This window comes from Zingiber officinale, chromosome 1B (genome assembly GCF_018446385.1).
Source record: "Zingiber officinale cultivar Zhangliang chromosome 1B, Zo_v1.1, whole genome shotgun sequence".
Classification (NCBI taxonomy): Eukaryota; Viridiplantae; Streptophyta; class Magnoliopsida; order Zingiberales; family Zingiberaceae; genus Zingiber; species Zingiber officinale.
This window is the reverse complement of record NC_055986.1, coordinates 51,468,112-51,540,200: the sequence shown is the minus strand read 5'-3', so window position 1 is coordinate 51,540,200 and position 72,089 is coordinate 51,468,112.

The window sequence follows — 72,089 nt, the reverse complement described above, 5'->3', positions numbered from 1 at the left end:
GGGAGTTATTGGATTATAAATTGTCAACCATCATACCAAAATAGATAACTTTCCTATTTTTCTTGATAACAACTTTGTTATCAAAATAGACATAATATCTATAATAGTTTAGAAATTGAAATCAGGTTCTTTCTAAACTTGGTACGTAAAGACAATTACTTAAAATCCATATTTTATTCTTATCAAAGGATAAACATCTCCCACTGCAACAGTTACCACTTTTACAGTAGTGCCCATGTGGACGGTGATTTACCTTTCATTTAGTTGTCGGGTTTCCTGGAACCCTGCAATGAATTGCAGACATGATTAATGGCATCTTGTATCTACTCTCCAGGTTCTGGTAGATAACACCACTAGACATGTTTCAACTAATGAATTAAATACACCTAAATTGTTCTTAGTTCTAAGAAGACAGTCTACCTTAATGTCCAAGTCCTATTTCCAATCATTACAATTGGGACTACTAAGTCTTTTTCTATAGTATGACTACTAGGGATTGACAAACATCCTAAGAATCATAAAAATCTTTGTCAATTTAAAATCCCATGAATTTTGGTATACAAAATCGAAGGAGATTTTATTCATTAATTTTATTATCTCGTCAACTTTACTTTATGACGAATAAAATTAATAGTTGATCCGTCTTTGATCAAATATTTGGTCAAAACTTTGAATTTAAAATAACATTGATTCCTCAAACAATATTATTTAAATTTACCAACACCTCAAACACCGTGAATTTTGCATGCCACGTTAGTGTGGACGTATACAAATTCAACATTTGTAAAAGGAGGGTTTTACCCATTAACTATCTTGTCAACGACAAATAAAATTATCTCAAACACCGTTAATTTTGTATGCCACGTTAGTGTGGACGATACAAAATCAATCATTTGTAAGAGGGTTTTAACCCTTTAATTTTATTATCTTGTCAACCTAGTTTTATGACAAATTAATAGTTGGTTTCATTTGGTCACACAAATAATAGCAATGACTCATGGGGAGGATACTATTAGATGTGTCTAAGTGTATACCATTACTTGACACTAAGTCCATTAATAAGATTATGCCCTTCCATTGGGGAAGATCACACGCCTTAATTAACTTCCTATAGTCATCCAAAATGGAAGTTTGTTCTAGTGATCCGCAAACAAGCTCATCCGCTATGGAGGAAGGCACTCAGAGCCAACGCAAGCTTGTTTGCATCACTTACAAACCAGTAATGGAGACCATGGGATTTATTTAAAATTCCTCTCCCACTTAGTTATTTATAAATGAGGAATTTTAACTATGCTAGCCTACTAGTCATGTATACTAACATGCACACACAAAGACAATATAAAAGCAATAAATAGAAAATCTAATTTTCAACTATTATGGCTTTTATCTCTAGTTGTCCTCCGTGTGTTGTCATCCCAAGTTGCTACCATATTTGGCCACCGCCATCGGGTCTAGCTTGCTCCTAGTTCCACTGCGCCTCTGGTCCTTAGAAGGTTCCACGCTTTGCAAGATTCGATCCGCGACATAAATAGAATTTTACATTTTGATCCTATATTCCATAAAAGGAATGTACATGTAACTAGATCAAAAATAAAATCCTAATAAAACTAAATACAGCTCCTGCTGTATTTTAATACAATCATGCACACACAGATAATGCCCTTGACATGTCCAAGGGTCCAATCACACACATAATAACTAAAAGCCATAATAGTTGGATCCTGCATCCACAAAGTTAGCACATCCTACTATTAACCTGCCTAAATTATGTATGACATGTGCATAATTAAACTAATACCAAATACACAGAGGCAAAACCCTAGCTCTGATACCAATTGTTAGATCAGTGTGTTAGTGTGCTTGTTTCCTCTTTGTTTTAGTTTCCTAATTCCGCTGTGCTAACAAGTTTTTTGTAGAAATTTATGTTTAAGTTTTTAAGAGGCTATTCACCCCCCTCTAGCCATCTAAGATCCCAACAAGTGGTATCAGAGCCTGATGCTCTTCATCTGGACTAACATCCTAAGGAGCAAGAAGATGGCCATGAAGGAAGGATTCAGCACCAACAGACCACCCTTCTTCGATGGAGCAGATTTCCAGTATTGGAAGTGCCGCATGGAGTATTACCTCAAGACTGATATCTCCATGTGGTTCTCGGTCAAGGAAGGATTCACACCACCGAAGGACGAAGAAGGTAAGGAACTCGATTCATCAAGGTGGTCTACTGAACAAACTCGTAAAGGGCAAGCCGATGCCAAGGCAGTAGTCACCTTACAATGTGGGATTGCCAAGGACCAACTCGTCAAGGTAGGTCCATTCTCGAGTGCAAAAGATTTATGGAACAAGCTTATCGAGCTCCAAGAAGGAACTTGAGATTCTCGGATAGCCAAGAGGGACCTATTCTTGAATCAACTACAAAATCACACCATGAAGGAAAACGAAACGGTAAGTGAACTACATGGGAGGTTCAAAGAGATCATCAATGGTCTCCATTCCGTGGATGAACGCGTGGAGAATCGCGATCTTGTAAGGTACGCTCTAAAAGCCTTTCCGAGGAGTGCCTTGTGGTCATCTATGGTAGATGCCTACAAGGTCTCTAAGGATCTTTCAATTGTAAAGTTAGATGAATTCTTTTGTGAAATGGAACTTCATGAACTTGCTAACAAAGGTCAAAAGGAGAAAGGTATAGCTTTGGTTGCAGGAGAAAAGAGCAAGGATGGGAGAAGAAAGAAAGAAAAGAAGAAGGAGAAAGAGATTCCTTTATCTTCATCCTCCTCCGAGTCCGATGATGAAGGTGGATCATCATCAAGCGAGATGGCAAATTTTGTGAGGAGGATCATGAGAAGAAGCAGGAGATACAAAGGTAAAACTGTAGACCAAAATATTGATAAGTCTAACGTTACTTGCTATGAGTGTAGCAAGAAAGGACACTATCGGAGCGAGTGTCCAAAGCTAAAGAAGAAGGAGGAAAGAGCCAAGAAAAAGAAAGCCCTCAAAGCCACATGGGATGAATCTTCCTCAAGCTCATCGGAGGAGGAAGAGAAGAAGGAGAAGAGTACTCGGCAATTGGCACTCATGGCAAGGGAGGAGTCCGAGTCCGAGAGTGATGACTCAAGCACTTCAGCCGCGGCTTCATCATCTTCGGATGATGAAGAGGTAACCTCTTCTCACTTAGAAAAATGCTATAAGACTATTACACATTTGTCTACCTTGCTTAAAAAATCAAAAACAGAAAATAAATCATTAAAAGAAGAAGTAGAAAACTTGAGAGCTCTTAGGGAAGATGAGATTGATGACCTACATCTAGAGCTCCTTGAGGATGAGAACAAGGCCTTGAAGGGTGAGGTTGAGAAACTTAAGAAAATGCTTGAAAAATTCTCAACTAGCTCTAAGACCCTAGACATGATTCTAAATGCCCAAAGGGCGGTCTACAACAAGGCTGGATTAGGATACCAACCTAAGGAGTCTAGCTTTATTTCTTTAGTGTCAAGAACCCAATTTCATAGATCGCATGTTTCTAGGGTTCATGAGACTAGGAAGAAGGTAACAAAGGCATGGGTGCCTAAGTCTTTCATTGTAGATGCATTAGGTCCCAAGATTTGGGTACCTAAAACATCTATCTTTCGTGTCTTGTAGGCATTGGTAAAGGGGGAGCGTCTATCAACTTGGTTTGTTGATAGTGGATGCTCCAAGCACATGACCGGGGACAAGTCACTATTTTCTACCATTCAAAACAAAAATAGAGGTAATGTGTCATTTGGTAACAATGGTAGTCTTAAGGTTATAGGAGTTGGAGACATTCATATATCCGAATATCTCCAAATCAAGAATGTCCTTCTAGTCAAGGGGATGACTTTTAATCTCCTAAGTGTCAGTCAATTGTGTGATACGGGTTACACAATTGAATTTCATTCGAGTCAATGTCTAGTCAAAAATATTGACACACTTGACACGGTACTAGTAGGCACAAGGGTAGATAACATTTATCAAGTTTCTTTTAAAAGTGCTACTAATGCTCTTGCTAAGTGTTTCATGTCAAAAGAAGAAGAATCGTGGCTTTGGCATAGGAGGTTGGCTCATGTGAACATGAAGAATATCCGGAAGCTGGTCAACAAAGGTTTAGTGCGAGGCTTACCAAGCATCAAGTACCAAAAGACCAAATTGTGTGATGCATGTCAGAATGGTAAGCAAACTAAAGCGCCTCATAAAGGTAAAAGCGCTGTAAGTACAACTACTGCCTTAGACTTATTACATATGGATTTGTTTGATTGCAGTAGTGTTATTTCATTAAATGGAAGTAGATACTGTTTAGTGATTATTGATGATTTTACTAGGTATACATGGACCTTCTTTTTGAAAACTAAGGATCAAACCATAGATATTTTTATTTCCTTTTGTAGAAGAACTGAAAATGAAAAATCAACAACAATTAAAACCATTAGAAGTGATCATGGTGGGGAATTTCAAAATCATAGGTTTTTAGAATTCTGTCAAGAAAAGGGATATAGGCATGAGTTCTCTACTCCAAGGACCCCACAGCAAAATGGGGTTGTGGAGAGAAAGAATCGAGCTTTGCAAGAGGCTGCACGAAGCATGCTCAATGAGTACTCACTACCGAGCTACTTGTGGGCTGAAGCTGTGAATACAGCTTGCTATGTGCAAAACCGAGTCCTGATACATAGGTTTTTAGGAAAGACTCCCCATGAACTTTGGTTTGGAAAACCCCCTACAATTAAACATCTTAGGGTGTTTGGTTGTAAGGTGTTTATTTTGAACACCAAGGACCATCTTGGAAAATTTACGGCTAAGGCTGATGAAGGGATACTGGTCGGGTACTCTCTCTTCAGCAAAGCCTATCGAGTCTACAACAATAGGACTAAATTGATTGAAGAGTCCTCAGATGTAGCATTTGAAGAATTCCCTAAATTGAATGATCAATCAAGGGATGTAGGAGAAATTCAACTCGAACTTAGAAATCTAAGTTTGAATGATCAAAATGAAGAAAGAGTCGAGGTTGACTCTGATGACGATGAGCAAAGGCAACAAAGAACTCAATCTGATCCTTTGCCTGATATTGAGTCCTTGCCTGTGCCTAGTGAGACCATTCATGAGGCACCATCAACACCAAGACAATCTAGGATAGCCACTAGTCATCCCCAAGACCAAATTGTGGGAGACATCCAACAAGGAGTTAGGACTAGGTCATTCTTTAGAAATGAGTCTAATGAAGTCGCATTGATTTCAGAGATTGAACCAAAAATAGTTGATGAGGCATTGCACGATCCTGACTGGATCATAGCTATGCAAGATGAGTTAGGTCAATTTGAAAGGAGCCAAGTGTGGGACTTAGTTCCTAGACCTAAGAAGACCACCATTATTGGAACTAAATGGGTCTTCAAAAATAAGTTAAATCAAAAGGGAGAAGTTGTAAGAAACAAGGCAAGACTTGTAGCCAAGGGCTATAGTCAAGTCGAAAGTCTCGATTATGATGAGACTTATGCTCCCGTGGCACGATTAGAGTCCATTCGTTTAATGCTAGCTTTTGCTGCACATAGAGGTTTCAAGCTCTATCAAATGGATGTTAAATCGGCCTTCTTAAACGGATTCATCAAAGAAGAAGTCTATGTTGAACAACCACCGGGGTTTGTGAATACCGAAGCTCCAAACCACGTGTACAAGCTCAAGAAAGCTCTTTATGGGCTTAAACAAGCACCTCGAGCTTGGTACGAAAGGTTGTCAACTTACCTACTAGAAAAGGGTTTTGTGAGAGGTCAAATAGATCCAACACTATTTCTGCGTAGAGATGGTGAAAATATTTTTGTAGCCCAAGTGTATGTCGATGACATAATTTGTGGCTCAAATAACAAGGACTATTTGAATGAATTTATCACTCACATGGAAAGTGAGTTTGAGATGAGTCTAGTAGGAGAATTGACATTCTTCCTTGGACTTGAAATCAAACAAACTCGAGATGGAATTTATGTCCATCAGACGAAATATACTCAAGAGATGCTCAAAAAATTCAAAATGAGTGACTCTAAGGAAGTATCCACTCCAATGGCGACAAACACTCGCCTTGACAATGATGAGAATGGAAAACCAGTTGATCTAACGCAATATAGAAGCATGATCGGTAGTCTTCTATATCTCACAGCTAGTCGACCGGACATACTTTTTGCTGTGGGCATGTGCGCTAGATATCAGGTCTGTGCCAAGGAATCTCATTTAATTGCTGTTAAGAGAATTTTGAGATACCTTAAGGGCACAATTAGAGTAGGTCTTTGGTACCCACGTACTGAGTCTTTTGATTTGATAGGTTATACCGACTCCGATTATGCTAGGTGCAAGTTGGATCGGAAAAGCACTAGTGGGGGTTGTCAATTTCTAGGTTCATCTTTGGTTAGTTGGTCAAGTCGGAAGCAACATTGTGTTGCTCTCTCCACGACCGAGGCTGAATACATTGCCATGGGAGAGAGTGTATCACAATTGTTGTGGATGATTCACACTCTAGAAGATTATGGACTTTCATATAAGGGAGTGCAAGTGTTGTGTGACAACATTAGCACAATAAACCTAACGAAAAATCCAGTCCATCATTCAAGGACCAAACACATTGAAGTGCGTCATCACTTCATTAGAGATCACGTAGCTAGGGGAGACATTGCACTCACATATGTTGAGTCAAAGTCAAACTTAGCCGACATTTTCACCAAACCCCTTCCAGAAAATGAATTTAGTCATTTAAGGAGAGAATTGGGGATGTGTTTGGCTCAATAAGTCATTTTGACCACATCATGATCAATAAGGACAACTAAAACTACAAGAGAAATTGGGAAATTAATTTGGGCAACTTGGGAACATCTCACACAAACTATAAGGTTTAACAAAATATTTTTGTTTGCTAGAAATGGGGTGAGATGCTAGGATCAACCAAATTATTCAAAATGTATCATGCATCCCTTGAATAATTAGGTTGAAGAGACATAAATTGAGTATGGGGAAGACCATTACATAATTCATGTGTATTTGGTTCCTAGATCTTACTCATATATTCCAACCAAGGAATCTTGGTTGGACTTTTGCCTAGAAATTATCTAATTATGGTTGATGGTTGATGTGTTGATTGATATTGTTGTTTGATTCATTTCATGACTTTGATTGATAATAAGATAGGTTGTTAAAGGAAATAATAGCAACTTGGATATATTTTGACAAACTTGAAACTGATCATAGCAATCCTAAGTTTTAATTAATACCTTGGTTCACTATAGGTAATAGTTTTATAAGGTTTTCTGAGATTGGAATCCTAAGATTCCAAATGTCTGAGTTTTTGGTTTTAAAGTCTGAAACTTTCGGGCTCTAAACAAGCTCAGACCATAAGAGCTCATTTTTTTTTAATATATGTGTGGGTGTTGATTCTTAGGTTCTAGGTTATGAATTTGGGAGGTTCTGAATTCTTGAGTTCTGAACTTTTCAGAATTCTCGATAGACAACGGCTCAAAATTTCAGTTACTGAAATTGTTGAAATTAGAATCACTGATTATCAGACACTGATCGGTCCTGGGACCGATCAGGATGATGCCTGATCGGTCTCCACGACCGATCAAGAGATTTGACCTCTGTTCGATACCTGATCAGTCTCCACGACCGATCAGGACATTCCCTGACCACAGAAGGTTCACTGATCGATCCAGGGATCGATCAGGAGACACTGGCACACATCGACTCTACTGATTCACACATCTGATCGGTCCAGGGACCGATCAGGAAGCTCCCTGATCGGTCCCCACGACCGATCAGGACAATCCCTGACCGATCAGGACGTTCCCTGATCGGTCAGGATTTCTCCTGATCGGACAAACGTCCGATCTTATGATCTGCTCACCCTCTTTAACTTCCCCCAACCCTTTCTCCTCTCATTTCACGCCAAAGAACCCTAGCCGACATTCTCCTCAGCACTCTCCTTAGTCCCGATTCTTCTCTCCACCTTCACCGAAAGCTACAAATGCCGCCCAGGTAACTTCCTTTCTCCCCGAAATCTGTTCATTTTTGACATTTTGGTTTCATTTCTCACTGAATCTCTGTATATTGTCTCTTGTCTCGGTTCTTGGTTGTTTGGGGCTCCCGTGCACTCTCACTTGTCCCGATCATGTCCCATTTTTGTCCTATTTAGGAAGAAATCAGCCGGTGAGGGTACTTCTAAGTCATCTGCTGAGAAATCCAAGTCCCAGGCACCCTCCCGACCTCAACCTTCCTCTTCTTCGAGATTCCCGAACCGACAGTTTGAACAAGCGTTTCAAAATAGGACATTCAAGCTACTCCCATGTCGATCTGTGGATCGAAAGTACATGGATGAGTTTTGTCCCTCTGTATCTGAAACCCTGGCATATTATAAACTTGACTCATTAGTCTACCTAGAAAGGGACATCAATTATGACCTAGTATCTGAATTCTACAATAATCTTCATCAGACCAGTGATGGTACTTATAAAACCAGAGTCGCTAAGAGAACTATCGATTTCTCCATCGTAGAATTCTTTGGGTATCTAGGTTGCCGAAGGTGTTCAGGAGATCCTTTTCCCATTTATCCTGATTTACCAGAGTCACTACCCCCACCACTTGATGTATCACCTGACACTATCTATGAGTATTTCTTTGGACACCCTAGACCGGATGGACTGGATGAGTTGGATGTCGAGTTTCCTACTTTTGCGGCTCTGAGACTAACTCCTCATGACTATATTCTTTTTAAAATAGTCACAAACTGTCTTCTTCCAATCACATCCAAACCTCTAGCAGAGATCCGACCATACCACTGCCTGATGCTTTATGGTTTGCATCGGCGTCTCGATTTTGATATCATGTCGAGCATCTATTCTTCGATCATCTCATATTCTCAGCCTAGCAGCTCCACTGTTTATATGCCTTATGGGCATATAATTACAGATTTGCTCGAGACCCTTCAGATTGATGTCTCTAAGGGTAGGATAGTGAAGATGGTCAAACAGGATTGCAGACTTGGGAAACGGGCATTTTCCAAGTCCGGTATCTTGGGACAGAATGGGACTGTTCGATGGAAGGATGGGAGAGGTCTGGGAGAGTTACCACGGGCACTTCCTCGACAGGTTGCTCCTCCTCCTGCTGCTGCTGATGAGGCCGATCCTGATCTGCGCTGGCAGATCGCTGAGCTAGAGAGCCGCTTCGATCAGCACGATGAGCTGTTGTCTGCTGAGCTCCATGGACTGCGTGTTTGGATCGACCAGCTCTACGATGACTTACGTAGTCAGCAGTTGGTGACGCAGAAGCTGCTTCTGGGCTGGATGGCCAACTACCCACCTCCGCAGCGTTTCTCGGGTTATCCACCTTCGAGCTCCAGCATGCCGCCTTAGGATTACGTGCCTCCCGCAGATGATGATGATGTTCCTCATGTTGAGGACATTGATTGATACATTCTGTTTGACTGTCTGTGTTTTGGATGCTATTCTGTTGGATATTTTTGTATGACCTGGATATTTGCTTATTTCATCTATTTATGCTGCTCATTTTCCTGTTTTTCTTTATGTGTCATTTCCTATTGACTATTGATATGTTGTTCATATGCTTTATCTTGACTGCCTCTTATTTCTTTATTACTGTCTCATAATACACTTAGAATTCTAGGTGAATTAAGAAAACGACAGTATGAGTTAAGGGGGAGTCTTTTGAGTTTTGTCACCTCATTTGCACCTTTTCGGTGTTTGACAAAGGGGGAGAGGATATCTAAGTTTAGAGATGTATGAAGATTTGATTTTAGGGAAGAAGATAACGGGGAGGATCTTGATTCCCGTTATTAACTTCTTACATCGTGGTGTATTCATCTTAGGGGGAGGATCGTGATTCCCCTAAAATTATGAAAATAAGAACATTTCTGATCTAAACTTAAATCGTGTTGTCAAACAACAAAAAGGGGGAGACTGTTGATACAGTCTGACCTGACTGTTGTTTTGATGTTGACACGGATTTAAGTTTGTATCAGATGTTAATTAAACTCGGTTTGATTAATGATCAAGGTTGATCAAGTGGAAGGGAAAAGTCCAAGTTGGAAACTTGGCACGCGAAGTCGGAGAGGGCTCGGTAGCTCGTTCTCCGGACTAGGTCGGAGAGGGCTCGGTAGCTCGTTCTCCGGACTAGGTCAGAGAGGGCTCGGTAGCTCGTTCTCTGGACCTGACGAAGTCGGAGAGGGCTCGGTAGCTCGTTCTCCGGACTAGGTCGGTAGCTCGTTCTCCGGACCGGACGAAGGCGGAGAGGGCTCGGTAGCTCCTTCTCAGAACCAGGTAGGGAGGGCTGGAGCTCTCAACCGGACTCGGTCGAGAGGGCTCGGAGCTCGTTCTCCGGACTAGGTCAGAGAGGGCTCGGTAGCTCGTTCTCAGACCAATCCGCCTATCACATAGGCGCTGGATCGGTCAACGGACCGATCCAGGATACTGTGATGATGGTCCGCAGACCGATCTAGTAAGACTAAATTCTCGATCGGTCCGTGGATCGATCAGAAACACTCATAGCACGGGTGTAATCGATCGATGAGACCGATCAGAAACACTCAAGAGCACATCGAGTAATTCGATGGCCCAGACCGATCGGGAGAAAATGCCAAGAAGAAAGGGTGTTGGATCGGTCTATGGACGATCCACTAACTCGATGGCCGCCACGATCGATCAGATCTCGACCGATCGGTTGTCCGATCGGTCAAGGATCTGTGATCGATCGCTAACCGATTCGCTTAGGTCTATTGTGCATGCGCTTTCTCCGATATTTTCGATTCGCACTTCTTTTGCCCATCCGTGTTTAACCTTCTGTGAGTCTTTTGGAATACAGTTGCGGTACCATACCGGTTTAATTTCAAATTAAGCCTCATCAAAGGAATGAGACAAAGGATCTTTCCACTGCTTTCTCTGCGTCAAATGCATTTGAAGCAGCAACGGCTACAGGTTGCGATTGGCTGTGTTTCTGGCAGTGATTAGGCGGCGATTGACTTAACTCCTGGTGATTGGTTCGAGCTCAGAGGCACCAGTGAAGACCGTGGTTCTATTGGTGTGAGCTCAGAGAATCAGAAGAGGAAGAGAAGCAATTGGCGACGCCGTAGCTTGCAGCAGGGATTCGGTGCAGGTTGGCAGCGATCCGGTGCAGGCTGATCGAATGCAGAGACATAAGAAGTAGTGTATGCTAGAAAGAAGTAGAGAACGAGAAGCAAGAAAAAGAACTGTGTGTTTCGGTTGAGAGCTTGCTGTGTTCTTGGACTCTGTCTTCATCATCTTCGTGGCTGTGAGCTTACTTCGATTTTCTTTGAGCCACTGTGATCTGTAAGTCTTGTGTGCTTCATTTTAAATCTGTTCAAGACTTTGTGGAGAGGTTTCTCCACCGAGAAGGAGAGCTTCATTAGCCGGAGTCACCCGGGGTGTGATCTACCGAAGATCAAGGGCTCGTCCACCTTACGGACACGCCGAGGAGTAGGGGCAAGTTATCCCCGAACCTCGTAAATCAGTGTGTTAGTGTGCTTGTTTCCTCTTTGTTTTAGTTTCCTAATTCCGCTGTGCTAACAAGTTTTTTGTAGAAATTTGTGTTTAAGTTTTTAAGAGGCTATTCACCCCCCTCTAGCCATCTAAGATCCCAACATAAGAGTCCTATTCCTTCGTTCTGCCACACCATTCTGTTGGGGTGTACCAGGTGCGGACAGTTGGGATTGAATCCCGGCCTCTGATAAGTAATTCCTAAACTGTCCTAAGAGGTATTCGCCACCACGATCAGATCGTAGTGTCTTGATACTTTTACCTAGTCATTTTTCCACATCAGCCTTGTACTCTTTGAACTTATCAAAGCACTCGGACTTGCGGCGCATTAGGTAAATATATCCGTATCTTGAATAATCATCTATAAAAGAGACAAAATATTCAAAACCTCCTCTTGCCTGGACAGACATAGGACCACACAAATCAGAATGAACCAATTCTAACACTTCTTTGGCTCTATACCCCTTGGCCTTGAACGACCTCTTGGTCATTTTACCTTCCAAGCAAGATTCACAAGTTGGAAATTTTTCCAACTCTAACGAACTCAAAAGTCCATCAGCTATAAGCCTCTGAATCCTACTTAAGTTAATATGACCAAGCCTTAGATGCCAAAGATATGCTTGGTTCATTTCCGAAGGTTCTTTTCTTTTATTAGAGTTAGAAGATGAGTTATAAATTTTCATGTTTTACCTTGTGGAAGAAATTGGATTTAAAGTATACAAATTGTCAACTAATGCACCAGAACAGATAATCACTTTATTTCTTTTAATAACTACATCGTTACTGAAAGAAACTGAATATCCATCTAAAAACAGTTTAGAAACTGAAATTAAATTCTTTATAAAACTGGGTACATAAAGACAATTTCTTAAAACCAAATTTCTATTTCTACTAAAAGATAAGTAGACGTCTCCCACTGCAACAGCCGCCACCTTAGTAGCATTGTCCATGTAGATGGTAATCTCTCCTTCAGTTAGTCGTCGGGTTTCCTGGAACCCCTGCAGGGAATTGCAGACATGATCAGTGGCTCCCATATCTACACACCAGGTGCTGGTAGATAACACCGCTAAACATGTTTCAACAACTAGAGCATGAGATATACCTTTGTTGTTCTGATTCCTACGAGGACAGTCCGCCTTCCAATGCCCTGTCTGCTTGCAGATGAAGCACTTGCCCTTCGGCTTCTTCACTCCAGCTTTAAATCCTGTACTATGAGTTTTATTCACTTTCTTTGCTGAGCCAGCTTGTTTCTTCTTCTTCTTATTTCCTCTCGGTTTAGAAGTAGAACCATTTTCAGCATAGTGAATTTGAGAATTGTGACGAAATAATCCTTCTGCTGCTTGAAGTTTTGTCAGTAGTTCCGCTAATGAATAAATCCTCTTATTCATATTATAGTTCAGGCGGAACTGCTCAAAACTTCTAGGTAGCGTTTGGAGGATCATATCGATCTGGGTTTCCCCATCAATTTCTCCTCCAAGGATCTGTATCTCGTTCAGATAAGCCATCATCTTTAGGATATGATCCCTCACAGGAGTACCCTCTTGCATGGTGGCTGTCATTATCTTTCTCATGGCTTCTTGCCTAGAAGCCCTATCCTGATGACCAAAGAGTTCCTTGAGATTGTTCATAATATCATAGGCTGTTGGTAAATCTTGATGCTGATGTTGCAATACATTTGACATTGAAGCCAAAATGTAACACCGCGCCATCTCATCTGCTTTTACCCATTTCCTACGATATTCAATCTCCTCTTGGGTAGATTCACCAGTAGGTGCTTCAGGGCACGGCTCAGTCAGTACAAATTTATAACAATGTCCAGGTTCCTTTTCCAATCTATGTAATTAGGTCCAGTAAGTCTATTCTGTTGAAGTATGATGGACAGTGGGTTGAAAGTCATCCTAAGAATCACAAATAACTTTTGGTCAGAACTCTAAATTTAGAATAATATTGATTCCTCAAACAATACTATTTTAAATTAACCAACACCTCAAAACACCGTGAATTTTGTATGCCACGTTAGTGTGGACGTATACAAATTCAACATTTGTAAAAGGAGGGTTTTAACCCATTAATTTTATTATCTTGTCAACCTAACTTTTTGACAAATAAAATTAATAGTTGGTATCATTTGGTCACACAAATAATAGCAGTGACTCTGATGGGGAGGATACTATTAGATGTGTCTAAGTGTATACCATTACTTGACACTAAGTCCATTAATAAGATTATGCCCCTTCCATTGGGGAAGATCACACGCTCTTAATTAACTTCCTATAGTCATCCAAAAATGGAAGTTTGTTCTAGTGATCCGCAAACAAGCTCATCCGTTATGGAGGAAGGCACTCAGAGCCAACGCGCAAGCTTGTTTGCATCACTTACAAACCAGTAATGGAGACCATGGGATTTACTTAAAAATCCCTCTCCCACTTAGTTATTTATAAATGAGGAATTTTAACTATGCTAGCCTACTAAACTTGTAAACTAACATACACACACAGCACAATATAAAAGCAATAAATAGAAAATCTAATTTTCAACTATTATGGCTTTTATCTCTAGTTGTCCTCCGTGTGTTGTCATCCCAAGCTGCTGCCATATTTGGCCACCGCCACCGGGTCTAGCTGTCGCCTCCATCTTGCTCCTAGTTCCGCTGCGCCTCTGGTCCTTAGAAGGTTCCACGCTTTGCAAGATTCGATCCGCGACATAAAAAGAATTTTACATTTTTGATCCTATATTCCATAAAAGGAATGTACATGTATCTAGATCAAAAATAAAATCCTAATAAAAATAAATACAGCTCCTGCTGTATTTTAATACAATCATGCACACACATATAAATGCCTTTGACATGTCCAAGGGTCCAATCACACACATAATAATTAAAAGTCATAATAGTTGGATCCTGCATCCACAAAGTTAGCACATCCTACTATTAACCTGCCTAAATTATGTATGACATGTGCATAATTAACCTAATACCAAATACACAGAGGCAAAACCCTAGCTCTGATACCAATTGTTGGTTGCTACTCGGAAAGCCTAGAGGTTTCACTGTACAAAAATTTTGTACAAAAGTCTGAACCTTTTCCTAGCTACCATGTGTTCTTTTAAATTAAATTTTGGATCGCCTGCGGAACTTAACACGTTTGATCCAAAACTTAATCTATTTGTTCTTTTAGGTTTTGACTTGGATCTCCTGCGGAACTTAACACGTTCGACCCAAATCACCTTAAGTTATTAATTCCATTAAATATTAATTTCCATAATCGGTTCCCAGTACTGACGTGGCGAGGCACATGGCCTTCTTGGATATGGGAGCAACCACCACCGACTAGACAAAACCTTTTATAGAAATCTAATATTTAATTTCCTAAAATAACTTTAGGTTAACCGAAAAGAACAATCAAATCACAAGGAAAAATAAAACAAAAAACACAACTTCGAAAAACATATTCGAAATACTAGAACGTAAGCCTATTGTATTTGGTATTATTTCCATAAATAACTAGTATGATGCGGAAAGGAAAAATTACTAGTTATACCTTCTAGAAAGACCTCTTGATATTCTACCGTATTCCTCTTCTAATCTTGGACATTGTGTGGGCAACGATCTTCCGAGATGAGAAACCACCAACCACCTTCTTCTCCTCCTAGCTAGGTTCGACCAACAATAAGGAAGCTTCACCAAGGAAGAAGATCAAAACACCAACCAAGCTCCAAGAGATGCTAGCTTTCTCTCCTTCTCAATCTTCTTCTCCAAGTAGTATCCGACCTCCACAAAAACTCCAAGCAATAGGGATGTTTCAGCCACCACAAGAGGAAGAGAGGGAGAGGATGATGATGGCCGGCCACACCAAGGAACAAAAGAGGGAGAGAAATAAAAGAGGTTCACCTCATGAAGGCACCCCCACCCCTTCTTTTATATTCCTTGGCCTAGGCAAATTAGGAAATTTAATTACAATAAAATTTCCTTAATTTCCTTGACATGATTTAATTGAGAAAAATAAAATAAAATTTCCCAAATTAAACTATATTGGCCGGCCACCACATGGAGAAATAAATTAGACAAGTTTTAATTAACAAATTAAAACTTCCTAATTTGTTTCCGGAAATTTTAAAATTAAAATTTCTCTTCAAAAATCTCTTCATGGTTGATAAAAAGAAATTTCCATAATTTTAATTTTACAACATGTGAATAATTTTTAAAGAGAAAATAAAATATCTCACCAATCTACAAATAAGGAAAGAGATCTAATCTCTTTCTTTAATCTTTTGTAGATCTTTTACAAGAGAGATATTTTAATTTTAATTCTCTTTAATAAATTATATCTTCCACATAATAAAAATTAAAATTAAAATTCTTTTTAATTTAATATGGCCGGCCCCTCTAGCTTGGGTTCAAGCTAGGGCCACCATGCTTAGGCCGACCCTAGCTTGGTTCCCAAGCTAGCTTGGTCGGCCCCCTTTAGGTGGGTATAGGTGGGTATAGTACTCTATAAATAAGAGGCTACGATAGGGACCGAGAGGAGGAATTGGTTTTGGTCTCCCGATAAAATTAAGCATCCCGTGTTTGCCCCGAACACACAACTTAATTTTATCAATAATAATTCATTCCACTAGAGAACTATTATTGAACTACCGCACCAATCCCAAATTACATTTTTGGGCTCCTTCTTATTATGAGTGTGTTAGTCTCTCTGTGTTTAAGATATCGAATGTCCACTAATTAAGTGAGTTACTGACAACTCATTTAATTAATATCTTAGTCCAAGAGTAGTACCACTCAACCTTATCATCATGTCGGACTAAGTCCACCTGCAGGGTTTAACATGACAATCCTTATGAGCTCCTCTTGAGGACATTATCAACCTAGTATCTCTAGGACACAGCTTCCTTCTATAATCAACAACACACACTATAAGTGATACCATTTCCCAATTTATCGGGCTTATTGATTCATCAAACTAAATCTCACCCATTGATAAATTAAAGAAATAAATATCAAATATATGTGCTTGTTATTATATTAGGATTAAGAGCACACACTTCCATAATAACTGAGGTCTTTGTTCCTTTATAAAGTCAGCATAAAAGAAACGACCTCAAATGGTCCTACTCAATACACTCTAAGTGTACTAGTGTAATTATACAGTCAAGACTGATATCTAATTACACTACGACCTTCTAATGATTTGTTCCTTTCCATTTTGGTCGTGAGCTACTGTTTATAATTTATAAGGTACTGATAACATCATCTTCTGCATGTGACACCACATGCTATGTTATCTACAATATAAATTAATTGAACAACTACAAACAAATGTAGATAATTTGACCAAATGTGATTCTTTATTCAAAACAAATGTTTACAAAAGCTTAGGATTTCAGTATACACTCCAACAGGAACAACTAGTTGCTTCTGGTGGAGTAGAGGATTGGTGACATTAGGGTAAGTGTTGATTACCCAAATTGTGTTTTGATCTAGTTCTTGCTATTGGAAATTTAGATTTGAAATCAGGATTATTAGGGAACAAGGTTTGGAAGGGAAATTGCTGATTTGGGTTTGCTTGTTTTGTTTCCAACAGCAGTTACTTCATCCAACAGTAATTTTTCCTTGCCTATGGATTAACAAGAGCGGCTGAGAAATAAGGTAAGGTGTAGGGCATTTGATACATGCTATAGATCATGGTTTTGATCATGTTGTCGATGATTGATAGATAGGTTAATAACTAACGTTAAACTAAGTACATGTATTAAATTAGGGATAAATTGGATTACTAGCTGGTTAGATTGATTAGGGTTTTACCCTAATTTAGCCTTAAGGATTTTATTTAGCTATGCATTTGAGTTGTAGCTAAATAAAAATGTATGTATATTGGTGACACAGGACCTTGACGTGAGACGAGCATTTCGACGTCGGATTTGGACCGATTTGACCTTTCTATTGGAGGCGGGTACCTTGACTTATCTTTGATAATGTCATGTTGATATGTTTAGTAGGTTATATCCTTTAGTAATAATTATGTTCGTCCTTGTTTCAGTTGGTCACTACCTCATCTGTTACATGCATGTTTTATTTATTTGTTATGCACTTCATGTTAGTACCTTCCTGATTATACATGCTTATAGGTGTAGTAACACAACCTTGTTTTTATTATGTTCAGGACCTAGGTTTTGATACCTTATCTGATCTGTGTACCTTTGATTTTGTTCAGTGTCCTATGGTACACATTTTATGTATATCTGGATATTGCTATACTGTTCAGGATTTTTGCCATGCTTAGTGTCATGCACCATTCGCATGATTGCATGCTGAGCGATAGTCTACTCCATTATTGTTGAGCACATCGCCAGTTTTATTTCTATCGGTGCTCCGTTGGTCTGTTCATGGGTAGCATGACGCAACGTGGTAGCACGTCAGTTTTGCTTCGTCGGTGCTCCGTTGGTTCGCTCATGGGTAGTGTGACGCAGCGTGGTAGCACGTCAGGGATCCCTCCCCGTCATTGTGTACCGGGAGATGAGAGCATTGTGCTCCCCCATTTAAGATTTGGGGTAGGAGGATAGGTGTACTTCAACAGCATCCCGTCCACTCGGTCACTCATCAGGAGCAGTGATAGCAGAGTGCACGGTTGTCACAACGCTACCCACTCGGTCTCACCATTGTGTGTGAGATGGCTGACTGGTGTCAGGGGTGACCATGTCATTAGCATCATATGCATTTATGCATTTACTAATTATGTTTGTTGCATTTATATGCTGCATTTGGATGGATGCATATGTTTGACATGCATACAGGATTTATGATACTCTCGGTCTGACGACCTGACTATTCTGATAGGAGGCCCTGGTGAGTACAGTTCTCTTCATCCTTTTTCTATTGTGCATTTCCAGCTTTTGTCTGGGAGACTGTACTCCATAGTTATTACTGTCTGTTATAGCTTACTATACATGTCAACTGGTATCTGTTGAGTTGTTGAACTCACCCCCATGGATACTATATTTTTCAGGTACCAGGTTGTTTATGGTGTCGCTTGGAGTATCCTGCCTGCCGGTCCCCACGTCACATTAGAAGACCAGTCTCCGTATTTTATTTATTTTTATCTTAGTATATGATATGTGTGTATTTGGCTTTGTATTCCAGTTTTGTTTCCGGAGTGTTGTGTTGTTGTGTGGTGTAAGCCTAGCCGGCTAGCAGTCTTGTATTTTGGTTTGTATTTGGTTTTATATTATTTTCCGTTGTGTTTGGTTTTGGTACAGCCGGGTGGGATGTTAGATCTACATATAACTGCGCGGTTGTATTCTTATTGTATCAGCCGAGTAGGCTGCATATAAACTGCGTGGTTGTGTGTATATTCCAGCCGTCTGTGGCTGAGGTATATTGTGTCTGTAGAAATGTTTCAGATTGTCACCCGTACAGGGGAGGTGCTGCCGAAATTTCTTCGGACAGGGACTCCCCCGGGGCATGACAATTATATTAGGATTAAGAGCAAATACTTCCATAATAACTAAGATCTTGTTCTTTTATTAAGTAAGTATAAAAAGAACTTACCTTAAATGACCCTGCTCAATACACTTAAAGTGTACTAATGTAATTTATTAGTCAAGATAAATTAATACCTAATTACACTACGACTATTCCAATGGTTTATTCCTTTCCATCTTAGTTGCGAGCTCCTATTTATAATTTATAAAGAACCGATAACATGATCTTCTGTGTGTGACACCACACACTATGCTATCTACAATATAAATTAATTGAACAACTACACTTAGCATAATTGTAGACATTTTTGACCAATGTGATTCTTTATTTCAAAACAATGTTTATAAAAGCTAGACTTTTAGTATACACTCTAACACAACGATCCAGATGCCCAAAAGGGTTCCAGGTGCCTGAAATGGGCCTATAATAAGAGCAACAGTTAAATCTACACAAGTAAATTTAAATAAGTTAAAATGATCTTTAGGGCTATTAGATTTACAACATGTAGTAGCTAGTAGCTATTTGGACAGTTGCCACTACAACGTGTAGCAGCTACTTGATTTGATTTAGATAAAAAACTAAGATTGATATAATCTATTATTGTTTGAAAATGCAGAGTAACATCTTGTTGAGCATAAACGAAGAAAGAGTTGGAGAATTTTGTTGGGTTTAGATACATAAAGGAAATAATATTTATATCATAAACAAAGATAATAGCATAGGATAAACAATAAGATTAAGCTAAAAAGTTAATACAAACACTAAAGTTTAGAAAGTGATATAGCTAGACTTTAGTCATTTGATTTATAGCATCCTCTAATACAATATTAACTTGGGACAATTGTTGTTGCAGTTGTATAAGTTTAGTTTGATTCTTTTTCTCTTGTAAAAGGGCAACATCAATAGGGAGTTCTTCCTACTAAAGAAGGACATGATCAATGAACTTCACAAGGAAAGATGTTTTACTCAGTCATTTGATTCACAACATCCTCTAATGCTACTTTAACTTGGGACATTTGTCGTTATAACTATACAAGTTCAGTTTGATTCTTTTTCTCTCGTTGAAAGGGTAGTAGCCAACTCCTTTCTCACTTTGTTCTGTTATTCAGTGAGAATCTTAATATATGCATGAACTATATGATTATCTATGTCTTGACTGAGATACCTATTTAGATTAATTTATAAAGTTCATAAATTAATAAAGAAAGAAAGATATAATAGAACAAGGATAATACATATTGAGAAGTAGAAAGTGTACTAATAGAGATGATCTTTCAAAGGTAGAAGACATAGATCTTGAATCCTCATCAATAGGAGGTTCTTTAACATCACCCTTAGTGTGTTTCATCTTCTTTCTAAAGAAAGACATGATCCTTGAAGAATTCAACTAAAACCACTGTATAAGAGGAAGAAGAGCTAGGTAGCATGAAAGAGTGAGTTAGGTTGATGGATGATTTGTAGGAAAAATGGTTCTAACAAAATTCTGTTAGAATGTATACTAAAATCCAAGCTTTTTCTATAAACATTTATTTTGAAATGAGAATCACATTGGTCAAATGTCTGCATTTAGTTAAATGCAGTTGCCCATTTAATTTATATTGTAGATAACATGGTGTGTGGTGTCACACAGAAGAACATGTTATCAGTTCCTTATAAATTATAAATTGAAGCTCACAACCAAGATGAATTGGGACAAACCATTGGAATGATTGTAGTGTAATTTGGTACTAATTTATCTTGACTATAAAATTACACTAGTACACTATATGTGTATAGAGCAGGACCATTTGAGATTGTTCCTTTTATACTGATTGCATAAAAGAATAGAACCTCTGTTATTATGGATGTACGTACTCTTAATCTTGATATAATAACAAGCACATGTACTTAATATTTATTTCTTTAATTTATCAAAGGGTGAGATTTATTCGTTAAATCAATAGGCCCAATAAGTTGGAAAATAATATTATTTATATACTGTGTTGTTGATTATAGAAGGAAACTGTGTCCTATTTATTAGGAGGATGATGCCCCCTTGAGGAGCTCATAAGGATTGTCATGTAAACCCTACAGATGGACTTAGTTCTGACATGACAATGAAATTGAGTGGTACTGCTCTTGGAGCTAGATGTTAATTAAGTGAGTTGCTAGTAACTCATTTAATTAATGGACATTCGATATTTTAAACACAGGGAGATTACCACACTCATGATAAACAGGAGCCTATAATGTAATATGGGATTGGTGCGGTAGTTCATGTAACGACCCGCCTCCTACTGACTAGGCTGTGAGGCCGATCGCTACATTATTCTGTGCTAAATTACTATTGCAGAAATCTGGATTGATTAAAATTTTACTAAACTAATTACTGTAAAATCTGAACTTAATATTCTAGGTGTACCTAGGAGTTGTACACATGCTAGGGAAGATAATCTATGCCTCTCGGATGTCCTGCTAGCTGTAATCAGGCATTTCAATCGATCCATGAATCGATTGATCGGATCGATCCGATGATCGATCCACGATCAAACCGGAGAAAAACTCGGATTGGTCGGTGACCTATCCATAAGCTATATTGCTTACAGATGCGGCTGGATCGATCTGACCGATCCGAGTACACCGATCGGTCGGTGACCGATCGATTACTCACCGATCGGTCGGTGACCGATCGGTGAGCTTCTCTCGCTAACTCTGTTACGGATCGATCGGTGCCCGACGATCCAGCACAACCCACGATCGATCGGGTTTTGATTTCAAACGGAACCCACGATTTCGACTATTTCGTGCCTCAATCACATTACATGTTCTAAGATGGCTAGGAAACACTCTAACAACCACAACTAACATTCTAACATCATAAAGAGCAATGTTCTAAGCATAATAGAGTGCATGGTTAACTAATTCATAGCGATCAACATACTAAAGTGCAAATTGCTAAAACACTAAAAAGTACTAATGTTTAAACAAAGCTAGCTAGAGTTCCCTAAGATCTTCTTTCCAAGTTCCTGCCCACACACATCTTCATAGCATTGCCCTCCAGCCTCCGCTAGTCCATCTTTCCTTTACCTTTATCTGCAGTATAAGGAAAAAGTATCTGTAAGCTTTCGCTTAGTAAGAAACCATCTACCTCACTAAAATATGCATACGATGCAATTTATGATTTTAAAACATGCTATTTGAAAATACATACTGAATGTGCTAAGCATGGCATGACATACAACACATAGAAAGCTAACTGATCATGGCATACTATCATCTAAAACAGGTGTAATAAAACTGAACATAGAACTATCATACATAATCATAAGAGTGAACTGAACTGAAGCATGAACTGAGCTAATTCTATCAAATGCTAGAACTGTACTGATTTCACCTAGCTATTCTGTGGGAGTTTAAAAACTATATACATATAATAGGTGAAAATACATAATCATGCTGTTGTTTGGGCCCGGTAATTGTACTTTGCTGTGCGCGCATCCCTAACTAGACCCGGGTTTGTAAGTCCCGAATTTATCAGGGTTACTAGGTTAGCTGAACCTAGGGACGACTGTGGGAGCCCAACCCAATGGATATCTAATCCAGTACAGTGCCACTGAGAAAGTAAAATACTGAACATAAGCTAATAAATTCTTGTCTTGCTTTTACTAGGTTGTCTAAACCCAGAACTAGGTTATCTAAACCTAGAGGCGACTGTGGGAGCCCACCCGTGGGACATCTGGTCCTGTAAAAGCTGAAGCAAGACTAAATAGGCTATGTAAATGCTTCTAATGCATTTGTCCAAGCTAATGAAATGCCTAATTTGCATTTTAGCTGTGCTAGTAATTTAATCGAACACTTGGTATGCGCTAATTCGCATCCTTTGTGCCGAAAAGCTATATACTACTAACTAAATCATGGAATTCACACGGAAGCTACTTATACTGCAGGTGAGGGGTTTCTTACCTCCTGTTCATATTTTCTTACGATTCTAATCGCTAGATTTCCGGAGGAGACGATCCTTTCGACGATCTTCTCGCGTCTACACGTTCCTCTCGCGGAGGGGAGCGTCCTCGTGTCGAAGTCGTCGCCTGAAAGTGCTCTCGGAGTCCTTGGGACGGAACCCTCGCTTGCTCTTGTGGTTGGCGCCGAGAGAAGGAAGAAAAGGGAGAGGGTCGGCGGAAACTAGGGTGAGGAGAAGCAAGTCACGTTAAAAGAGAAAACCAAATAACTCTTCACCCATTAATTCCCTATTTATATTATGTGGGTATTTCGGCCCAACTTAAACTTAAATATAAATGTTTCCCTTTCCTTTCAGCATGACCCTGCTGGGTTCAACTGGTTACTAGAATTATCCGTAAACCATAGGTCTCGGGTTCAATTCCCCGCTTAGGCCATTTTCGTTTTCTATTTATTTTTGCTACTTCCGTTACTCTAAAAATTCTATAAAAATATCCTAAAATTCCAGAAAAATCATAGAATATTTCTAAAATAGTTTTGAGAATTTTTGGGCGTTACAATCCCCCATACCTTATAAAAAGTTCATCCTCGAACTTAGAATAATTCTGGGTACTTCTGTCTCATGCTGGCTTCTGTCTCCCATGTTGCCTCTTCTGCTGTGTGACTGTGCTAAATGACTTTGACTAATGGTACTTCCTTGTTCCGCAATTTCTTAACTGCTCGGTCTATTATCTGAATAGGCCGACTGTCATAGCTGAGGTCTTCGCGGATCTGTACCGACTGGGGCTTAATCACCTGGGTGGCATCTGGATATGCTTCTTCAGCATAGAGACATGAAATACATCGTGGACAGCTGCCATTTCCTGGGGTATCTCTAGCTCATATGCTACCTTGCCCACTCTTCTGCTGATAAGGTATGGTCCCACATATCGGGGACTTAGCTTGCCCTTCTTCCCAAAACGCATTACTCCCTTCATGGGAGCTACTCTATGGAACACTGAATCCCCAACTGAAAACTCCAAAGGTCTGCGCCGTATATCAGCATAGCTTTTCTGGCGGCTCTGAGCTGTCTCTATCCTCTGGCGGATCTGCTGTATAGCTGCTGTGGTATCTGCCATTAGATCTGTCTGAAGTTCTAGCTCTTTCTATTCACCACTCTCATACCAGCAGATTGGAGATCTACACCTCCGCCCATAGAGAGCCTCATAAGGTGTCATACCGATAGTGGCCTGATAGCTGTTGTTGTATGCAGATTCTGCTAAACTCAGATATTTGCACCAACTTCCCTTGAAATCTAGGGCACATGCTCGGAGCATATCCTCGAGTACCTAATTTACTCGCTCCGTTTGTCCATCTATCTGCGGATGGAAGGCTGTGCTAAACTTTAACTTCGTGCCCAAAGCTGTCTGTACACACTCCCAGAAGTGTGACGTGAACCTGCTGTCTCTATCTGAAATAATGGTTCGTGGGACTCCATGTAATCTAACGATCTCCTTGAGATACAACTGAGCTAGCTGTTCCATGGAGTGGATATCCTGATAGCTAAGAAGTGGGCTGATTTAGTCAATCTGTCGACTATTACCCATATGATATCAAAACCATTCGTGGTTCTAGGTAATCCCACTATAAAATCCATAGAAATGTCTTCCCACTTCCATTCTGGTATCTGTATGGGCTGCAAAACTCCCCCTGGTCTCTGATGTTCTGCCTTAACCCTCTGACAGGTTAGGCAGGTGCTGACATATTGAGCGATGTCTCTCTTCATCCCAGGCCACCAAAAACGTTTCTTCATGTCCTGGTACATTTTGATGGAGCCAGGATGCATCGCATAGGGAGTCTTGTGAGCCTCGTCTAAAATCTTCCTTCTGAGTTCCTCTTGATCTGGAACACATAATCTATCGCCAAAATACAACACCTCGCTAGCTGACACTCTGAACTCTCCGCTCTCTGTTCCTGCTAATCCTTGCTTAACTTTCTGAATTTCAGGATCTTGTTCCTGAGCTGTCTGGATGTCACCAAGCAAGGTCGACTCTAAGGTCATGGTAGAGAGCTGTCCGACTATGAGTTCGAGACCGAAATCTATGATCTCTTTCTATAGGGGTGGTGATATGGCTGCTAGAGATAATAAGGTAGCGCTGGACTTCCTGCTGAGGGCGTCTGCTACCTTATTCACTTTTCCTGGGTGGTAGAGGATATCTATGTCGTAGTCTTTGACCAGTTCTAGCCATCTGCGCTGTCGCATATTCAGATCCTTCTGAGTGAAGAAGTACTTCAGACTCTGATGATCTGTATACACTCTGCACTGAGCTCCATACAAGTAATGTCTCCAAATCTTGAGAGCGAACACCACTGCTGCAAGCTCAAGGTCATGAGTAGGATAGTTCTTCTCATAATCCTTAAGTTGTCTGGAGGCATAGGTAATCACCTTGCCATCTTGCATCAGCACTGCTCTTAGTCCCAACTTCGAGGCATCACTATATATGTCAAAGCTATCTGCGTTCTCTGGTAGAGTCAGAATAGGTGCACTGGTCAATCTCCTTTTTAGCTCATGGCTCTCACAGTCCTCCCACCGAAATTTTCTTCTTTCCGGTAAGAGTCGGTGGGAGGCTATCTCGAGAAGTCCTCACGAATTTCTGTAGTAACGCTAATCCCGTAAAGCTTCCGATCTCACCGGCGTTCTTGGGTCTTTTCCAGTTGCTCACACTATCTTACTTGGGTCTACCATGATACCATCCTTTGAGATGATGTGACCCGGGAAGACACCGATCTAGCCAAAATTCACATTTGGTGAACTTGACGTACAGCTGATTCTGCAATACTGTTTTCAGGTGCTCTACGTGTTTTTCCTGAGTTCTGGAATAGATAAGGATGTCATCGATGAACACGATAATGAACCTATCTAAATATTCTCTGAATACCCTGTTCATAAGGTCCATGAAAGTAGCTGGAGCATTTGTCACGCCAAAGGGCATGACTATGAACTCGTAATGTCCGTATCTAGTCCTGAATGCTGTCTTGGGTATGTCCCCTTCTTTAACCTTCACCTGATGATAACCTGATCTGAGGTCTATTTTAGAGAACACTGCTGCTCCCTTTAGCTGATCAAACAGGTCATCTATTCTGGGAAGAGGATACCTGTTCTTGATGGTGACTTGGTTCAGCGCTCGGTAGTCTATACACAGGCGCATGCTTCCATCCTTCTTCTTCACGAACAATACAGGCGCTCCCCATGGTGAGTGACTAGGACGTATGAAGCCTTTGTCAAGCAGCTCCTGTAGTTGTTCATAAAGTTCCTTCAGTTCCGCTGGAGCCATGCGGTAAGGCGCTTTGGAGATAGGATTTGTACCGGGAATGAGCTCTATCTCAAATTTGATCTCCCTGTCTGGTGCTAAGCCTGGTAACTCTTCAGGGAAGACTGCTGGGTAGTCACATACGACTCGGACCTCTGCTAGCTGTTGGTCCTTGTCCTGACTGGTGCTGACTACGTGTGCTAAGAACCCCGTACATCCTGAATCCATCAACCTCTGTGCCTTCATAGCTGAGAGAAACTTCTTGGCCTTTCTCCTGGGTTCTCCGACGAATTTGAACTGTGCTTCCGCTTCAGGTTGGAATATGACTTTCTGTTTACGGCACTCGATGGAGGCACCGTATTTGATCAAGAAGTCCATCCCGAAGATGACGTCGTAGTCGGTCATATTAATCACTATCAGATCGCAAAAGAGCTCTCTGTCTGCTATAGTGACCGGCACTACTCTGAGCCAGTGCGTAGACGCCATGATTTCTCCTGAGGGTAACGTCGTAAGGAACTGGCTACTGAGTACCTCTGGAGGTACTGCTAACTTCTCAGCAAATGCCCTGGATATGTATGAATGGGTTGCCCCAGTATCGAATAAGACAGTTGTACTTTGCTGTAAAATACTAATCTGACCTATAACAACTGTCGAGGCATTTGCTGCGTCCTCTCTGGTGAGTGAGTAGATCCTCGCATTGGTCGTAGCTGGAGGGGCTTCTAATCTGCCCTGGCTGATATGTGGACCATCTAAAGTGGCCTGCATCTGATGTAACTGAGCTGGCTGGCCTCCGTACTGAATCAGCTGTGGTGGAGGAAAGCTGGCCTTGTTCGGACACTGCTTGGCCATATGCCCTTCCTGTCCGCATTCAAAGCATCCTCGTGTGCCCTTAAGACAAACTCCTGGATGGAATTTCCCACAAGTAGCACACTTTGGATAACTGGGCTGCTTGCTGGCTGGCCCTCCTTTTGGGTAACTCCCTGGTTTGCGCTTGTTGCTGGAGTTTCCTTTCCAGTTAGAGCCATGGGAGCCGTGGCCCTGCTGTTTCTGAGTGCCTGAGCCTCCTTGACCTTTAGCTTCTGAGAGGACTTGCTTCTGCTGCTTGATGCTATTCTGGTAATGCTCAGTGATTAGAGCACTGCTCACTAATTCTTCTGTGGTTTGTGGCCTATGAACGCCACTAGCCACGTTCATTGCTATTTCCGGCCTCAGCATCTTGAGCATCAACCGGATTCGTTCCCTTTCTGTGCTGACTAATTCAGGGCATATACGAGCCAACCTGTTGAATTTCTTCACGGCTTCCTCAACTGATAGGTTGCCCTGACGAAACTCAGTGAACTCGTCGTAGTGACGGTTGGTGACCCGCATGTGAAAGAACTCCTCAAAGAATTCCTTCTCGAAGTCAGCCCATGTCATCTGGTTCACTGGGCGCTTCGCTCTGATTCTCTCCCACCACATACGTGCATCTCCTGTCAGACAGAAGGAGGCGCACTTCACCTTCTCATGTTCTGGCCAGCTCCATCGTACTTTCGGTGTTTTGAACCATGCCCGAGCATCCCATGGTTCATTGTTGCCCGAAATTCTGGCTTGACTCTCTGCCACTGGATCAGATAGGCTTCTCTCTGCGTTCCTGCTACTGGGGCTACTGGTGTCGTACGCTGGACTAGTGGAACCTCTAAGACCACTGGTGTCGCTAAGTTAGGCTCCGGGGTGACAGTGGGAGTGTTCTGCTGACTAGCCTTTAAGGTGGCTATTTCCTGTTACTGTTCAGCTAGCTGCTGCTGTAACTGAGTGGGGGAGGCACTGAACTGCCTGCCTCATGCTGGGGCTCAGTGGCTGGTGCCCTTCTAGCTGGGCGTCCTCGTGTCATTTCTAAAGACATGCAGGACATACATGACTAACACAAGCATAATAGAGAAACTATTGTTATCATGTTAACTACTATCATAAACAAGCATGCTTTAGTTATCTGTAACAGAAAAGCAATAAACATACAAAGTGAGAGGTATTCTTACTTGGAAGCTGCAGGTACAATGCTGATGCGTGTGTAGGAAGTATGGAAAATCCTACTTGTAACGACCCGCCTCCTACCGACTAGGCTGTGAGGCCGATCGCTACATTATGCTGTGCTAAATTACTATTGCGGAAATCTGGATTGATTAAAATTTTACTAAACTGATTACTGTAAAATCTGAACTTAATATTCTAGGTATACCTAGGAGTTGTACACATGCTAGGGAAGATAATCTATGCCTCTCGGATGTCCTGCTAGCTGTAATCAGACATTTCAATCGATCCATGAATCGATTGGGCTGTCGGATCGATCTAGTGATCGATCCAACTTGATACTGGCACGGAGAAAAGCTCTGGATCGGTCGGCTGACCGATCCAGTGGCTATATGCTTCTGTATGCAGCTGGATCGGTCTACCGACCGATCCAGGAGTACACTGATCGGTCGGCTGACCGATCCAGTCGGTCACTGACCGATCGGTGGCTTCGCTCTCTGCTAACTCTCTGTTACGACTAGATCGGTCACCGACCGATCCAACAATTTGATCGATCGTAGATCGATCCGGTTCGATTTTGAACGTAACCCCGATTTCAGCACTATTTCGTGCCTCAATCACATTACATGTTCTTAGATGGCTAGGAAACACTCTAACAACCACAACTAACATTCTAACATCATAAAGAACAATGTTCTAAGCATAATAGAGTGCATGGTTAACTAATTCATAGCGATCAACATACTAAAGTGCAAATTGCTAAAACACTAAAAAGTACTAATGTTTAAACAAAGCTTGCTAGAGTTCCCTAAGATCTTCTTTCCAAGTTCCTGCCCACACACATCTTCGTAGCATTGCCCTCCAGCCTCCGCTAGTCTATCTTTCCTTTACCTTTATCTGCAGTATAAGGAAAAAGTATCTGTAAGCTTTCGCTTAGTAAAAACCATCTACCTCACTAAAACATGCATATGATGCAATTTATGATTTTAAAACATGCTATTTGAAAATACATACTGAATGTGCTAAGCATGACATGTCATACAACACATTGAAAGCTAACTGATCATGGCATACTATCATCTAAAACAGGTGTAATAAAACTGAACATAGAACTATCATACATAATCATAAGAGTGAACTGAACTGAAGCATGAACTGAGCTAATTCTATCAAATGCTAGAACTGTACTGATTTCACCTAGCTATTCTGTGGGAGTTTAAAAACTATATACATATAATAGGTGAAAATACATAATCATGCTGTTGTTTGGGCCCGACAACTATACTTTGCTGTGCGCGCATCCCTAACTAGACCCGGGTTTGCAAGTCCCGAATTTAGCAGGGTTACTAGGTTAGCTGAACCTAGGGACGACTGTGGGAGCCCAACCCAATGGATATCTAATCCAGTACAGTGCCACTGAGAAAGTAAAATACTGAACATAAGCTAATAAATTCTTGTCTTGCTTTTACTAGGTTGTCTAAACCCAGAACTAGGTTATCTAAACCTAGAGGAGACTGTGGGAGCCCACCCGTGGGACATCTGGTCCTGTAAAAGCTGAAACAAGACTAAATAGGCTGTGTAAATGCTTCTAGTGCATTTGTCCAAGCTAATGAAATGCCTAATTTGCATTTTAGCTGTGCTAGTAATTTAATCGAACACTTAGTATGCGCTAATTCGCATCCTTTGTGCCGAAAAGCTATATACTACTAACTAAATCATGGAATTCACACGGAAGCTACTTATACTGCAGGTGAGGGGTTTCTTACCTCCTGTTCGGATTTTCTTACGATTCTAATCGCTAGATTTCCGGAGGAGACGATCCTTTCGACGATCTTCTCGCGTCTACACATTCCTCTCGCGGAGGGGAGCGTCCTCATGTCGAAGTCATCGCCGGAAAGTGCTCTCGGAGCCCTTGGGATGGAACCCTCGCTTGCTCTTGTGGTTGGCGCCGAGAGAAGGAAGAAAAGGGAGAGGGTCGGCGGAAACTAGGGTGAGGAGAAGCAAGTCACGTTAAAAGAGAAAACCAAATAACTCTTCACCCATTAATTCCCTATTTATATTAAGTGGGTATTTCGGCCCAACTTAAACTTAAATATAAATGTTTCCCTTTCCTTTCAGCACGGCCCTGCTGGGTTCAACTGGTTACTAGAATTATCCGTAAACCATAGGTCTCGGGTTCAATTCCTCGCTTAGGCCGTTTTCGTTTTCTATTTATTTTTGCTACTTCCGTTACTCTAAAAATTCTGTAAAAATATCCTAAAATTCCAGAAAAATCATAGAATATTTCTAAAATAGTTTTGAGAATTTTCGGGCGTTACAGTTCAATAATAACTCTTTAGTGGTATGAGTTATTATTGATGAACTTAAGTTGAGTGTTTGGGTCGAACACAGGAAGCTCAAGCTCATCAGGAGGCCAAAACCAATTCCTCCTCTAGGCCCCTATTGTAGCCTTTATGTATAAAGTCTCACATCCACCCAAGTCATCCTTATGGCAGGCCACATCCTTGCTTGGTGCCCAAGCAAGGGGTCGGCCACCCCTTGCTTGGTGCCCAAGAAAGGGGTCGGCCACCCCTTGCTTGGTGCCCAAGCAAGGGGCCGACCAAGATGGGTTTTAAAGTGGGTTTTTGATTTTTTTAAATCTTTCTTTTTGTATCCATCTACAATGTTTTAAAAGAGAGATTTTAAATTTTAAAAACTTTCTTTTTTTGAAGCCATCCACATGATTTTAAAAGAGAGTTTTAAATTTATAAAATCTTTCCTTTTGAAGCCATCTACAATGGTTTAAAAGAGAGATTTTATTTTTATTAAAACTTTCCTTTTTTGTAACCATGATTTAAAAGAGAGGTTTTAATTTTAAAATTTTTTCCTTTTTGTAGCCATCTACAATGTTTAAAAGAGGGATTTTTAATTTTAAAACTTTCCTTTTGTAGCCATCCACAATAGGAAATTTAAAAGAGAGATTTTAATTGTTGTTAAAATCTTTCCTTTTTAGCCATTACCAAGGATTATAAAAGAGGATAGATCGTGCCTTAGAGGTAATAATCATCTACATAATTTCTATTCCTCTTCTATTCTCCTTGTGGCCCCCCATATTCTTATTCTCCCCTTGTTTTCTCACCCAAGGTCGGCGGCATCAAGAGGCTTCAACCATCTTGTGGCCGGTGGGTTGCAAGGAAGAAAGAAGAACAAGAGTTGGTGTTCCTAGCTATGATCCCTTGGTGGCCGAAAGTCTTGGAAGAAAGAAGTTCTTGGGTGGTTTTTGCATCTTGGTAGATTGTCACCCACACGATGTCCAAGAGGAGGAGAGAAGTACATCAGAAGATCATGAGGACTTTAAGCTACAAAGAAAGGTATAACTAGTTAATTATTTTCGCTGTGTACTAGTTTACTTTTCATTTGTATGGATCCTGAAGTACCAACACAAGAGGCTAGCGATCTTGTGCTTTGATTGAGGTCTCTGTAGTTTAACCTAAGGTTTACTGTAAGAAGTTTAAATATTCAATTTCTTTGAAATGCCTTGACTAGGAAGTTGTGGATGATCCCATACCCAAGAAGGCCGAGTGCCTCGACAACGACCTAGAAGCCAATCTTTGAAATAGATATTTAATCAACTTCTGTAATATGGTTTAACTTCCGATGAATATATGGGTTGAACTTGGATTAATAATGTTAATTTTCGTTTGCATTCCAAGTTTAACTTCTGAAAAGCACATGGGTTGCTAGGAAAAGTTCTGTTCTTGTACAAATTTTTTACAGGGGAAACAGAATGGAATTCCGAGTAACGCCAATAATTGGTATCATAGCTAGTTTTCTGGCTTTGTGTGTTTGGTTTTCAGTTAAATTATGCACTTTTCATACATAAATTTAGGCAGGATAATAGTAGGATGTGCAAATAGATTAACTCTGTGGTTGCAGGCATCCTAATTCCAACTATTATGACCCTATTGTGTTTGTGTGTGATTTGGACCCTTGGGCATGTCGAGGGCATTTTATGTGTGTGCATAATTGTAATTATTAAATACAGTAAGAGTTGTATTAGTTTTAGGATTTTACATTCTGTTTAATCTAGATTACATGTACATTCCCTTGTAGAATATAGGTTCGATAAATGTAAAATATTATTTTTGTCGCGAATCGTATCCTTGCGAGGCATGGTGTTATTTGAGGACCAGAGGCACAGCGGAAAAGGAAGCAAGATAGACGCGACGACATGACCCGTTGGCGGCGGCTAGGGTTGGTGGTACACGGAGGACAGCTATGGATGAGGCCATAATAGTTGGAAAATTATTTTTCATATTTTTTGCCTTTTATGTTGTTTATATGTGCTGTGTGTGTGTGCATGTTAAAATTTCTCATTTTAAATAACTAAGTGGGAGAGGAATTATTTAAATTCCATGGTCTCCATTACTGGCTTTGAGTGCCTTCCTCCACATCGGATGAGTTTATTTACAGATCATTAGATCAAACTCCCTTTATGGATGATTATAGGAAATTATTTATATTTGTGTGATCTTCTCCATCTGAAGGGGCATAATCCTATTTAATGGACTAAGTATTAAGTAATGGTATACACTTAGGCGCATTTAATAGTATCCTCCCCATCGGAGTCACTGCTATTATTTGTGTGACCGAAGAAAAATCAACTATTAATTTTATTTGTCATAAAGTTAGGTTGACAAGATAATAAAATTAATGGGTAAAACCTCCTCTTACAAATGTTTGAATTTGTATACGTCCACACTATCGTGGCATACAAAATTCACGGTGTTTTGAGGAGTTGGTGAATTTAAATGATATTGTTGGAGGAATCAATATTATTTTAAATTCTAAAGTTTTGACCAAATATTTTGTGATTCTTAGGATTTCAAATGACTTTCAATTCTCTTGTGGTTATATTGAAAGAAAATAAACTTACTGGTCTCAATTACATTAATTGAAAACGAAACTTGGACATTATTTTAACTGCTGAAGGTTACAAGTTCGTACTTTTTGAGATCTGTCCAAGCCTGCCTAATAGAGATTCTAGTGAAGAGGAGATTGAGTATCATAAGAAATGGGTCAGGGTAGATGAGATGACGCAGTGTTATATTTTAGCTTCTATGTCAAATGTGCTACAACATCAACATCAGGCCATGCCTACCGCTTATGACATGATGCGTAATCTCAAGGAACTCTTTGGACACCAAAATCGAGTTGCTAGGCAAGAGGCTATGAGAAACTTGATGACGAGAGGACACCTGTAAGGGATCATATCCTCAAAATGAAGGCTCTTTTGAATGAGATGGAAGTCCTTGGAGTAGAAATTGATGGGGAAACCCTGGTCGATATCATTCTCCAAACGCTGCCTAAACGTTTTGAGCAGTTCCACCTGAACTACAACATGAACAAAAGGGTTTATTCATTCGAGGAACTTCTGATAGAACTTCAAGCAGCAGAAGGGATATTTCGTCAAAGTTCTCAAATTCACATTGCTGAAAATGTTTCTGCTTCTAAGCCGAAAGGAAGAAAGAAGAAAAAGAAACAAGTTGGTTCAGCAAAGAAAGTGAATTGATCTCTAGGGTCTGGGCCGCATGCAGGTGTGAAGAGACCGAAGGGCACATGCTTCACATGCAAGCAGTCTGAACATTGGAAAGTGGGCTGTCCTCGCAGAAAGGAGAACAATAAAGATATATCTTATTCTCTAGTGGTTGAAACATGTTTAGTGGTGTTATCTACCGGTACCTGGTGTGTAGATACGAGAGCCACTAATCATGTCTGCAATTCATTGCAGGGGTTCTAGGAAACTCGACAACTACATGACGGGGAGATTATCGTCTGCATGAGCAATGCTACAAAAGTGGCGGCTGTTGTAGTGGGAGATGTTTATTTATCTTTTGATAGAAATAAAACATTGATTTTGAGAAATTATCTTTATGTACCATGTTTTAGAAAGAACTTGATTTCAGTTTCTAAACTATTTATGGATGAATATTCTATTTCTTTTGATGACAAAGTAGTTGTCAAGAAAAATAGGGTAGTTATCTGTTCTGGTACGTTGGTTGACAATTTGTATACTCTAAATCCAATAGCTCCCACGATACAATAAATAAAAATAAATAACACAGTTAGATCAATGATGAGTTATTCAGAATTACCAAATTTATTTTGGGGATATGCTCTGGAAACGACAGTGTACATTCTGAACTTGGTATCTTCTAAGTCAATAACCTCTACTCCCACAGAATTATGGAATGAGCGTAAGCCTAGTCTGAAACATATTCGGATTTGGGGTAGTCCAGCATATGTGCTGAAGGGAGACACTGATAAGTTGGTATCACATACAGAAGTTCACTTATTTATGGGTTATCCTAAAGGAACAAAAGGTGATTTATTTTATAGTCCTAAAGATTAGAAGGTCATTGTTAGCACCAATGCCCGATTTTTAGAAGAGGACTATGTAATGAACCACAAGCCCATGAGTAAAATTGTTCTTGAGGAAATAAGAGAAGACACGTCTACTTTAGTACCAACTGTACAAGATGAGATACCACAAGAAACTGCAACATGTGTCACAAATGATGCACAATTACAAGTAGTGTCTCATCATAGTGGGAGGGTTGTTAGGCAACCTAATAGATTCATGTTTTTGGGAGAATTTTCGGACTTGATCCCTGGTGAACATGAACCTCATCCCTGGACATATGATGAAGCACTCCAAGATAAAGATGCAGCATTTTGGCAAAGTGCAATGAACTCTGAAATGGAATCTATATACTCTAATCATGTCTGGGAGCTTGTAGAACCACCAAATGGTGTAAAAGTCATTGGATGTAAATGGGTCTATAAAAGAAAAAATGAGACAGACGGGAAGGTGGAAACCTTCAAAGCAAGGCTTGTTACAAAAGGGTATACTCAGAAAGAGGGAATCGATTATGAGGAAACTTTTTTGCCGGTAGCCATCCTTAAGTCTATCCGGATTCTTTTATCTATTGCCGCTCATATGGATTATGAGATTTAGCAAATGGATGTCAAGACAGCTTTCCTTAGTGGAAGTCTTGAAGAAAATATCTATATGAAGCAACCAGAGGGATTCATTGCGAAGGGCAAAGAACATCTTGTATGTAAGCTCAATCGATCTATCTATGGACTGAAGCAAGCTTCAAGATCTTGGAACATCCAGTTTAATGAAGTGATCCAGTCTTATGGATTTATTCAGTGTCTGGATGAGTCTTGTGTATACAAGAAAAGTGACGGAAACGTGGTGGTATTTCTTGTACTATACGTAGATGAGATTTTACTCATTGGCAACAATGTTAAAGTGTTGTCAGACGTAAGGGTATGGTTGTCCAAGCAGTTTGATATGAAGGATTTGGGAGAATGTGGGCATATTCTTGGGATCAAAGTAATAAGGGATCACAAGAAAAGAATGTTGTGCTTATCCCAAGCTTCATACATCGATACTATTCTAGCTCGTTTTACCATGCAAAACTCCAAGAAAGGTTTTCTACCTTTTCGGCATGAAGTACCTTTATCTAAAGAGATGTCTCCTAAAACATCAAAGGAAATAGAAGACATGAAAGCAGTTCCTTATGCTTCGGCTGTAGGAAGCCTAATATATGCGATGTTATGTACGAGACCGAATATCTGTTTTGCCGTGGACATGGTTAGCAGATATCAAAGTAACCCAGGACAAGGATATTGGACTACCGTAAAGCATATATTGAAGTACCTTAAAAGGACTAGAGATTATATGCTAGTTTACCAAGCAGATGATTTGCTCCCTGTGGGTTACACGGATTCAGACTTCCAATCAGATAGGGACAATAGTAAGTCAACCTCAGGGTATGTGTTTACTTTGGGAGGTGGAGACATAGCATGGAGGAGTGTTAAGTAAAAATACGTTTCGGACTCCACCATGGAAGCTGAGTATGTGGCAGCCTTTGAGGCAGCCAAGGAAGTTGTATGGCTCAGAAACTTCTTGATGGACTTAGATGTGATTCTTGTTTTACCCAAAATTATCACAATTTATTGTGATAATAGTGGTGCAGTAGTAAACTTGAAGGAACCACGAGCCCATAAGGCAAGTAAGCACATTGAGCGCAAGTACCACCTGATACGAGACATCGTAAAGCGAGAAGAAGTTGTCGCCAAGATTGCATCAGAAGATAACCTAGTAGATCCTTTCACTAAGGCCCTTCTGGTGAGAGCTTTTGATGGGCATGTTGAGGGGATGGGGATCAGATATATGGCAGCATAGTCTTTTAGTATAAGTGAGATATTGTTAGAATGTATACTAAAAGCTTAACTTCTTGTATAAACATTTATTTTGAAATGAGAATCACATTGGTCAAATGTCTGTATTTAGTAAAATGTAGTTGTCCATTTAATTTATATTGTAGATAACATGGTGTGTGGTGTCACACAGAAGATCATGCTATCAGTTCCTTATAAATTATAAATAGAAGCTCACAACCAAGATGGATTGAGACAAACCATTAGAATGATTGTAGTATAATTTGATACTAATTTATCTTGACTATAAAATTACACTAGTACACAGTGTGTGTATAGAGCAGGACCATTTGAGGTTGTTCCTTTTATGCTGACTGCATAAAAGAACAGAACCTCTATTATTATGGATATGCGTACTCTTAATCTCGATATAATAACAAGCACATGTACTTAGTATTTATTTCTTTAATTTATCAAAGGGTGAGATTTATTCATTAAATCAATAGGCTCGATAAGCTGGGAAATAATATTATTTATATGATGTGTTGTTGATTATAGAAGGAAACTGTGTCTTATTTATTAGGATGATGATGTCCCCTTGAGGAGCTCATAAGGATTGTCATGTAAACCCTGCAGGTGGACTTAGTTCCGACATGACAATGAAGTTGAGTGGTAATACTCTTGGAGCTAGATGTTAATTAAGTGAGTTGTCAGTAACTCATTTTATTAATAGACATTCGATATCTTAAACACAGGGAGATTAACGCACTCATGATAAGAAGGAGCCCATAATGTAATATGGGATTGATGCGGTAGTTCAATAATAACTTTTTAGTGGTATGAGTTATTATTGATGAACTTGAGTTGGGTGTTTGGGTCAAACACAGGAAGCTCAAGCTCATCAGGAGGCTAAAATCAATTCCTCCTCTAGGTCCCTGTTGTAGCCTCTATGTATAAAGTCTCGCATGCACCCAAGTCATCCTTATGGACGACCACATCCTTGCTTGGTGCCCAAGCAAGGGGCCGGCCACCCCTTTCTTAGTGCCCAAGCAAGGGGCCGACCACCCCTTGCTTGGTGCCCAACCAAGGGGTCGACCAAGATGGGTTTAAAAGTGGGTTTTTAATTTTTTAAATCTTTCTTTTTGTAGTCATCTACACTGTTTTAAAAGAGAGATTTTAAATTTTAAAAACTTTCCTTTTTTGAAGCCATCCACATGGTTTTAAAAGGGAGTTTTAAATTTAAAAAATCTTTCCTTTTGTAGTCATCTACAAATGTTTAAAAGAAAAATTTTATTTTTGTTAAAACTTTCCTTTTTTGTAACCATGATTTAAAAGAGAAGTTTTAATTTTAAAAATCTTTCCTTTTTATAGCCATCTACAATGTTTAAAAGAGGGATTTTTAATTTTAAAACTTTCCTTTTGTAGCCATCCACAATAGGAAATTTAAAAGAGAGATTTTAATTGTTGTTAAAATCTTTTCTTTTTAGCCATTATCAAAGATTATAAAAGAGGATAGATGGTGCCTTAGAGGTAATAATCATCTACATAATTTCAATTCCTCTTCTATTCTCCTTGTGGGCCCCATATTCTTATTCTCCCCTTGCTTTCTCACCCAAGGCCGGCAGCATCAAGAGGCTTCAACCATCTTGTGGCCGGTGGGTTGCAAGGAAGAAAGAAGAACAAGAGGTGGTGTTCCTAGCTTTGATCCCTTGGTGGCCGAAAGTCTTGGAAGAAAGAAGGACTTGGGTGGTTTTTGCGTCTTAGTAGATCGTTGCCCACACAACGTCCAAGAGGAGGAGAGGAATACAGCAGAAGATCAAGAGGTCTTTAAGCTACAAAGAAAGGTATAACTAGTTAATTATTTCCATTGTATACTAGTTTATTTTTCCTTTGTATGGATCCTGAAACCAACACAAGAGGCTAGCGATCTTGTGCTTTGATTGAGGTCTCTGTAGTTTAACGTAGGGTTTACTGTAAGGAGTTTAAATATTAAATTTCTTTGAAAGGCTTTGACTAGGAAGTGGTGGATGATCCCATACCCAAGAAGGCCGAGTGCCTCACCAACGACTTGGAAGCCAATCTTTGAAATAGATATTTAATCAACTTCTGTAATATGGTTTAACTTTTGATGAACACATGAGTTGAACTTGGATTAATAATGTTAAATTTTATTTGCAATCCAAGTTTAACTTTTGAAAAGCACATGGGTTGCTAGAAAAAGTTCTATGCTTGTACAAATTTTTGTACAGGGGAAACAGAATGAAATTCCGAGTAGCACCAACACATTCACTCTTGATAAAGATAACTCAAATTGAAGCATCTTTTCGAAACTATAAAAAGGGCTATCAAAAGACTTGCTAGGTTATGCTAAAAAAACTCCTTAAAACCTATGACAAGATAGGATAACTAATTGTCAGGCCTTAAATCCTATTATGCACCTACTGTACAATAACTATTACAATGTGTAGAAGTTTGAAATTTATCAAAAGAAAAGATTACAAGCTTGTGTTGTAGTAGTTATGGACCCATAACTGTTACAACACCTTCTTGATTAAAATTAAATTTCACTAATACCTCCTATTACATTTAATGTGCCATTTGGAAATGATATTTCAACTCCCTGAAATAAATTTCACCACCCCTCACACTTTACTTCTAGAATTGATGAAATCATACCATTATAAAGATAACATCCTAAACCCTTTACCCTTCATTATCCTAAAACCTTCAATTTTAGATACTTGGCTTCTCCTTTGGGAGCCAAGAAAATAACACTTTCTCCTAGTCCTGTGATCCTGATCAATGAATTGACATTTTCCTCTTCTTTGGGGTCTTGGGAAGACTCTTTGGCCTCCCTCCCTTCTAAACCACTGCAACCCTATAGCAAAAGTGGGATCAACTGGTGAGCCAGTGGAAGGGAGCCCTTCAAACATTGTGGAGATTGAGGCAGCTGTGAAAGTAGCCATCAATGTGTTGGAAAGCATGGAATGCTAGGGGCTTGTTTTAGAAGTTCGTAGGCTAGAGAAGGGTCATTTTGCAGTTATTCCTTTTGTTGTGTTGATGTTCCTTTTGTTTTGTTGGCATCTTATAACGACTATCTTCAATATTTTATCAGTCTAATAGAATTAATAACTTTTACTTTTAATATTGAACTGTGTGTTTATCTATATTATCCTTATATAAACATGTTGTAGCATCTACGATTATGTAGCTTCTACAACACAAGTTTGATGTTGTACAACTATTGTCCAGTAACTACTATAATGAACTAGTTAAGTGATTTTTATGTTATAGCACTAGTCTAAATTAGCTACTATACATTATAGCAATTACTGTTCAGTATCTACTACAACATGGAATATACTTTCAATTTCACATTGTATCAATTACTATCAAGTAGCTACAACAATGTGTAGTAGTTAGTCTCGAGTAGTAGCTACACGTTATAGCAGTTACTGCCCAATAGTTGCTACAACATGGAATATACTTTTGATTTAATGCTACAACATAGAATAATGTTTGACAAGTTCCTTGCAAATTATGTAACCAAAAATGGTAATAAAAGGTTGTTTGGTGAACAATGGAATGTGACGACTATCCAAGTAGCTGCTACATGTTGTAGCAGCTAACTATCCAAGTAGCGCTACACGTTGTAGCAACTAAGACTTCTACATTGTAGTATAAATCCTAATAATATATTAGGATTAGAGGGAAAAATCAATTATGGAAAAATGATGTTTGACAAGTTTTTTGTAAATTATATAATCAAAAAATGGTAAAAAAATGTTGTTTAGACTTTCCAAGTAGCTGCTACACATTGTAGTAGCTAGCTATTCAAGTAGATGCTACATGTTGAAGCAACTAATTGTCTGAGTAGTTGCTACACGTTGTAGTAGCTAACTGTTCAAGTAGTTGGTACATATTGTAGCAGCTAACTGTCTAAGTATCTATTATATATTGTACTAGCTAACTGTCTGCATAGCTACTACAATGTTGTAGCAGTTAACTATTCAAGTAGCTACTATACATTGTAGTAGCTAACTATCTGAGTAACTTCTATACGTTGCAGTAGCTAACTGTCCGAGTAGCTATTACACATTGTAGCAGCTAACTGTCTAAGTAGTTGCTACAATATGTAGCAGCTAACTGTTCAAGTAGCTGCTACACATTGTAGTAGTTAGAGATTTTATGTCATAGCATAATTCCTAATAATATACTAGGATTAGAGGAAATTACAACTTAAATTGAAATGACTTACCATCAAATCAATTGTGGCAAATGATGTTTGACAAGTTTCCTACAAATTATATAACAAAAAAATTAAATTTTATCAAAATAGATTATTAACATTATAAGATTATATGATGTAGGTTTCAAACACTATTTTTGCCTCCTGTTTACTCTCAAAGGACTTGTGTATAACACCCTTAAAACGATTAACTATAGGATTGAAAAGTGTAAGAAGAGGGGTGAATAACTGTCACGCCCCCAAAGGAGCCCCTGCCAGAAGAAATTTCGGCAGCACCTCCCCTGTACGGCGGACAATATGAAACATTACTACATACAAAATATACATCAGCCACACTCGGCTGGAATATATACACAATAGAAATAATATGACCACGCAATTAATATACACAGCCAACCTGGCTGGACATAAATGAATAAAAACAACCACACAATTAACAACAACCCACACGACTGGAAACATGCACAGTGGAAGACACAAAATAATACGAACGTAAAACTAACAACGACACTAACAAAAATGTCTGCAACCACCAGACTAGACTTCAAAAATTCACATCGACTCATTGAAAAGCAAAATACACAAAATCAACATACCACCCAAACAATACTAAAACAAAACAAGAAAACTATCCTCGAGTGTGACGTGGGACTGGCAGCCGACATCTCTCCAAGCATCCATGACTCATCTACCTGTTACCTGGCGAAAGAAAACCATTTTATGGGGTGGTGAGTATTGGAACTCAGCGGGTATAGAAAAGATAGTGCATGAACCAAATAAACTAATAAAGAATGTCAAAAGGAATACAGTCTCGTAAAAAGAATAGCAGATACTACAATAGAATCAAAATAAATGCTTATACCTGAACACATATCCTAGGCTAGGTATAGTAGGTCAGAACTGATACTAATCTGCTACAGGACTGCTCATAACTACAGAGGTAATAAGCAAGGTATATGTACAAATTTCCAATGACTAAACATCTACAATGAGAATATATCTCACACAAGTAAGCATCTCAGCATATGTGAACAACAGCAGTAAGTAAGCAATAACAGCATATATAGACAGCAGCAGCCAAAACAAATATAATAACGACAGCGTATGCACGGATGGTCACTCCCGCCCACCTCTCTGCACCATGACCCCTGTATGGTCGAGAGGTCGGGTCAGTGACAGACTGTACACTACTCCAGCTACCACCCACACGAGTGGCCGAGGGGACAGTTGCATAGTAGCTAACTAGCTACATCTGCGACGGGGTCCCTGCTGCTCGTACTCCAGCTACCACTCGCACGAATGGCCGAGCGCGGCACGACAGGACAAGCGACATCAACTCCAGCTACCACCCTCTCGAGTGGCCGAGGATACGGCATGCATGCAATGATATGATGCGAACAATGCAACAGTCATCATATATATATAGGCAGAAACATGTATTCTACATGAAGCCAACATGCTCAATATAGTACATAAATAAACAACAGTTAAAGCATACCAATATGATATTTAATATCTGCTATTGATCATGGACCACAACAAGAAACTGTATGGATATAAAAATGAGTAACCCAAAGGTTTTGAGTGGAAGTATCAAGCATAGGAAAAATTTCGAGTGGAGTCAAGGTAAAGCAATTCTTATCCAAAATAGCTCATGCACTAAGTTCGTAGAACTAGAGAATCAAGGTAAGAAGTACCCGCCTTAACTGTAGACCGAGCTAAATAATCTCGACGTCGAAGTGCTCGTCTTGAATTACAGTCCTGTAAATCACATAATGTACAGTTTAACTAATCGCATAAACCACAACTAGCTAAACCCCAAAACAATCCCCAGCTAAATGAGAAACCAAACAATAAAATTTTAGTCATACGAAGAGATAATATGGCATGGTTTTAGATCTAGATTCCTCAGCGTAACCAGAAAAATAGAACATCCATGAAATTCAATCCACACAAATCCAGCCCGTAGCAAAATTGGAAAACTAAGGAAGCTGCAACCAATTTCCAGAGTAGCTTATTCTACTGGGAGTATCTCCATACCTAGGAAGCATTAGTGGAAACACCAAGGAGAGAGACATCTTTGCTCCAAATCGCAACCGATCAGTGATTTCAATACCACAAGAAAATCAGAACTTCGTCGGTCAAAACCCAATACTCTTACTATACAAGAACTCAATCAACCCAGCCGAACAATAAAAAGGACAGACACCATTGCTTACAACCGGAACCATCACAAATCCAATTCAAAAATTCATCACCGAATCAAGAACATCACCAAACACCTCAATCGAATCGAGAATATCATGGAAAACCCAAACCGAATCTAGATCTTCATAAAAACTCAATACACATCTCATTCCACCAATTGACATCTCAGTCAAGAATTTAAACAAACAAGTGACGCCCTTAAAACTCGAAACATCAACATCACGGAAGAAATCAACAGCTCAACAGATCAAGACTCCTCCAGCAACACCCGAACCCTTAAGCTAGCTTACCAAAATAAACACTAATCCATACCTACAAGGGAGAGATCGTCGGCGTAGTGACTCGAGGGGGAAAGAGATCGCCGGCTGTGGGGTGCTCGTGCAAGGAGGAAAGGCCGACTCAGGTGCGAGAACTTGGCGGCTGTGGCTCGACGCAGTAGAGAACCGATGACAGCTTGGGGAGAAGAGGCTCGGCGAGGGAGAGGAGGTTAGGAGGAAGGAGGCGGCGGTGGCTTGGCTGGAACCGAGAGAGAAGAAGGGAGAGGCGGCTCGGGTGTCGGTGTGAGTTTTAGGGCACGGAGGGAAATAAAAGAAAAGGAAAAGGAATAAAATTTTTATACATTTCCTCTTTTAAATAGGATAGCTTAAAGAGACTTTCTCGTAGCCCAATAACTGATCTCCTTAACCTACGTCATACAAGCTCCGTTTAAATCCTAGAAAATTTCTAAAAATTCCTAAAAATTTTGTTAAAATTATTCGTCCATTAAACCTTATTATTTAATTATTATTTGGGTATCGTATTTTACATTCTCCCCCACTAATAAAAATTTGGTCCCCAAATTTACTACCTAACCACGTTAAACCACAAATGGCATGTTTTATAGCCATCCACTCTAAGCTTAGTATGAGGTCAAACCCCACCTTTTTTCCCCACCTATAGATCCATCACTAGTGTCTGACCAACTAAGTCCAAAGAACATTCTTTGGCTTCTTGACTACTAATAAGTACCCCTTTAGATGGTACAGATACTGTTAACTCATGTGTCTAGCGTGTAGGGGGCCCCCAATCTTATCCAAAGCTACCCGAGAGACGAACGAATGAGAACTACCAGTATCTATCAATAGATCTACACTAAATGTGTAAAGTGGCTAATACCTCGGAAGTCCAATCCCTCGGCCCGCTGTGCCTCCTCCCGTGTGATAGCATAACCCCGTCCCACCTCTGCACTCGATGGTGGCATCCTTAAAGTAGGCTGACGTGGAATCGGAGGAGTGTCACCCTCCTGCTGCTGCGGGTACTGAGGCTGAGTCTGTGGCTGGAATGCTGAATAAGGCTGAGATGGAAGTGCAAGGTCTTGTTGTACCGGATATGTCTGATAAGGGGACGCCACAGTAGAGTACTGCGTGGTCGCTGGCATCACTGGATACTCCTGACTCTGGATATGGTAAACTTTTCCCTGGGGCCCCGACAGTTGCGGCTGATATGAAGCGTTCGGAGTCCTCTGAGGTCCTTTCTGCTGTCGGGGCTGGGTGGGTCGCCCTCCCTGTGTGGTATCTTTAGTCGTCTCTAATTGAGCCTTCAGAGTGCAATTTCGACTCTCATGCCCTGGAAGTTTACAATAGAAGCATATAGCGTGATCCAACGGGCAATCATTCCTGGTATGACTTTTGGAGCCACACTAAAAACACATGATCCCTCCAAAGTTATTCTTCCGGTCTCGCTGAGAGGAACGAGAACCCCCATCCGAGGTTCGCCTTGTCTTCTGAGGTGGAGAGGACCCTCCTGAAGTAACCTGTGAGCTTTGACCTCTTTTCTCTTTCTTCTGTGTCACTTGTTTATTATTACTTTTTTCTATATTCACCTGTTGCTGAGTCATCTCAATGAATAACGCCCGATCTAAGACCTCTCGATAAGAACTACCGGGAAATCCGGACATCTTGAGTTGTATGTATGCCGCCAGTCCCTGAGTAAACTGATGCATCCGATCATAATCCTGAGCCACCAGATGAGGACAAAACTCGGCCAATCTACTGAATTCTGCATTATACTCCATCACAGAATGGTCGCCTTGCTTGAGGTTCAGAAACTCCTGACGACGGGCTAGACAAAATGTAACCGGAAAATACTGTCTCTCAAATGCCTCCCGGTACATCTGCCACGTGATATGTTGTTCCCCAAAGATCGACTTCTGCATGTCCCACCAAGTGACGGCTTGATCCCGAAGATGATATGCAGCCAACTCCACCTTCTCTTCATCTGTACACTTCATGTACCAAAATGTACCCTCCAAGTTCTTCAACCAGCTACGAGCCGCCCAAGGGTCAGCACCCCCATGGAACAGCGTAGTTCGATCCTTCACAGACTTCGCCAACAAGGGTATTCGGGCTCTATCCATCACCCAACTAGTAGTGTCTGGAGCAAGTATAGAAGGTGGTGCTCCCGGCGTCCGTAACTCATGCTCCCTAGTAGAGGTTGGAGGATTCCGATCACTGCTACCTGAATCAACCTCATTCGGGTTTCCTGTAAACTCCGTCTCTTGGCCAGTAGGTTCGGGACCCATCGATACCGTGGGTTGTTTTCGTGGTCGACCTTGTCCACGGTGATGCACAGCAGTCGACCCTTTTCGTGCCATTCCTGTTAATAATAAGTATGTAAGGAAAATGATTTAGCAATAGCCCACTTACATCCTATAGCTCAGAGATATCCTGCCACTGCCTGGTCCCAACACTCAAGAGTCACATCAGGGGTCAACTTACAAAGGGAGAACAAAATGATCGGAACACCGGAAATCATAAATCGAACACGATCAAAATTCGAAAAAACACAACCCAACATTCGGAAATCCAAAACACTGGAAATAAGACTGGTAAACCTGCCTCGGATACCATAAAATTGGTATCAGATTAACTTGAAAATCCATAATACGAAAAACAAATCGCAAAATTTGACACATAAAAATAGGCTTCGCAACTTGGCTCTGATACCACTAGTTTGGTATCAGATTAAATCAAAAATCCAGTACACGGAAAAAAAGGCATCGAAAAATGGCTCTGATACCACTAAATTGTCACACCCCCAAAGGAGCCCCTGCTAGAAGAAATTTTGGCAGCACCTCCCCTGTACGGCGGACAATATGAAACATTACTACATGCAAAATATACATCAGCCACACTCGGCTGGAATATATACACAATAGAAATAATATGACCACGCAATTAATATACACAACCAACCTGGCTGGACATAAATGAATAAAAACAACCACACAGTTAACAACAACCCACACGACTGGAAACATGCACAGCGGAAGACACAAAATAATACGAACATAAAACTAACAACGACACTAACAAAATGTCTGCAACCACCAGACTAGACTCCAAAAATTCACATCGACTCATTGAAAAGCAAAATACACAAAATCAACATACCACCCAAACAATACTAAAACAAAACAAGAAAACTATCCTCGAGTGTGACGTGGGACTGGCAGCCGACATCTCTCCAAGCATCCATGACTCATCTACCTGTTACCTGGCGAAAGAAAACCATTTTACGGGGTGGTGAGTATTGGAACTCAGCGGGCATAGAAAAGATAGTGCATGAACCAAATAAACCAATAAAGAATGTCAAAAGGAATACAGTCTCGTAAAAAGAACAGCAGATACTACAATAGAATCAAAATAAATGCTTATACCTGAACCCATATCCTAGGCTAGGTATAGTAGGTCAGAACTGATACTAATCTGCTACAGGACTGCTCATAACTACAGAGGTAATAAGCAAGGTATATGTACAAATTTCCAATGACTAAACATCTACAATGAGAATATATCTCACACAAGTAAGCATCTCAGCATATGTGAACAACAACAGTAAGTAAGCAATAACAGCATATATAGACAGCAGCAGCCAAAACAAATATAATAACGACAGCATATGCACGGATGATCACTCCCGCCCACCTCTCTGCACCATGACCCCTGTATGGTCGAGAGGCTGGGTCAGTGACAGACTGTACACCACTCCAACTACCACCCACACGAGTGACCGAGGGGACAGTTGCATAGTAGCTAACTAGCTACATCTGCGACGGGGTCCCTGCTGCTCGTACTCCAGCTACCACTCGCACGAATGGCCGAGCGCGGCATGACAGGACAAGCGACATCAACTCCAGCTACCACCCTCTCGAGTGGCCGAGGATGCGGCATGCATGCAATGATATGATGCGAACAATGCAACAGTCATAATATATATATAGGCAGAAACAGGTATGCTACATGAAGCCAGCATGCTCAATATAGTACATAAATAAACAACTGTTAAAGCATACCAATATGATATTTAATATCTGCTACTGATCATGGACAACAACAAGAGACTGTATGGATATAAAAATGAGTAACTCAAAGGTTTTGAGTGGAAGTATCAAGCATAGGAAAAATTTCGAGTGGAGTCAAGGTAAAACAATTCTTATCCAAAATAGCTCATGCACTAAGTTCGTAAAACTAGAGAATCAAGGTAAGAAGTACCCGCCTTAACTGTAGACCGAGCTAAATAATCTCCACGTCGAAGTGCTCGTCTTGAATTACAGTCCTGTAAATCACATAATGTACAGTTTAACTAATCGCATAAACCACAACTAGCTAAACCCCAAAACAATCCCCAGCTAAATGAGAAACCAAACAATAAAATTTCAGTCATACGAAGAGACAATATGGCATGGTTTTAGATCTAGATTCCTCAGCGTAACCAGAAAAACAAAACATCCATGAAATTCAATCCACACAAATCCAGCCCGTAGCAAAATTGGAAAACTAAGGAAGCTGCAACCAATTTCCAGAGTAGCTTATTCTACTTGGAGTATCTCCATACCTAGGAAGCATTAGTGGAAACACCAAGGAGAGAGACATCTTTGCTCCAAATCGCAACCGATCAGTGATTTCAATACCACAAGAAAATCAGAAATTCGTCGGTCAAAACCCAATACTCTGACAATACAAGAACTCAATCAACCCAGCCGAACAACAAAAAGGACAGACACCATTGCTTACAACCGGAACCATCACAAATCCAATTCAAAACTTCATCACCGAATCAAGAACATCACCAAACACCTCAATCGAATCGAGAATATCACGGAAAACCCAAACCGAATCTAGATCTTCATAAAAACTCAATACACATCTCATTCCACCAATTGACATCTCAGTCAAGAATTTAAACAAACAAGTGACGCCCTTAAAACTCGAAACATCAACATCACGGAAGAAATCAACAGCTCAACAGATCAAGACTCCTCCAGCAACACCCGAACCCTTAAGCTAGCTTACCAAAATAAACACTAATCCATACCTACAAGGGAGAGATCGTCGGCGTGGTGACTCGAGGGGGAAAGAGATCGCCGGCTGTGGGGTGCTCGTGCAAGGAGGAAAGGCCGACTCAGGTGCGAGAACTTGGCGGCTGTGGCTCGACGCAGTAGAGAACCGATGACAGCTTGGGGAGAAGAGGCTCGGCGAGGGAGAGGAGGTTAGGAGGAAGGAGGCGGCTGTGGCTTGGCTGGAACTGAGAGAGAAGAAGGGAGAGGTGGCTCGGGTGTCGGCGTGAGTTTTAGGGCACGGAGGGAAATAAAAGAAAAGGAAAAGGAATAAAAATTTTATACATTTCATCGTTTAAATAGGATAGCTTAAAGAGACTTTTTCGTAGCCCAATAACTGATCTCCTTAACCTACGTCATACAAGCTCCGTTTAAATCCTAGAAAATTTCTAAAAATTCCTAAAAATTCTGTTAAAATTATTCCTCCATTAAACCTTATTATTTAATTATTATTTGGCCACCGTATTTTACAATAACACTTGTGGTTTTTTTTTCATGTTTTTAATAAGAACTTAGATAGAATAATGTAGAGTAATAAATGCAGCATAATAAAATAAAACTTGACATAAGTTGGTTTTACTTGGTTCAGAGCCTATAAGGACTCCTACTCCAAGGCCCGAGTTCAAGCGCTCATTGGATAATTCACTATAAGCTTGAAGAATTACACCGAATATAGAATTTAACTTTTATGAAAATAAAACAATATACCGACAATTTAATGAAGAAACTTGAGTGTAGTCATCGGAGAAGCGTTTCGACGTCGTAGAGCAATTTTTGGAGCAACACACAAGTATAAAGGTCGTATGGAAGTGTTTTTCTTGATGTGCTAGTTGAACCTTCCTTTTACAGCCTTGTTTAAGTGCCCCCACAAGGTTAACGTGGAATGACCTCAATAAAGCTCTATCTAGCAAACTTTATCCATCATCGGGCGCCTAGACCCATCTAGGTACCTCGACCCGTTTGAGCACCTAGATTGTGACGTATGCTAGCCAATCAACATGCACCACCTCAGCTTCAACTAGTTGCCCATTCAGTGCCTTCCCGAGAGCCTGGACCAACTTAAGGTGCCTAGACCTTCGAGTGTTTGGACTGTGTCTGGGTATATGGAGCCCATTTTTCCAGCAACATGATTTCTTGCATCACAAGGTTAGCACAACAAATAATAATATAGTAGCAAAATATTTGATAGTCTTCTGACTATCTGGTTTTGACTTTTAAATATCTATGAAACCCTAGGTTGAAACAATGTCTACTGTTAATGTAAGTAGATTATATACACTTTTATGCATGTTTTGACCCACATTCATGTACTTTATTTGCGCTTGATCTATGCACTTTTACACCTCTTATCACATTTTCAGCATAATTACTCTTCATTATCATAGATCTTTTCTTTGGGTATTTTCTTGTTGATAGGATGCACTTTTTTTTAGTGAAAATGACGCTAGTAGATGACTTAGAGAACAAATGAAGAAAAAGAGCCCAATCATATGGAATCCACACGGTCGTGCCACATCCCCAGAGAAGGAGAAGGCTCTGGCCTTATGAACCCACATGGCCATGCCACAAGGTAGAGGAAACAAGCCTCAGTCATGTGGAATCCACACGGCTATGTCAATGAACAAAGAAGAAGCAGGTTGCAACCGTGTAGAATCCAAACAACCTTGTGGAATTTTTAGAGACGAAAAGGCTACTTCCATGTAGAATCTACATGGCCGTGACACCAGACCAGAGCCATGGCAGCTTCCGACCATGTGGATTTCACACGGCTATGTCACGGGTCGTACCCTGCCCGTCCTTCTCTATTTAATGGGAGTTCTTCCCTTTCTCAAGGGGAGGAAGGTTCTCCTCTTTGGGGGATCCAACTTAGATGAGATCTAGACTTATTTAGCACTTTCTTGGAAGATTTGAAGTTGAATTCAGCATCTCCATCACTCTGGAAGCTTGGATTAGATCCGAAAACCACTCTTCATATAGGATAAGCCTTCTTCCCTTCTCTTCTTGAGTTTTGGTGGTTTTGGCTTAGATCTTGATGTCTTTGGATTCTTTCCTCCAAGCTATAGACTAGATCTTTTGTTCTAGAATTAAGGGAGTAATTGTGATGTGAATTAATATAAAACTCATAGATTTGTCAATTTCCTATCTATATGACATTGTTATGCCTTGTGTCTATTTGATCTTATGTGTGTGTAGTGTGTTTGAGCTTAATTTTCATGTTTGATTGAATATTTATGTAGAATTGCTAATCTGGTAGGGAGAATGCCCTAGATCATATGATCAAGGGACCCTAGTGACAAGGGTATCTCATTTCCAAACATCTAGGGTATTACCTTGAAAGAAGAAGCAATTTTCCATAAGGAAGAAGGGAATTTGACAAAATTGTTATTACTATCTCTATGTTATTTAGTGTTAGTGTGTTTTATAATGTTTGATTGAGGGGCCATAGTGAAAGAGGCATCTTGTTACCGGACTTCATAGGAATCACTTCCATTTAGTAGTATAGGATATAGATTAAGATAGCATTCCTGCTTGACCTTCACGAGGAAGAGCCGACAATGAATCTAACTTCCTATAAGTGCATTAGAATAGAGGATGGGCGATAGATGATCTATGATACATTGATTAGCATTACAATAAAACTTAACCCCTGAAACTTTTCCTCAAACTAAGTTCCTGAGCACTCTTTCTCTTTCTTTTACTTACTTTCCTTTACATTTGTTATTTGATCTTCAACCTTTCAATAGTTTAGCTACTTCACTATGCTTAGATACTAGTGTTTATATCCAGTTCCTGTGGCATCAATATTTTTATTATTTGATGACACTCGTATATTTGCAGGCACACATCAACTATTCCCTCTGTAACGACCGCCTTTCTCATACCCTAACTTAGGGCACAAATGTTACCTTTATCTTTATTTCTTTATTTTTTTTTTGACCTTGTTATTTGCACTTCACTCGATTCAGAAATCAAGTCTGAAGTTGTGTGGCACACGGCCGTGTAACCTTTCTAGAAGCTAAACCTTACATGGCCGTGCGTGGCACATGGCCATGTGACATTTGTAGAGACTAAACCTTACATGGTCGTGTGTGACACATGGCCATGGGACTTTTGCATAGACTAAACCTTACATGGTCGTGTGTGGCACACGACCGTGTAACTTTTCTAGAAGCTAAGCCTCGCATGGCCGTGTGTGGCACACAGCCGTGTAACTTTTCCAGAAGCTAAGCCTCGCATGACCGTGTGTGGCACACGGCCGTGTAACTTTTCTAGAGGCTAAGCCTCGCATGGCCGTGTGTGGCACACGACCGTATAACTTTTCCAGAAGCTAAGCCTCGCAAGGCCGTGTGCGGTACACGGCCATGTAACTTTTCCAGAGGCTATACCTTGCATGGCCATGTGTGGCACACGACCGTGTAACTTTTCCAGAGGCTAAGCCTCGCATGGCTGTGTGTGGCACACGGCCGTGTAACTTTTCCAGAGACTAAGCCTTGCATGGCTGTGTGTAGCACACGGTCGTATAACTTTGACAGAGAGGGAGAGAGTTGGGGTCGTGTGACTCCACATGTCCATGTCACGGGCCGTGTGGGGGTCACACCCTGCACCCCAAAAGGGAGTGATTCTCCTCTTGTACTACTTTCTTGGCTTATCAATCTATCCCATTACTTTATGAGGAGACTTTGACAACTAAATTACTAACAACTGAACATTCTTCATACACAATACTCTAATAGTATGTTTATGCTAAACGGAAATGAGAAACTAGATCCATCAGTACCAAAATCTAGCATTTTCAAGTACTAGCAAGTTCCAAGATCACTTTCCACTGTTCCGTCACACACACCAGCAAACATTGCTCCTGCTACCCCCTCCTTACTCGAGCTTCCCTTTACCTTTATCTGTAGTATAAGGAAATACAAATCTATAAGCAAACGCTTAGTAAGTACCATCTACTCACAAAACCATGCATTTAAGAGAACATGCTTTTAAAACTGCTTGAGAAGAAAACAACCAAACATGCACTTGAGTATAGTTCACGCTAAAACTCATGCTTTGTAAATATGCACATGGTATGTATTTTTAAAATAGGTCTATAGTGAAAATCATCAACTTCAACAATTCTAGTAAGGTAATGAAAATAGAAATCTTGGCATATCATAGAGTTCATCAGCGCTACACTTTATAACTCAACTTCTCCACTTAATGATGATTTTACTTTAACAAACCAATGAACTTGGAAACTTTATAATACATACTAGTGAAAATAATAATAAACTTATTTGGGCCAGCAATGTACCACTTTGCGCGCATCCCTAATAAGATCCGAGGTAGCTAATCTCGAACCCATTAAGGTACTACTAGGCGAACTTATGCCTAAGGGCAATCTAGGAGCCCATCCCATGGACCTTGGTCCAGTACATGCCACTTCAAAGTAAAATACTTTCTTTTAATACTTCTTTCTTATTCTTGCACTAATTTGTTATTTAGACAAACACCTGGTGTGCACTTTAACCCCGTACTTGTAGGGAAGCACTTTAGAGCCCTTGAATTTATGCTTCTTAGTCCCAAACTAGATGGGAAGCCATTCAAGACCCTCTACATATGCTCTTAGTCCCAAAACATAGAGGGCATCTTACATATCATAGCATGTGCATGACATATCATAGCATATAATTCCTTTAACATGCATAATCTTCATTAACTACCACAAAAGGATCTTTTCACATGCATAACGTAACAACTCATACTGCAGGTGAGAGATACTTACATCCTTTTGCTATTTCTTACTCTTACACCCTTAAGGTTTAGGGAGAACAACCTCTCTTGGGCACCTCACCCTCCACCTGGACCTTCACACGCGTACCACTTCCTTGGGAAAATCCTTCTCTTAGATTTTCCCCCCTTGAAAATCTTTAAAACGTGTAACCCTAGGGTTCTTGGCCGAACTTGCAAAGAGGAAGGGAAGAATTCGGCTAGGTATGGGGAGAAGAGAAAATTAAGAGATTTAGGTTTTAATCTCATCCCTCACCTTTTATACTTAGTGAAAGTTGAAGCATCTCCTCCCCCAAGATTCTGCTTACAATGAATTGTTTCCTATTACCAATGTAATGCATTATCACCACCCTATTGACAACTTAAACTAATCTCATGTAAGAGGTCTTGAGTTCAATCCTAGCTTGGGCTATTTATACATATATTTTTAGTTCTTTTCTTTTCTTCTATTTATTTTTGCTCTTTTGAAATAGAGAAAATTTATGGGTGTTACAATCCCCCATACGTTATAAAAGTTCATCCTCGAACTTAGAACAATTGTGGGTACTTCTGTCTCATCTCGTCCTCGCGTTCCCATGTTGCTTCTTCATACCGTTGACTTTGCCACAGTACTTTTACTAAAGGTATCTCTTTGTTCCTCAACTTCGTAACTTCTCGATCTATTATCTGAATAGGTCGACTTTCATAGCTGAGATTCTCTTGAACTTGTACCGTCTATGGTTCAATCACTTGGTTGGCATCGGGAACATGCTTCTTCAGCATTGAGACATGAAATACATTATGAACAGCTGACATTTCCTGAGGTAGTCCTAACTCATAAGCTACCTTGCCAACTCTTCTAATTATCGGGTATGGCCCCACATATCGTGGACTCAACTTTCCTTTCTTCCCAAACCGCATCACTCCTTTCATAGGAGCTACTTTGAGGAACACTAAATCTCCAACCTCAAATTCTAGCGGTCTACGGCGCACATCCGCCATAGCTCTTCTGCCGACTCTGAGCAGTTTCAATTCTCTGGCGAATGTTCTGAATAGCTTTGGTGGTGTCCTCAATAAGGTCTGTTTGGAGTCTCATTTCCTTCTTTTCACCACCTCCATACCAACAGATAGGAGATCTACATCTCTTCCCATATAGAGTTTCATAAGGTGTCATTTCGATAGTAGCTTGATAGCTATTATTGTATGCAAATTCTGCTAAGCATAGGTATCGACACCAGCTCCCTGTGAAATCTAAGGCACAAGCCCGTAGCATATCCTCCAGAACTTGATTCACTCGTTCTGTTTGCTCGTCTGTTTGAGGATGAAATGCAGTACTAAACCATAGCTTAGTGCCAAGAGCTTTCTGAACACACTCCCAGAAGTGTGAAGTAAAGCGGCCATCTCTATCAAAAATTATAGTCTTAGGTACTCCATGTAATCTGATAACCTCTTTTACATACAATTGTGCTAACTGCTCTATAGAGTAGGATGTTCTGATTGCTAGGAAATGAGCAGACTTAGTCAATCTGTCTACTATTACCCAGATAGCATCATAACCGTTCATAGTTTTGGGTAATACTACTATAAAATCCATAGATATATCCTCTCATTTCCACTCTGGGATCTGTATAGGCTGCAGAACTCCGCCTGGTCTTTGGTGTTCTGCTTTAACCCTTTGACACGTCAGACAGGTACTGACATATCTTGCAACATCTCTTTTCATTCCAGATCACTAGAAGTGTTCTTTTATATTTTGGTACATCTTGGTGGAACTAGGATGCATTGCATAGGGTGTGCCATGGGCTTCATCTAGAATTTTCTTTCACAATTCCTCTTGATTAGGTACACAGAGACGATTCCCATGGTATAAAATTCCACGGTCTGATACTCGGAACTCTCCATTTTCTCCTTTCTGTATCCCCTGCTTGATCTTCTGAATCTCAAGATCCTCATCCTGTCCTTTCTGTATATCTTCAAGCAGAGTCGACACTAGTGTTAAGGTGGAGAGCTGCCCAGTAATAATTTCTAGCTCAAAGTTTATTACTTCCTTTTGTAGCGGTTGGGACATAGCAGCTAAGGATAATAAAGCGACGCAAGATTTCCTACTTAGTGCATCTACCACTTTATTCGTCTTCCCTAGATGGTAAAGTATTTCACAGTCATAGTCTTTGACTAGTTCAAGGCATCTCTGCTGTCTCATTTTCAGGTCTTTCTGAGTGAAGAAGTACTTCAGACTCTGGTGATTTGTGTAAATCTTGCACTGAGCTCCATATAAGTAATGCCTCCATACTTTGAGAGAAAAGACTACTGCTGCTAACTTAAGATCATGAGTGGGATAGTTCTTCTCATAATCTTTGAGTTGTCTCGAGGCATAAGCAATGACCTTTCCATTCTGCATCAGTACAACTCTGAGTTCCAATTTAGAAGCATCGCTGTATATATCGAAACTCTCGCCATTTTCCAGAGGAGTCAGGGTTGGAGCACTGGTCAATCTCCTTTTTAGTTCAATGAAACTCTTCTCACAATCCTCTAACCACTCAAATTTTCTATTCTTTCTGGTAAGTGCTGTCAATGGAGAGGCGATCCTTGAGAAGTTCTCTACAAATTTCCTGTAGTAGCCTGCTAGTCCAAGGAAGCTTCTAATTTCACTGACATTCTTGGGTCTATTCCAGTTACTCAGCTTCTATTTTTATCGGGTCTACCATGGCCCCATCTTTGTAAATAATGTGCCCTAGGAAGGACACTTGGTTGAGCCAAAATTCACACTTAGAGAACTTCGCGTACAACTGTCTCTGCTAAAGATTCTGTAATACGATTTTCAGATGTTCAGCATATTCTTCTTGAGTTCTGGAGTATATAAGAATATCGTCTATAAAGACGATCACAAACTTATCCAAATACTCTTTGAATACTCTGTTCATCAAATCCATAAACGTAGCAGGAGTGTTTGTCACTCCAAAAGGCATGACTACGAACTCGTAGTGTCCATACCTCGTCCGGAATGCCATCTTTGGTACATCATCTGCCTTCACTTTCACTTGATGATATCCGGATCGCAAATCTATCTTGGAAAAGACGGTGGCTCCCTTCAACTGATCAAATAGATCATCAATTCTCGGCAAGGGATACCGGTTCTTGATCGTTACTTTGTTCAGCGCTCAGCAGTCCACACACATTCGCATGGACCCGCCCTTCTTCTTTACGAACAATACCGGAGCTCCCCATGGTGAGTGACTAGGACGAATGAAGCCCTTGTCGAGTAGCTCCTATAACTGTCCTTGAAGTTCTTTCAATTCTGCCGGAGCCATGCGGTAGGGTGCCTTTGAGATTGGTTGGGTACCAGGAATGAGTTCAATCTCAAATTCAATTTCCCTATCCGGAGCTAAGCTTGGCAGCTCATTCGGAAATACTTCCGGGTAGTCACATACAACCCTAACTTCCTCTAACTTTTGCTCTCTTTCTTGCTGGGTATTAACCACATGAGCTAGAAACCCAACACGTCCATCGGCTAACATTTTCTGAGCTTTCATGGCCGATAAGAATTTTTGAGTTCTCTTCTTTGATTCTCCGATGAACACAAACTTAGACTCTGCCTCGGGTTGAAATAAGACTCTTCGCTTATGACACTCGATGGAAGCACCGTACTTACTCAGGAAGTCCATCCCGAAAATGACATCATAATCAGACATGTTTAGTATTACTAGATCACTGTACAGTTCTCTGGCTGAAATTTCGACTGGCACAAGACATAGCCAGTGCGTAGATGTCATTATCTCTCCCGAGGGTAGCGTCATCAAAAATTGTCCGCTTAGGACCTCCGGAGGTATACCTATTCTTTCAGCAAATGCTATGGAGATAAATTAATGGGTTGCCCCAGTATCAAATAGCACAGTAGCATACTGATTAAAATGCGTATCTGACCTGTGACAACCGTAGAAGCGTTTGCTACCTCCTCTCTGGTAAGGGAGAAAACTCGAGCATTTATGAAACTTGATGGAGCCTCCAGTCTGCCTTGGCTGATATGAGGACCCTCCAACGCGGCCTGCATCTGGTGTAGCTGTGCCTGCTTGCCTCCATATTGCACAGGTTGTGCGGGAGGTAGGTTGATCTTGGTCGGACAATTCCTGGCCATATGCCCCTCTTGACCACATGCATAACAGCTACTCGTGCCCTTGCGACAGATTCTAGAATACATCCTTCCACACGTGGAACATGTAGTATACTTAGGTTGTTTGATTACTGATCCTCCCTTCTTATTACCCCACTGCTTCCTCTTGGAGCTCCCTTTCTAGGTTGGCCCATGACTCTGGGGTTTTTGAGTGCCAGAATTCCCTTGACTTTTATTCTTGGTTAGTACTAGCTTCTGCTGCTTGATACCGTTCAGAAAATGCTCCGTGATCAGGGCACTACTAATCAACTCTTCTACAGTCTGTGGTCTGTTAATTCCACCAGTCACATTTAAAGCCATCTCTGGCCTCAGCATTTTGAGCATTAGTCTCACCCTTTCTCGTTCTGTACTAACTAGCTTAGGGCATAAGCGAGCTAGTCTATCAAATTTCTTCACGGCTTCGTCCACTGATAAACTTCCTTGTTGAAATTCTGTGAACTCGTCATAATGCTTATTTGTGACTCGCATATGGAAGAATTCTTCGAAAAATTCAGTCTCAAAGTCAGACCAGGTCATTTGATCCACTTTTCGTTTGACCTGGATCCGTTCCCACCACATTCTTGCATCACCAGCAAAACAAAAGGAAGCACATTTTATCTTTTCCACTTTCGGCCAGTCCAGCAGCTCCATTATGCTCTCCAGGGTTTTGAACCATGCCTGAGCATCCCATAGTTCATTGGCGCCAGAGAAATTCTCTGGTTTTAGTTTCTGCCACTGGAAGAGGTATGCTTCTTGCCTCACTACCTTTGCTGGGGCTACAGGCGTAACTGATGAACCCTCGGTCGAATTCGGTGCCACTACATTGGCCTCCGGTGGGACTACAAAAGGAGTTCGCTGGTTAGTCGTTAGGGTGGCAATGACCTGCTGCTGCTCTACCACTTGTCTTTACAGCTGAGCTACCACCTCCAACAAGTTGGACTGAGGTACAAACTCCTCTTCCACTGGTTGAGGTTCATTAACCCTCGGCTGTCTAGCCGGTCGTCCTCTGGCCATTCTACATATCATAATTAAACCAGTGAGACATACTTCAGTCCATCCTTATTCCTTCTTACTATCATTAATTAATACTTCAAGTATAAGCAGGCCTAATCTCTTCAAGCATTTCTTACTAATCATGACAGAATAAAAGAAAATGCATAAAAGCTATGAGAAGGTACTTTCTTACTTGGAGCTGCAGAATCAATGCTTGATGTGTGTGTGACGGAAGGGTGGAACTTGCTCTGATACCATACTATAACAACCGCCTTTCTCATACCCTAACTTAGGGCACAAACGTTACCTTTATCTTTATTTTTTTTTATTTTTTTTGACCTTGTAATTTGCACTTCACTCGATTCAGAAATCTAGTCTGAACCTGTGTGGCACACGACCGTGTAACCTTTCTAGAAGCTAAACCTTACATGGTCGTGCGTGGCACATGGCCATGTGACCTTTGTAGAGACTAAACCTTACATGACCGTGTGTGGCACATGGCCATGGGACTTTTGCATAGACTAAACCTTACATGGTCGTGTGTGGCACACGACCGTGTAACTTTTCCAGAAGCTAAGCCTCTCATGGTCGTGTGTGGCACACGACCGTGTAACTTTTCTAGAAGCTAAGTCTCGCATGACCGTGTGTGGCACACGACCGTGTAACTTTTCTAGAGGCTAAGCCTCGCATGGCCGTGTGTGGCACACGACCGTATAACTTTTCCAGAAGCTAAGCCTCGCAAGGACGTGTGTGGCACACGACCATGTAACTTTTCCAGAGGCTAAGCCTTGCATGGCCGTGTGTGGCACACGACCGTGTAACTTTTCCAGAGGCTAAGCCTCGCATGGCCGTGTGTGGCACACGACCGTGTAACTTTTCCAGAGACTAAGCCTCGCATGGCTGTGTGTAGCACACGGTCGTGTAACTTTAACCGAGAGGGAGAGAGTTGGGGTCGTGTGACTCCACACGGCCATGTCACGGGCCGTGTGGGGGTCACACCCTGCACCCCAAAAGGGAGTGATTCTCCTCTTGTACTACTTTCTTGGCTTATCAATCTATCCCATTACTTTATGAGGAGACTTTGACAACTAAATTACTAACAACTGAACATTCTTCATACACAATACTCTAATAGTATGTTTATGCTAAACAGAAATGAGAAACTAGATCCATCAGTACCAAATCCTAGCATTTTCAAGTACTAGCAAGTTCCAAGATCACTTTCCACTGTTCTGTCACACACACCAGCAAACATTGCTCCTGCTACCCCCTCCTTACTCGAGCTTCCCTTTACCTTTATCTGTAGTATAAGGAAATACAAATCTATAAGCAAACGCTTAGTAAGTACCATCTACTCACAAAACATGCATTTAAGAGAACATGCTTTTAAAACTGCTTGAGAAGAAAACAACCAAACATGCACTTGAGTATAGTTCACGCTAAAACTCATGCTTTGTAAATATGCACATGGTATGTATTTTTAAAACAGGTCTATAATGCAAATCATCAACTTCAACCATTCTAGTAAGGTAATGAAAATAGAAATCTTGGCATATCATAGAGTTCATCAGCGCTACACTTTATAACTCAACTTCTCCACTTAATGATGGTTTTACTTTAACAAACCAATGAACTTGGAAACTTTATAATACATACTAGTGAAAATAATAATAAACTTCTTTGGGCCCAACAATGTACCACTTTGCGCGCATCCCTAATAAGATCCGAGGTAGCTAATCTCGAACCCATTAAGGTACTACTAGGCGAACTTATGCCTAAGGGCAATCTAGGAGCCCATCCCATGGACCTTGGTCCAGTACATGCCACTTCAAAGTAAAATACTTTCTTTTAATACTTCTTTCTTATTCTTGCACTAATTTGTTATTTAGACAAACACCTGGTGTGCACTTTAACCCCGTACTTGTAGGGAAGCACTTTAGAGCCCTTGAATTTATGCTTCTTAGTCCCAAACTAGATGGGAAGTCATTCAAGACCCTCTACATATGCTCTTAGTCCCAAAACTTAGAGGGGCATCTTACATATCATAGCATGTGCATAACATATCCTAGCATATAATTCCTTTAACATGCATAATCTTCATTAACTACCACAAAAGGATCTTTTCACATGCATAACGTAACAACTCATACTGCAGGTGAGAGATACTTACATCCTTTTTCTATTTCTTACTCTTACACCCTTAAGGTTTAGGGAAAACAACCTCTCTTGGGCGCCTCACCCTCCAACTGGACCTTCACATGCGTACCACTTCCTTGGGAAAACCCTTCTCTTAGATTTTTCCCCCTTGAAAATCTTTAAAACGTGGAACCCTAGGGTTCTTGGACGAACTTGCAAAGAGGAAGGGAAGAATTCAGCTAGGTATGGGGAGAAGAGAAAATGAAGAGATTTAGGTTTTAATCTCATCCATCACGTTTTATACTTAGTGGAAGTTGAAGCATGTTCTCCCCCAAGAATTTGCTTATAAGGAATTGTTTCCTATTACCAATGTAATGCTTTACCACCACCCTATTGGAAACTTAAACTAATCTCATGTAAGAGGTCTTGGGTTCAATCCTAGCTTGGGCCATTTATACATATATTTTTAGTTCTTTTCTCTTCTTCTATTTATTTGTGCTCTTTTGAATTAGAGAAAATTTATGGGTGTTACACCCTCTACAGGGAACACGTCCTCACCTACTCCTTTCAGGAGAGTTTACCTGATGCTAAATCATTCCTTCAGACCATTTTGACTTTTTGGTCAACATCCGAGACTTTAAGACTTTCCATTGGACACCTGATCCTTGACTTGTCTAGTCTTTTACCCGGTATCCATGACCTCCATGACTTTCACTTACTGTCCTCAACCCATAGGATTTTTCACCCAATGTCCTCAACCTGGTAAGACTTTTGCCTTGTCCAGCGAACCAAGACTTCCTTGCCTAGCTGCAACTAGAGCTTTCCACCTGCCTAGTATTCACTAGTGCTTTTACTTTGCCTAAACTCACTTAGGATTTTCTGGCACACTTAGTCAGATTTATTAGAACTACAATAACCCTTAACTTTGAACCCTTTGCTATTATCAAAACTTAGGTTTGATCATCTGGTGCTTCTTGCACGAATAATAACTTGTGCAGATGCTTCTATCTAGGTGTTATAAATACATGACTAACACCCAATAATGACAACATATGTTTTTCCCTATATTAAATAGATTATTTTGAATCATGTATAAATAATATATAAGAATTCGAGGGAATTACAACTTAAAATAAAATGACTTACCATTGATTATGAAATGTGGGAAATGATATTTGAAAGATTTCCTATAAATTTTATAACTAAAAAAAATTTAAAATTTATCAAAAAAGATTATACTTCATTGTAAGAATAGGTTTTTTGGACTGTCCTAGTAGTTGCTACCTACTGCAGTAATTAGGGCTTGTACACTATAGTTGCTAAATGTTGTAGCAGTTAACTTTCTACATTGTAATAGCTTAGGCTTGTACATTGTAACATAAATCTTAATGAAAAATATTGTATAGAGCTAAAAAATAAAGAGTGGAATGGAAAGGCTTATGATCAAGAATGGAGAGGGATGCTAAGTAAAGCAACGTCAGTTTTGTTTGTTGCATGTGGCAGTTTGGGGAGCTTCCAGCCAGCCTGAGAACAAGCATATGGCTGTAAGTTATGCTTATCTTGCAGTGCCTTTGCTTTTCTTGCCAATAGGAGTGGAAGAAAATGACGAAGGAAGGAGTGAGAGAGAGAGAGAGGGAAATTTAGATTTGAGAAAGTCGAGATATTAAAATTCAAGCTATAAATTTTGAATAGAATGTGGAAGGGTAGAGAGGATAAAGGAAATTTAATAATAAAAGAAATCGAACTGGCAATGCTACATAAGCCCATCGCTCATGGTCACGTAGGAGGTGTCGGGTAACATATATATATATATATATATATATATATATATATATATATATATATAAGATGATAAAAATTAAATAAGTTAAATATTTAGATTTATTTAATCCAAAATATTAAAATAACTAATAATAAATATAGAAATAAACATAAACTAATAAATATGATTTTATATAATTTTCAAAATTTAAATGGATTTTTTTTAGATTTTTAAATGAATTTTAAGATATTTTATTGGGATAGATAAATGAGGGCTCAGAAATATCTATTTAAATTAGGAGTTGATTGACTTTATTAATATGATGTTTTGATTACAACCCTAACTTTATTCCACCTCTCCCCCTCATATATTTGCGAACCACACCTGCCATGGCGCACCGCCTCAGTCCCCGATCATAACCAGCAAGGGGTTGTGGTAGGTCACTTTGGTTTCTTTTGGCTTCGAGTTTGGTGGTTGTGGTGGCGATGAGCGCGCACATCCACTAGAGCTTCCGTGTGCTCGCCTGACAATGTCACCTCCACCATCATCAATGAGATTGACGTTGACCCTCTCCTCTAATGAGGGTCGTTGGAGATTGAAGTCGGTCTCTACTGCAAACAATGTCATCTATTCACCCAAGATTGCCTCCATTGGCGCCTCTCAAAGCAACGCCGCCACCTCCTCCCACCCCCATGCGACAGTCACTATTGCTCTCTATGGCCATCGACTATATCATTATCTCCTGTAGGCGTTGCTAACCATCGGCTAGTCCCACCTTCGCGAGATGCCAGAGAAGGTGTTTAAGGGTATTACTTAGGTTGATTTCTTTACAAATTTAGAGATTTGTTTAAGTAAACCACTATTGATAGATTTATTGATCAATTGATTAAAATGTTGGATTAATTAGATTGATAATCAACTAATTAGTTTAATTAATTAATTTAATCAATACTTAATTAGATGATTAAATAATTAATATAGAATTTGAATAATATAATTAGTTTAATTGATTTAACTATATTAGAGTTTAATAATCAGATCATAGATTAGTTTATTTAAATTAATAATTTGATTAATTAATTAATAGGCTTTGATTATTGATTAATGGAATCTTAGGTTCTTTGCATCCTTTATTTGTAGATGCGGGGTTGAGATAAACCCTTTGACTAGAAGACCTGTCAACATATTATAAGTACTACATGGTAGTTTTGATGTGATCAACCAAGTCAAGTTAGATCCTGTTATGATTTGATCCTTGTGTCTAAGTGTGTAGAAACTTAAGAGCACAGGAGGTCGAATGAAAGACGCAGCTAGCTAGAAGGATGGCATGAGAGAGAGAGTCGACAGGCTCGGTGCGTCCGAGGGAAGAGGTGCTATGGAAGAGTATGCCGATGAATAAGAAGGAGGTGCACAACGTTTCTGAGAGATGAGAAGTCAGAGTGGAAGGTTGCTCGAGAAGACCGAAAAATGAGTTCGGTTGAGCCTATTCTGAATGGTCAAAATCATCCAAGCGAGTGGAGATGGAGCAAAAGCTGGACAAAAAAAGTCAACTTGTTGTTAACTGTGGTCCGGGCATCTAGAGTGATTCCAGCCGCATAGAGTTTGGGTGGCCGGAGCTGGTTCGAGTGCTCGGGCCACTTCGGGTGCTAAGGGCGCCCCCGAGGGTGCCCTCGACTATGGATCAAATTTAACAGGGTCCGGCACTCGGAGCGAGTCCAGTGCCAAGACCAGAAAGCTTATCATGACACCACCTGTTGCAATATGGTACGACTGTTAGAGTGTATACTAAAAGCCTAGTATTTTGTAAACATTTATTTAGAAATAAAGAATCACAACGGTCAAATACCTACATTTATATACTAAGTGTAGTTGTTCAATTAATTTATATTATAGATAACATGGTGTGTGGTGTCACACACAGAAGATCATGTTATCAGTTCTTTATAAATTATAAACAGTTGCTCATGACTAAGATGGAAAGGAACAAACCGTTGGAATAGTCGTAGTGTAATTAAGTATTAGTTTATCTTGACTAATAAATTACACTAATACACTCTGAGTGTATTGAGTAGGACCATTTAAGGTAAGTTCTTTTTGTACTGACTTAATAAAAGAACAAGACCTTAGTTATTATGGAAGTTTGTGCTCTTAATCCTAATATAATAACAAGTATATATATTTAGTATTTATTTCTTTAACTTATCAAAGGGTGAGATTTAGCTCGATAAATCAATAGGCCCGATAAGTTGGGAAGTGATATTACTTATAGTGTGTGTTGTTGATTATAGAAGGAAGCTGTGTCCTGATAATCTACGTTGAGAATGCCCCCAAGAGGAGCTCATAAGGATTGTCATGTTAAACCCTGCAGGTGGACTTAGTCCGACATGACAAAGAGGTTGAGTGGTACTACTCTTGGACTAAGACATTAACTAAAGTGAGTTGTCAGTAACTCGATTAAATTAATGGGCATTCGATATCTTAAACATAGGGAGACTAACACACTCATGTTAAGAAGGATCCCATAATGTAATTTGGGATTGATGCGGTAGTGCAATAATAACTCTCTAGTGGAATGAGTTATTATTGATGAACATGTGTTGTGTGTTCGGGGCGAACACGGGATACTCAAGCTCATCGGAAGGCCAAAACTAATTTCTCCTCTAGGTCCCTGTCGTAGCCTCATTAGTGCCTCATAGTTCACCCATGAAAGTCCTTCTTGGTGTCCAAGAGGGGGTCGGCCCATGGCTTGGTGACCAAGCCATAGGGGCCGGCCAAATTCCTTCACAAAGGGGCAGGCCCTTTGCTTGGTGTCCAAGCAAAGAGGGGCCGACCATAATAAATTCAAATAGGAGGGGTGTTTTGAATTTTTAAAATCTTCTCTTTGTAGAAAACTACAAGTTTTAAAAGAGATATTTTAAAATATAAAACATTCCTTATTTGAATTAGGCCACATGGTTTAAAAGAAAGTTTAAAAGTTTTAAAACTTTCCTTTTTTAACCATCCTCGTGGTTTTAAGAAAAAAGAAAGAGAAGTTTTAAATTTGAAAATTTTCTATTTTTGTAACCATGTTAAAAAAGAAAATTTTAGAAGAGAGGGTTTAAATTTTAAAACTTGGTTTTAATTTTAAAACTTTTCTTTTTTAACATCCACATTAGGAAATTAAAAAAGAGCTTGTAAAATTTTATAAGAGCTTTCCTTCTTTGCTTATAAAATTTTTACAAAAGTATTTCCTTCCTTTTAAGGGGCCGACCACCCTTGCTTGGTGCCTAAGCAAGGGGCCAGCCAATCAATAAATCATCCAATCAATGATTTGATGATTGAATCAATCAAGAGGAAAGAAAAGGAAAAATAAAAGGGGAAAAGGAAAAACAAGAGGATGATTTTAATTTTTTGTAAAAAATATTCCTTATTTGCCTTGAGCAAGTAATATAAGAGAAGGGGAGGAGAGGCCTCATAAATTATCAATTCTTATTCTCTTGTTGAGTCCTCTTGTGGTCGACCTTCTCCCTCTCTTTTTCCCCTTGCTCTCTTGTGGTGGTGGCCGGATTTTATAGAAAGAGGAAGAAGGCTTTTGGGTGGTGTTCATCTTGGAGGATCATCGCCCACACGACGTCCAAGGCGAGGTGAGGAATATGGTAGAAGATCTCAAGGTTATTAGCATACAAAGAAAAGGTATAACTAGTAATTGTTTTCCGCATCATGCTAGTTATTTTTCTTTGTAAGAATTCCAAACTCAAGAGGCATTAGATTCTAGTTTTTTGAATTTGTAATTCATGTTTGTGTTTTTTTTATTTTTCAAATTTGTGATTCGATTGTTCCTTTTGGTTAAACCTAATGTTATTTTAGAAAATTAAATATTTAATTTCATTAAAAGGTTTTGTCGAGGCAGTGGTGGATGCTCCCATGCTCCCATACCCAAGAAGGTCATGTGCCTCACCATGTTTGTCCTGGGAACTGATTTTCGAAATAGATATTTAATTGAATTTGTAACATAGGTTGATTTGGATTAATAGTGTTAAGTTCCGCTTGCGATCTAAGTCTAAACCATTAAGAACAAATAAGTTAAATTTGGAATCAATAATGTTAAGTTCCGTTTGCGATTCCTAATTTAACTTCTAAAGAACACAATAGGCTGTTTAGGAAAGGTTCGACACTTGTACAAAATTTTTATATAGTGGAACCGGTACGATCTTCCTAGGACCAACCAACAATTGGTATCAGAGCAAGGGTTTGCCTTTGTGTGTTTTGTTTTCAAATAGATTATGCATATGTCATACATAATTTAGGCAGGATAATAGTAGGATGTGCTAACTTTGTGGTTGCAGGCTCCAACTATTATCGCATATAGATATTGTGTGTGATTGGACCCTTGGACATGTCAAGGGCATTATTTTTGCGTGTGCATGATTGTATGTAACTAATACAGCAGGAGTTGTATTAGCTCTAGGATTTTAGAATTTTATTTTCGATCTAGATTACATGTACATTCCTTCATGGAATATAGGATCGATATATGTAAAATTCTATTTTTATCGCAGATCATTTCTTTGCAAGGTGTGGTGCTATTGGAGGACCAGAGGCGCAACAGAATAAGAAGCAAGATAGATGCAACAACTCGACTTGATGGCGATGGCCAAAGATGGCAGCAGCTAGGATTGGAGCACACGGAGAACAGTGACAAAAAAGGCCATAATAGTTGGAAAAATTAATTTCTATATTTATTGCTTTTATTTACTGTGATGTGTGTATACATGTGATGTATGCTAGCATAGGTTAAAATTCCTTACCTTAAATAACTAAGTGGGAGAGGAATTTTTAAATAAATTCCACGGTCTCCATTACTGGTTTGTAAGTGATGCAACAAGCTTACGTGTTGGCTTTGAGTGCCTCCCTCCACAACAGATGGGTTTGTTGCGGATCACTAGATCAAACTTCCTTTATGGATGGTTATAGGAAATTATTTAGGAGCGTGTGATCTTCTCCAACTGAAGGGGCACAATCCTATTTAATGGACTAAGTATCAAGTAATGGTATACACTTAGACGCATTCAATAGTATCCTCCCCAACGGAGTCACTGCTATTGTTTTGCGTGACCAAAGAAATACCAACTATTAATTTGTCATAAAGATAGGTAAAACCCCCCCTTTTACAAATGTTTGAATTTGTAGACGTCCACACTAACGTGGCATACAAAATTCATGGTGTTTGAGGTAATTTAAGGTTGACAAGATAATTAATGGGTAAGACCCTCCTCTTACGAATGTTTAAATTTGTATACATCCACACTAACGTGGCATGCATAATTCCCGGTGTTTGAGGTGTTGGTGAATTTAAATAATATTGTTTGAGGAATCAATATTATTTTAAATTCAAAGTTTTGACCAAATATTTGATCAAAGTAAGGTCAACTATTAATTTTATTTGTCATAAATATAAGTTGACAAGACAATAAAATTAATGGATAAAATCTCCTATTAGAGTTTGAATTTGTATACGTCCACACTAACGTGACATACAAAATTCATGGGGATTTTAAGGTGTTGGTCTTGACCAAATATTTATGTGATTCTTAGGATTTCATATGTTTGTCAATCACCTAACTGTTATACTATAGAATAGACTTAGTAGCCCCAATTAAGATTGGAAACAAAAACTTGGATTCTAAGATTGACCGTCCTCTCAGAACTAAGAACAATATAGGGGTATTTTATTCATTAGTTGTTGAAACATATTTAGTGGTGTTATCTACCGGTACCTGGTGTGTAGATACGGGAGTCACTGATCATGTCTACAATTCATTGCAGGGGTTCTAGGAAATCTGACAACTATATGAAGAGAAAATCACCATGGGCACTGCTGTGAAAGTAGCAGCTGTTGCAGTGGGAGATGTTTATCCTTCGATAGGAATAAAACATGAATTTTTGAGAAATTATCTTTACGTACCAAGTTTAGAAATAACTAGTTTTCAGTTTCTAAACTATTCAAAGAACTTGATATTCTGTCTCTTTTAATAACAAAGTTATTATCAATAAAAAGAGGGAAGTTATCTGTTCTGGTACGATGGCTGGCAATTTATAAATCCAATAACTCCCATAATGCAACAAATGGAAATTAATAACATATCTTCTAACTCTAATAAGAGAAAGCAACCTTCGGAAATGAACCAATCATATGTTTGGCATCTAAGGCTAGGTTATATAAACTTGAGTAGGATTCAAAGGATAATAGCCGATGAACTTTTGGGTTCATTTCTAGTTGAAATCTTTCCAACCTGCGAGTCTTACTTGAAAGGAAAAATAACCAAGAAGCTTTTTAAGTCTAAGGGGTATAGAACCAAAGATGTGTTGGAATTGATTCATTCTGATTTGTGTGATCCTATGTTTATCCAGGAAATAGGTGGTTTCGAATATTTTGTCTATTTTATAGACGACCATTCGAGATACAGATACATTTACTTGATGCGCCGTAAGTTTAAGTGCTTTGATTAATTCAAAGAGTACAAGCCTGATGTGGAGAAACGTCAAAGTAAAAGTATCAAGACACTATAGTAAGATCGTAGTGATGAGTACCTCTTAGGAGAATTTAGGAGTAGCTTATCAGAAGTAGGGATTCAATCCCAACTGACTGCACCTGGTACACCCAGACAGAATGGTGTAGTAGAACGAAGGAATATGACTCTTATGGAAATAGTTAGGTCAATGATGAGTTATTCAGAATAACCAATTTCGTTTTGAGGATATACACTGAAAATGGAAGTGAACATAGTACCTTCTAAGTCAGAACCCTCTACTCTCATAGAATTGTAGAATAAGCATAAGCCTAGTCTAAAAGCATATTCAGATTTGGGGTAGTCCATCACATGTGTTGAAGGGAGTCACTGATAAGTTGGAATAGGAGTTCACTTGTTTGTGTGTTATCCTAGAGAAATAAAAGGAGGTTTATAGTCCTAAAAGTCAGAAGGTCATTATTAGCATCAATGGCCGATTTTTAGAAGAGGACTATGTAATGAACCATAAGCCCATAAGTAAATTTGTTCTTAAAAAAATTGTCACACCCTGAGAAAGATCCTGTCCGAAGAAATTTTGGCAGCACCTCCCCTGTACGAGTGACAATCTGAAGCATTTATACAAAGCCCTAAGGGCCACATATACCTCGGCCAACAAGGCCGGAAATACCAACAAACAAATAAGTAAACAACCACGCAGTTATATATGTAGCAGCCCACTCGACTGTACAAAAACCAAAGCACAACGGAAAATAACAGAAACCAAATACAAACCCAGACACTGACTGCTAGCCGGCTAGGCTTACACAACCATCAACCAATACAAAATACACTCCAGAAATAAAACCGGAACACAAGCTAAATACACAAGTTCATATACCAAAATAAAAGTAAACAAAATGTGGAGACAGATCTTCCGAGGTGACGTGGGGACTGTTAGTTAGAGCCCTAGAGCCAATCATTTGATGATTGTATGGACTCATGTATATCATATTCTTGTATATTAATAAAGGCATTTGTTTGGTTATTATACTTAATTGTATTAGTGTCAAATAAACTAAGTATAATAGCGTCCTTGAATAGAAGGTTCATACCTATATCAATCGATTAGTTGAATCGATAGTGAGATGATATAGGGAACACTACTCTAAATCATTCCTAGTCGAGTATTAACATTCAGGGACAATGTTAATGCAATAAGACTAGCATGTAGGTCAGCTCGATGACTTGATCTCACAAGTCATGGATATGGAGATATCAAGTTGACACATGGGTATGCATTGGAGAATGTATACTGAATGACCCGCCATGAGAAAGTATCATGGATCGTTATATGAGTGTCATATACTTTCTCATGTGGCTATTAGTATGACTATTAGTTCTTAGACCTGAAGTCACCATGGATCCCTACATAAGGAGTTATGTACTTTAGTTTCGTCAAACGTCACCCGTAACTGGGTGGACTATAAAGGCGATTACTGGGTATGTAACGAATTATGCAGAGGGATGTGAGTGATGTAGATGGGATCTATCCCTCCCATATGACGGGAGCGACATCGCTATTCTTGATAGAGTGAGACCACTAAGTGCATGGCCATGCCCAAATGAGTCAACATTAGATGTTGAGCTCATTTGATCGACTGCGACTACTTGAAGTTCAAGATTTAGATTGATTAGAGGATGACACGGTCTATGCCTCACATTGATCAATCTAGATGTCTAGGATAGAAGGACATTTGTCACATATTGTGAGGAGTCACAATTAGTAGTCACAAGGTGATGTTGGATCTCAACATTCTTGTAACTTGGGTAGTAATGATGTGTTGCTAGATACCGCTCATTACTTATGCTCCTAAATGGGTTTAGGGCATTGCCAACGTTACAAGAACCTATAGGGTCACACACTTAGGACAATTAGATGGAGATTTGGTTCATATGATGAACCAAGAGGATTAGATTCATTTGATGAATCATATTGGATTAAGAGTAATCCAAATTGGGCTAATTGAGTTGGACTCAAGTTGATTCATGTTTAAATCAACTTAATTTAATGAATTAGATTCATTATATTAAGTTGGCTTGAATCATATGGTTGGATTAGATCAACCATGAGAGAAATTTGATCAAGTTTGACTTGATTTGAGAGGAAGAGAAAAAGTCATGTTTGACTTGACTTTTTGCCACATCACTAGTGAGTTGGCAAGATGTGGACCAATAGGATTGCTCCACATCATCAATGTGTGCCACCTCATGGAGGTTACAAGCCTCCATAGCATTTAATGTGGCCGGCCCACATTAAATGAGGAGGTTACACATGTTGCCATGTCATTTAGTGAGGTGGCAATATGTGGACCAATGGTGTTGATCCACATCATCCTAGAGTGCCACCTCATGGGGGTTACAACTCTTAATGGTTTCATATTAATTGCAATTAATGCAATTAATTTGGTGGTTTTACCATGGAGAGTGGCCGGCCACTTTGGGTGTGAAGGAGAATTTGATTTTTCATTCAAGTGGTGCATCTTCTTCCTCCTTCCTCTCAAGCTCTCCCTCTCCCTCTCCTCCTTACTTGGCCGAACCTTACCAAGGTGCTAGCACACCTTTGTGTGAGGTTTTCTCCACCTAAGTTGTCCGTGTGGATACTTCTAGAGGACCGGCGCTTGACGGTCTTGAGATCCGACAACACCTTGGAAGAGCGGGATTCGCGTAGGGCGCGCATCAAGGGTAAACACTTTTTCCTCGTAGATCTAAGTAGTAGATCAGTTTTTGAACTCGTACAAGAAATAGTTTTTCGAATTTTGTATACGAATCTTTGCACGGATCTACGGCTTTGGGTCTTTCGGGGTTTCTGCGACGCGAAAAAGCGGTTTTTGCGGCTCGAAGAACCCAACAGTGGTATCAGAGCCACGTGCAAAGACTTGTACGAGTTAGTTTTTGGTTTTTGGAAAACAAAAAGCTTCTGTGATTTTCTGTAAAAATTCAATTTTTATGTTTTTATGGGTAATTTTTCCTTATAGGCGAAGCACAAGTGTCTCGGCACTTGTAGGCTTCGGCTATCGGGAAGAATTTTCCCAAACGGCTTCGTTTCGACCCAAAATCTTTTGGGACAGCGGACTCGGGTGCCTTTAGATCGCAAAAGAGCAACTCACGATGGTTAGATCGTGGGTAGGGGCGCTGCCCCTAACCCCGCAAGGGGATTTGCTCCGCGATCGCACCCGAAATCGCTAAAAACGAACCCGTCGGGAAGATTTTTCCGAAACGGTAATGTCTCGGCCCAAATCGTTTTGGGACAGCGGGTTTGGGTGCTGTTGGATCGCAATGGGACCCTCGCGATGGTTAGATCGCGGGTAGGGGCGCTGCCCCTGGCCCCGCAAGGGGATCCGTTCCGCGATTGCGCCCGAAACCGCTAACCGGGACCGCCGGGAAATTTTACTTGTAAAATTGTAAAAAATTATTTTAAAATTACAGAAAATAAGAAAATATATAATT